Here is a 72089-nt window from a genome sequence, read left to right on the forward strand (position 1 = left end):
TGTAAGAACATGTTAAGAAATTATGTATTTTGTTATTATCAGTTCAATGGTCTTAACATTATTTCCATATTAACTTGATTTATAACATTTAAATATTAAAACTAAACATGCTATTAATTTTAATTCTGAAGATAAAAGTGTTTCATTTCTTAAACCTTCACAACTCTGAAGTTGTCTTATGCTTCATTTTATTTTGAAAACTGGAACTATAGATGGCTATTCCCTAAATTAAAAGTACAAAATTCAGTTGTAATTAAAGGCTGTTTTACTCTTGATCAAATCAGCATTTTAGTAATGAAAGTCAGAAGACCTGTGTTTTACAAAGTCAAAATACTGTTTTATTATACTTTGAAATTACATTTTAACCAGTCTAATGGCTATTACTGAGCCTTAACTGACATGAAACTGTCTGTATCGGTGCAATTATAATGCAGGATATTTGTAGCTTCATATGCTGCTGCAGAGGCTAAATGCAGAGGATTTAGCCTCATTTGACACTCAATCATTGTACATTTATCTTGGAAAAACTTAAGTGACTGATAAGTAATTTTAATTGACATCTAGAAAAGATATAAACCAAGCAAACCAAATGTGTTTTCTTAAAACTGTGTTCTTCTTAACTATTAGCCTCTCTTTAGCTACAGAAAGAAAATCATGTGCATGGCATTTTTTTTTTCACACAGCACTTCCTAAAGAAGCTGTAGGCTGGGGATGCCATTTCCATTTTAGACAATAGCTGCCACTATCTCATTGCTGGGTCAAATGAAGATAGTCTCATCAGAAGATACCAAGAGTCATGTGAAAGCCAGTTAGATGAAAAAAGCCTGTATCTGACCTCAAAGACTTTCTCTTGGCTCAAATGTTTAATTTTTGTTAAGCATGCAGACAATCAATTTAAGAATAACCTGATTTACAAATGTCATTTGACATCAAAATGAGTACCAGGAATTTACTTTCATTATACAATTTTTGGAAGGACTGGAGCGAATTTCATTTATGCATTCATGTCAATGGTATGGATAGGGCTATGTCTCTACTCCTTGAGCACTGGAAATGCGAGGGTGTGTCCACTGGTCCATGTGTTGAGGCATCAATCCATCCCTGTCATCCTGTGCTCAACTTGTTCCTGCCTGCATGGCACTCTCCTTCTTCTGCAGGACTCTACTTCCTCCCCAGTCTCTTCATTTACAGAGTGTCCAGTGCTAGGGGTGGGATGGTGATCAAGAGCTCCAGGAACCCTGCTTTCTTGGAGTATTGTCTCCTTGGCAGAATTAACCTCTCTTGGAATTCTTCAAGTCCCCTTTGTCCATATCTTCTCATACACGTAGCAACACTGCCCAGCAGTAGATTATTTATGTCTGTTTCCTTTACTATGAAGCTGACTTGATTATATTAACATTTTAAATGCCATTACCTACTTGTGGGTCTGGAACATAGCAGTAGTTCAATAAAAGTTAATTGAAAGTTGAATGTGTGGAAAGAAATTGATCTTTAAGGCAGCTATATAGGGATAGAAATCAATCAGTCTCAGTAGATCATGAAATAAAGTAAAAGTAAATCCATGACATATGCATAGTTATAAAATTATTTCAGAGAAGTAATAACTATATATGTAAATATCAATTCTTTAATTTTTTTTATTTTTAAACCATCAATTGCATTTTTATTTGTACAAATAATGTATAGAAAGAGCCTCATTGGCAGCACTTCTAACAATTCAAAGTCAGAATCAACTTCCCCAGCTTTCTCATCCCACTTTCTTGCTCAGAGAGTACCAAATCTCACAGTTTATGAAAATCTCCCATACTTTCTTCTTTGTATTTATGAAAACATGTATTTTATGTATAAGTGAATCATCTTATCTTGGTTCATAATGCTTTATTTTTAATTAAATTGATAGCTAACACTTGTAATATTCCTGAGATTTTTCTAAGCACTCAACATGGTTAGCTCATTTGATAATGCGATAGGAGCTGTTATTACGCCACTCTTACCAATGAGAAAGTTAAGGCCAGGAAAAGTAAATGACCTGCTCAAGGTGGTGAGAGGTGCGCTGAGCACAGAATACCAGGCAGTCTGGATCCAGAGCACACTCTCTTAACCTCTGCACTCTGCTATATTGAAAATAAGGCCATACCAAATGGACTACTTTGCAGCATTCTTTTTTTTTTTTCTTAATGATATGTCTTAGGTAGTTCTCCATGGCTTTCTATATAACAATAACTCATTAATTTTAATTAGTAGCTAATAGTTCACAGCATGGACTATCCTAATTTATTTTGATATTGTCATATGTATGGACATTAGGCTGATTGCAGTCTTTCATTATTACAAATTACAATAAATATTCTCGTATATTCTTTGTGCAAATGTTGCAGTATCTCTAACAGACACACCTAGAAGTAAAATGATGAGGCAAAGCCTATGTACAATATTAAATTTTAATAGATGTTGCTAAATTTTCGTCCAAAAAGACTTTGTCAACTATCACTTCTTCCAACCAAAATTATTTATTGTCTTTGTATGAAATGTCATGAGTATGAAGGATACAACAGAGATAGTTAATAGTTTTAATTTACATTGCCCTAATTGTAGCAGGATTTACTTTGACCATTTTTGTATTATTTGTAGAGATTCTTTATATATTCTGGATAGTAACTCCATACATTTACATATGTTGGTAATATACATTTTACTGTTCTGCTACTTTTCTTTAAACTTTGTTGACTCCTACTGTTCAGTTGTTTAAAAGTTTATGGGAAAAATATTTTCTGTGTTTTTTATATGGCTTAACAAATTCTTTCTTGCCAAACAGTTTTAATTGTATTTTTATTATAACATAATTACATTGAGACTTGTTTTATTTTATTTTGTTTGCTTATTTACAGATAGATGTTATTCCAGAATTTATTAATGTACATAGTGTAGGTAGAAATTTTTTCCTACTCAATTTTCCCGTACCATTTATTGAATAATCTTCTGTCCCTCAGTGATCTGAAATGCCACTTTATCATAAAATTAGTAAGCATTACTATTCTGATAATTGGAGTAAAATTAGCAAATGCAAAAACATAGATAAGATAAAAATTATCAGTAATTGCAGCCATTAAACTACTGTGTAGTGTTTAGATAATTTTTCTCCATTCGTGGTCTTATTTTTTGTGGCTGACATTTCACCCAGTCTTTTCTAATCATGTAATGGCATTTTAATATATTGTTAAGAGTTATAGTAATTAAAAGAAAAATGGAATACTATGTCTGATATGAAAGTGACATAGACTTCTAAATGACAATACACAGAGGGCATGAAGTTGAAGTTTGATTGGAATATACACATTACTGCTTGTCGTAACATTTACTTGTGCAAACACTCTAAAAATTAATAAAATATTTTTAAGAGTATTACAATGCTTATATGCTTTGATCTAGAAGTTTTTTTTTTTCAAGGTATGTATACAAAGGGAATAACCAGAGGTATAATCCAAGATTAATATATAAAATGTTGCAATTATATTTTATAATACCAAAAAGAATGAAAACCAAAAATGTCCAACCATGAGGGTGGTTGAATAAATTAGGGTACCTTGTTGGGATAGAATACTATTTCCTTAGTGCAATAGTTCTTTGTAGACCTGGCGTGGCAGTCGCTGCTGCTCTTTGACAAATGTTTTTGGCTCCCCACCTTCTGGGCATGTGGAAAGCTCATGTTTGCTGGACACCTTGTGATTGGGTGGGGCTGTGGGACTGCCTGACTATGAGTCATGAGCAGAAATGACACATGTCATTTCCAGGCCAGAATGCTCAAATGTTAAAGGGAAACACTCCAGGTTTAGCAAAGGGACCACCAACATTAGAAATGGCATGGCTGAGTGATGAGAAGAAGTAGAGATCTTCTGCTAACCATAAATGGAAATATGGATTAGAGAGAAACAGACATGCACCATTTTAAACCACTAAACAGTAGCCACTACCCATTGGTTAATACAGATAAGAAAACATTCACAAAATAAAAGTGAGTGGGAAAGTAGGGTAAAAAAAGTGTCCTATATGTATGGAATCCATTTTGTGTGTGGGGGGAAAATAATGTAACAAATATACACACAAGGAAACCCCCTCCCCCAAACCCACCAGAATATTGTTTTTACCTCTGGGTGTTGAGACTATAGAGTTTTAATTTCTTTATATATTTTTCTGTTTTTCTAGAATAAATGCATATTATTTTATAATTACAAAGTTTACTTTTTAACACTTTATAAATCATAATTTATAATGGTAAAATTTATATAAAATTTCAATCTGTGAATATATAAATAAATTAGCGTTTCCTTGTTGTTATGCATTTAAGGTAGTTATGGGTTTCCACTGTCTTCTTCAGACAACGATTATCATTGTGTGTAATTCCAACCCAGCAACTCAGTTGTTTCTGTAGAATTGGTAGTAGAATTAATTACTCAACAGTTGGATATTTCAGGACTACATAAATGCTATTCGACACTCTTTTTAATGGTTGTATCAATTACACTTTTATCAGTAGGAGCACTCATTCTTCCACAAAAAATGATAGTACTGATTTTTTTTTCTTTTGTTAAATTTATAATTTGACAAGGAAATCTTCTAAACATATGTTTTAAATGTAATGGGTCTTAAGCTGTCCATGGGAAAGCATTAATGTTATATTTGATTTCAAATACATTGTGGACTGCTCTGGGGACCTACTGCACATGACCAATACCTACATGAGCTACCTGTGCATCAACTGCATGAGTCTGACATCACCTGAGCTCATCTTCATGTTTAACAAGATAAGTTCGCTGATGACACCTTTGGATCCTGAGGCAATGCCAAATTGCTACAAAAGATGTAAATATTTAGACTCAATTTCTGTATTTGTGTGGATTGATAACCAAAGAGTTAATGCATCAATATCAGGCTGTGGATCATACTTCGGTAGCACTGATTTGTATTTTCTTAATTTTAATTAAGTAGCTAGTGTATTCTCAAATGTAGCTTTTATTTCGTTTTTGGCAAGTTGTCTCTTCTTGAACTTGCCTCCTTTATTCTTAGATCCTATCACCTGTATGAGTTTGACATCGTTAAGACTATTTCTCTTTTCAAATGTCTGCATATATTATGTGTTTGTGGATTCTTTTTTATATCTTGTCCTTTTAACTTTTAAAATTTTTATTTCAATAATTTTTGGGGAAAAGGTGGTGTTTGATTGCCTGGAAAAGTTCTTTGATGGTGATTTCTGAGATTTTGGCCCACCCATCACCCAAGTGGTTTACACTGTACCCATTGTATAGTCTTGTAACCCTCACTCCCCTCCCACCCTTCCCCCAGAGTCTCCAAAGTCCATTATATCATTCTTATGCCTTTGCGTCCTCATAGATTAGCTCCCACTTATAAGTGAGAACATACAACGTTTGGTTTTTCCATTCCTGACTTACTTCACTTAGAATAATGGTCTCCAATTCCACCCAGGTTGCTGTGAATGCCATTATTTTGTTTCTTTTTATGGCACAGTAATATATATATATAAAATATATATATTTATAAATATATAATATATATTTTTATAGTGGTAAAATTATAAAATTATATATTTTAAAATGGTAATATATATATATTTTTATATATATAATATATATATTTTTTTCTTTATCCACATTTTCTTTATCCACTCATTGATTGATGGGCATTTAGGCTGGTTTCATATTTTTGCAATTGCAAATTGTACTGCTATAAACATGCATATGTAAGTGTCTTTTTCATATAATGACTTCCTTTCCTCAGGGTAGATACCCAGTAGTAGGATTGCTGGATCAAATGGTAGCTCTACTTTTGGTTATTAAGGAATCTTCGTACAGTTTTCCATAGTGGTTGTATTAATACTATTTTATATCCCCACCAGCATGTGAAAATGTTCCCTTTTCACCACATCCATGCCAATATCTGTTACTTTTTGATTTTAAAATTATGGCCATTCTTGTAGGAGTAAGGTGGTTTTGATTTGCATTTCCTTGATAATTAGTGATGTTGAGCATTTTTTCATGTGTGCTGGTCTTTTGTATATCTTCTTATGAAAATTGTCTATTCATGTCTTTAGTTAACTTTTTGATGGAATTATTTGTTTTGTTTTTTTCTCTTGCTGATTTGTTTGATTTCCTTGTAGATTAAGGGTATTTGTCCTTCATCAAATGCACAGTTTGTGGACATTTTCTCCCATTCTATGGGTTGTCTGTTTTCTCTGCTGGTTAATTCTTTGGCAGTGCGGAATTTTTTTAGTTTAATTAGGTCCCATCTATTTATTTTTGTTTTAGTTGCATTTGCTTTTGGGTTCTTGGTCATGAACTCTTTGCCTAAGCCAATGTCTAGAAGAGTTTTTATGATGTTATCTTCTAGAATTTTTAGGGTTTCAGGTCTTAGATTTAAGTCTTTGATCCATCTTGAGTTTATTTTTGTATAAGGCAAGAGATGAGGATCCAGCTTCATTCTTCTACATGTGGCTTGCCAATTATCCCAGCACCAGTTGTTGTATAGCATGTTCTGACCCTGCCTTATGTTTTTGTTTGCTTTGTCAACAATCAGTTGACTGTAAGTATTTGGCTTTATTTCTGAATTCTTTATTCTGTTCCATTGGTCTACATGCCTATTTTTACACAGGTACTATGCTGTTTTGGTAACTACAGCCTTGTAGTTTGAAGTCAGGTAGTGCGATGCCTCCAGAATTGTTCTTTTTGCTTAGTCTTGCTTTGACTATGCACCATCTTTTATTGTTGTTGTTGTTCTGTATGAATTTTAGGATTATTTTTTCTAGTTCTGTGAAGAATGATGATGGGATTTTGATGGAAATTGCATTGAATATGTAGATTGCTTTTGGCATTGTGGTCAATTTCACAATATTTGCTCTACCCATCCATGAGCATTGGATTTGTTTCCACGTGTTTGCGTTGTCTACGATTTATTTCACAGTGTATTGTAGTTTTCCTTATAGAGATCTGTCACTTTTTGTTAGGTATATTCCTAAGTATTTTACTTTATTGCAGCTGTTGTAAAAGGGATTGAGTTCTTGATTTGATTCTCAGCTGGTTATTGTTGGTATATAGCAGTGCTACTGATTTGTGTACATTGATTTTGTATCCTGAAACTTTACTGAATTCATTTATCAGATCTAGGAGCTTGTTGGATGAGTCTTTAGGGTTTTCTAGGTATATGGCCATATTATCAGTGAACAGTGACAGTTTGTCTTCCTCTTTACCAATTTGGATGCCTTTTATTTCTTTATCTTGTCTGATTACTCTGACTAGGACTTCCAGTATTATGCTGCATGTAAGTGGTGAAAGTGGGCATCCTTGTCTTGTTCCAGTTCTCAGGGGAAATGCTTTCAACTTTTCCCCATTCAGTATAATGTTGGCTGTGGGGTTTGTCATAGATGGCTCTTATTTCTTTGAGGTGTGTCCCTTCTATGTCAATTTTGCTGAGGGTTTTAATCATAAAGCGTTGCTGGATTTTGTCGAATGCTTTTTCTGCATCTATTGAGATGTCCATATGATTTTGGTTTTTAATTCTGTTTATGTGATGTATCACGTGTACTGACTTGTGTATATTAAAACATCCCTGCATTCCTGTTATGAAACCCACTGGATCATGGTGGATTATCTTTTTGATATGCTCTTGGATTCAGTTAGCTAGTGTAATATTTTGTTGAGGATTTTTGCATCAGTTTTCTTTTTTTGTTATGTCTTTGCCTGGTTTTGGTATTAGGGTGATACTGGTTTCATATAATGATTTAGGGAGGATTCCTTCTTTCTCTATCTTGTGGAATACTGTCAATAGGATTGGTACCAATTCTTCTTTGAATGTCTGGTAGAATTCAGCTGTGAAGCCATCTGGTCCTGGACTTTTTTTTTTGTTGGTAATTTATCCATCTTCTCTAGGTTTTCTAGTTTATGTGTGTAAAGGTGTTCATAGTAGCCTTAAATGATCTTTTGTATTTCTGTGGTATCAGTTGTAATATTTCCCATTTCATTTCTGATTGAACTTAATTTTTGGATCTTCTCTTTTCATTTCTTGGTTAATCTTGGTAATGGTCTAATCAATTTTGTTTATCATTTCAAAGCAGCAATTTTTTGTTTCATTTATCTTTTATAGTTTTTTTTATTTGAATTTTATTTAGTCCTGCTCTGATATTTGCTATTTCTTATCTTCTGCTAGGTTTGGGTTTAGTTTGTACTTGTTTCTCTAGTTCCTTGTGACATGTGACTTTACATTTTCTGTATTCTTTCAGACTTTTTGATGTAGGCATTTAATGCTATTAACTTTTCTCTTAGCACCACTTTTGCTGTGTCCCATAGGTTTGGTGATGCTGTGTCACTATTATTGTTCAGTTGAAAGAATTTTTTAATGTTTTTTAATTTCATTGTTGACCTAGTGATTATTCAGGAGCAGGTTATTTAATTCCACTGTAGTCTGAGAGAGTACTTGATATAATTTTGATTTTTTAAAATTTATTGAGGCTTGTTTTTTGACTTGTCATATGGTCTATCTGGGAGAATGCTCCATGTGCTGATGAATAGAATGTATATTATGCAGTTGCTGGCAGAATGTTCTGTAAATATCTGTTAAATCCATTTTTTCTAAGGTATAGTTTAAATCCATTGTTTCTTTGTTGACTTTCTGTCTTGATGATCTGTCTAGTCCTGTCAGTGCAGTATTGAAGTTCCCCACTGTTATTGCGTTGCTGTCTATCTCATTTCTTAGGCATAGTAATGATTGTTTTATAAATTTGGGAACTCCCATGTTATGTACATATATATTTAGGATTGGGATATTTTCCTCTCAGATTTATCCTTTTATTGTTATATAATGTTCCTCTTTGTTTTTTTAAACTGTTGCTGTTCTAAAGACTGTTTTGTCTGGTATAAGAAGAGCCTCTCCTGCTGGATTTTGGTTTCCATTTGCATGGAATATATTTTCCACCCCTTTACCTTAAGTTAATGTGAGTTCTTATGTGTTAGGTGAGTCTCTTGAAGACAGCAGATACTTGGTTGGTGGATTTTTATTTTTTCTGTTATTCTGTATCTGTTAAGTGGAGCATTTAGGTCATTTACATTCAATGTTAGTATTGAGATGTGAAGTACTATTCCATTCATCATGTTAGTTCTTGCCTGAATACCTTTATTTTTTTCGTTGTGTTATTGTATATGCCTTGAGAGATTTATCCTTTAAATAGGTTCTATTTTGGTGTTTTCAAGGTTTTATTTCAAGATTTAGAACACCTTTCAGCATTTCTTGTTGTTCTGGGTTAGTAATAGCAAATTCTCTCAGCATTTGTTTGTCTGAAAAAGACTTTATCTCTCCTTCATTTATGAAGTTTAGTTTTGCTGCATACAAAATTCTTGGCTGGCAATTATTTTAATTGAGGAGGCTAAAGATAGGACCCCAATCCCTTCTGGCTTGTAAGGTTTCTGCTGAAAAATCTGCTGGAAATCTGATAGGTTTTTCTTTGTGGGTTACCTGATGCTTTTGCCTCACAGCTCTTAAGATTCTTTCCTTTGTCTTGACTTTAGATAGCCTGAGGACTATGTGCCTGGGTATGATCTTTTTGCAAAGAATTTCCCAGGTGTTCTTTGAGCTTCTTGTATTTGGCTGTCTAGATCTCTAGCAAGGCTAGAGAAGTTTTCCTTGATTATTCCTTCAAATATGTTTTCCAAACTTTTAGATTTATCTTTGTCCTCATGAACACCAATTATTCTTAGGTTTGGCCATTTAACATAATCCCAAAATTTCTTGGAGACTTTGTTCATTTTTTTTTGTTTCTTTCTTCTTTATCTTTGTTATATCTCATCTTATTGAGGAAAGTATTCAAATGGTCATCTTGCCATCTCAAAAGTAAAACTATGGAAAATACATGTCATGCAAACAGTAACCAGAAGAGACCTGGAGTGGCAATAATATATCAGACAAAATTAATTTTATATTAAAACTTGTCACAAGAAGAGTGATTCAGCAAGATAGAGGAGTAGGAGGCCCTGGCTCCTCCTTTCTCATCATTGCTACTAATTTAGCAACAATTCATGAACAAATTGGCTTTGTGAGAAATCATAAATTAATTGAAAGCCTGTTGCATCCAGGAAATATGAAATCAAAAGCCAGTCAGGAGATTGAAAACATGCCCTCAGCAGAGACCCTGCTCTTAGATTAGCTCCTTAGAATCAGAAAGAGAACCATAGTTTCCATCTTTACCCAGGGAAGGGAGGGGTTGCTGTGCATATCCACAACCCTAACTTTTCTGAGGGAGCTCCTCAAAGGACTGGCTTTTATCCTGCCAGTCTTGAAGCCCTGATTAGTCTGGAACAGTCTAGCAACCTGGGGAAGAATAGAGATGACAGCCTAGGCTAGTAGACACAAGCGATTCTTCACCCTGCTCAACACAAAGCAAGTGGACAAAAACTACAGCTGCCTGCTTTACCTTGGGGAAGAAAAGAATTGGCAGAGGCCCCAGTCTCTCTAGCTGAGCTGATTAGTGGGGGTCTTCTCCTGTAGGAGGCCAGTCCGTGAAGACCAGGAGAGGTGCCTGTTTTGCCTAATGCACAGAAACCAACATAGAGAGTCAAGGAAAATGATGAATCAGGTAAAGATTCCAAACAAAGGAATAAAGTAAAATTTAAGAAATTGAACCTAATGAAATGAAGCTGTATCGTTTTCCTACTAGAATTAAAATAACTCTCATGAAAATGGCCCATTGAGATCAAGAAAACAATGTGTGAATAAAGTGAGAATCTCAACAAAGAGAGAGAATATTTACCCTGAACAGTAATATTGGAGCTAAAGAACACAATAATTAAACTGAAACACCAGAGGGTCTCAACAGCAGACAAGATCAAGCAGAAGAAAGGATCAGTGAACTCGAGAATAGGTCACCGGAAATAAATCAGTGAGAGGAGCAAAAATTGTTTCAAGAAACAAAAAAGAACATTAAATATTATCTAAAATTAAATGCATCAAGAAGATATAATGATTATAAAAATATGTGTATATGTGTAAGTGTGCATGTGTGCATATACATGTATGTGTATATACCTAACAGAGCCCCAAAATAACTGAAGCAAAAACTGAGAGAATCGAAGCGGGCAATAGAAAATTCAACAATTATGGGTGACAATTTTAAATCTTTGCTTTCAATAATAAATAGAACAATGAGACAGACAATCAGCAAGGAACTACAAAACTTAAATAACAATATAAACCAATGAGAACTAACAGACATCTAAAGAACATTCCAACCAACAATAGCATAATGTATATTTTTCTGAAGTGCATATGGAACAATTTCCATCATAATAGACCATATGTTAGGCCATAAAATAATCTCTACATATTTGAAATAATTGAAATCATACAAATTATTTTCTCAAAATGCAATGGGATGATATTAGAAATAAATAATTGCACAAATATGTGAAAATTAATACACTCTTAATTGATGAATCAAAGAAGAAATCACAGTAAATATTGGCCCTAAGATTCTTAACGAATACTAGGAAACCAAATCTAACACCATATAGAAAAGATTATACAGAATGACCAAGTAGAATTGGTCCAAGAAGTATAAAGTTGGTTCAATGTATACAAATCAATCAGTATTATACAATAAATACTACACCTATTATGTATCCACAAAAATTTACAAGCTGAAAAAAGAAAACAGAATTAATACATCATATTAGTAGAAAAAAGCAAAAAACCATAAGATTGTCTCAAGAGATGCAGAAAAGGCACTTGAAAAAAATCTAACACCTTTCCATAGTGAAGATAGTCAAAAACAATGTAAGGAAACTTGCTCAATCTGACAAAGGGCATTTACAAAAACAAAAAACACAGCTAACATCATTCTTAACAATGATAACAGTAGTTGGTCAACTCACCTGGTGTCTCCTGCCAGGTCCAGCAGAGGTGGGGAGATGGAAAGGAAGGGGAGAGGTGAAATCAGTGAGAAGTACAGACAACCAGGGTGTAAGCCTCAGCTCTGCCTCCCACTAAAGAGTGAATTTGGGTAACACTTTAACTTGCTGAGCTTCAGGCTGGTGGCCTTCCTCTGCACCACTGTGTCTTAAAACGTGAATCACTTTGCAAGCATGTTAATAAGGAGGATTCATACACTCTTTCCCAGACTCTCTGAATCAAGACCTTTGGGAGGTGATTGAACTGGACATTTTTCAAAATTTCCTTAGCTAATCTTTAAGTAGAATAAAATTTGACAATCACTACACATATGACTTTTAAAAACAAAAACTTTATATTTTAGAACAGATTTGTGTTTACAGAAAAATTACAAAGATGGTATAATGTGTTTCCATGTACCCTGAACGTGGTTTCCTCTATTACTAACATCTTATGTTAGAATGGTATATTTGTTACAATTCCTGAACCAATACTAATACATTGATGATAACGGTAATGATGTTGTTGATGATTGTTCTGATAATGTTACTGTTACTATTAACATGAGTCCATGCTTTGTTCATATTTCCTTAGTTTGTAGCTAATGATCTTATTCTGTTCCAGAATTGCATCCAGGATACTACATCATATTTAGTCATCATGCCTTCTAAAGCTGTTGTTTGCTGTAACAGTTTCCCTTTCTCGTTTTTATGCCCTAGACAATTTTGAGGCATCAGGCATTTTTCATGGATATTTATTTTACACTTTGGGCTATAATCCAATACTACTTCAATTACTTCGTCACTCAGATTGTTCCAGTTTTGGCTATTGGAAGTTCTTTCCATTGACTCTTGTATTGGTTTGATATATTTTCATCATTGTGGATTTTTTTCCTATTTTTTAATTTTTGAGTACTTTCTTATTTGCAGGTACTTCAAGATAATCCAGGCTCATTTTGCATATTTCTTGTCCCAGCCCTAAAATCAGCCATGTCTCCAAGGACCTCTGATTCCTTTTGTTGGAGAATGGTATTAGAAACCACGATCTGAGCATCAGGTTGCCACCAGGATGTTATTGTTTATAAAGCCTCTCAGTGGACAGAGCCAGAAGATATATGTGTGTTTATTAAGCAATGTATATATGCATATCTATAAATATTTCTATATGGAAGCAGTGTCTATAGGAAGATAAACATGAGTTCATACTGCAATCAACTGTAATCCATTACCACATGAATCATTCTAACCTGCTCCCCTTGGCTATCTCTAAATTCTTACTCCAACAGAAAAAAACAGGCTCTCAACATCTGCCATCTACTTACTTAATTATTCAAATCTAGTGTACATCTATAGCACTACTAGAATTGTTAACCCATACCCACATGGGAAAAAGTTTATCAACTAGAGTACAGTGCTCAGGTACAATGTTTTTTGCAATCTGAGTCTCCACTGATTTCTAAAATTACTTACATCAGCATCTTTTTTCTTCATCCTCTTCAGTGAAGTGTTTCATCCATTTGTAATGCAGTTAGATTGTTTGTAACAGTCTGAATTTCATTTTGAGATCCCTGACCTGCTAAATTACATTTTTAATTGGCATACATTATCGTTCCTACTATTCGCTTTTTTAATGAAGTGAACTTCACAAATATGAAATGAACTATTTGAATGTGAACAACTTAGTGGCGTTTAGGACATTCACAACTTGTTCCAGAACATTTTTATCACCCCTAAAGATCTGATGTCTTTATATGACTTTGATATCAGGGTAATTCTGACATCATAGAAGGAGTTAGAAAGTGTTTCTTTCTTCTCTATTTTTTGTTAATGTTTGAGAAAAATTGATGTTAATTATTTAAATGTATGGTTGAATTCATCAGTAAAGCCATAAGGTCCTGGGATTTTCTTTGTTAGAAGGTGTTTAATTATTGATTTAACATCTTTACTTGTTTTAGGGCTGTTAGGATGTTCTATTTCATCTTGAGCCACCAAGGGTAATTTGTATTTCTAAGATTTGTCTGTTTATTCTGTTATTTAATTTGCTGTAGTAATGTCCCCACTTTCATTTCTAGTTTAAGCTATTTGTGTATCCTCTTTTTTTCTCCTTCTGTCTAGCTAAAGTCTTGTCATTTTGTTGATTTTTTTCTAAGGACCAGCTTTTGGTTTTGCTGAGTCTCTACTGCTTTCTATTTTGTTTACCTCTTTTAATCTTTATCTCCTTTCTTCTGCTAACTTTGGGTTAAGTTTGATATTTATTTTCTAATTCTTTAAGGTGTAGTATTGGGTTGTTAGTTTAGAATCTTTCTTCTTTTATAAATGTTTGTGTCTCTAGCTATAAATTCCTCACTTAGCCTTGCTTTTGCTGCATCCCATTACTGTGGCATGTTAAGTTTTGTTTGCATTTGTGCCAAGGTATTTTCTGATTTCTTGTGTGATTCATTTTTTGACTCATTTATTTTCAGTGTATCATTTAGTCTCCATATATTTGTGAATTTTCTAGTTATTCTTCTATTATTGACTTCTAGCTTCATTTTATCACAGACAGAGAATATTCTTTGTGTAATTTCAGTCTTTTAAAATTTATTGAGACTTGTTTTGTAGCCTAACATATGGGCTATCTTAGCTAATGTTCCAGGTACACTTGAAAAGTATGTATTCTGCTGTTGTTGGGTGGAGTATTCTGTCTGTGTCTGTTAGGTCTAGTGTTGTTCAAGTCTTCTATTTCCTATTGAGCTTCAGTTATTTTGTTGTATGTATTATTAAAAGTTTAGCATTGAAATCTCTATTATTGTATAACTATGTTTTCTCCCTTTAATTCTGTCAATGTGTGCATACTCCACTTCTCTGTTCTTTCTTGTGTATGATGTTTATATCTTCTTGATAAATTGACCCTTTTATCAATATACAAAGTCCTTATTTGTATCTTGTAATTGTTTTTGAGTCAAAGTCTGTTTTGTCCAATACTATTACTGCATAACCACCCCAACTCTCTTCTGGTTACTGTTTGAAAGAAATGTCTTTGTATATCTTTTTAATTTCAATATATTTATGTCCTTAGAACTAAAATGAATTTCTTGTAGACAGCATTCTTTTGGATCATATTTTTCAAATCCATTTTGTCATATCTCTGCCTTTTGATTGGAGCATTTAATTCATTCACACATAACATATTTGTTTGAGGAAGGGTTTACTTCTACCATTTGGGGTATTTGTTTTCTATATGTTTTATACCTTTTTTATTCTTTGTATCCTCCATTTGTCTTGTTTGTGTTTTGTTATTTGGAGTGTATTGTTTGGATTTCCTTCTCATTTCCTTTTGTGTATATTTTTGGGAAAATTTCTTAATGATTACCATAAAGGTTATAATTAAAATCATAAATTTATAACAATATTATTTAAATTTTTACAAATTTTGCTTCAGTACTATACAATAACTACATTACTATATAGTTCCATTCCCTGCCTTTACAGTTGCTTTCACAAATTACATTTTTGGATATTGTGTGACTATTAGCATAAATTTATAGTGATGTGTATTTATTTGTCTTTTAAATCATATAGGAAATATTATAAAAAGAAGAGTTGCAATCCCAAATGTGGTAATATAGACTTTTATATTTATCTATGCAATAACTTATATTTGATTTCTATATTTCTTTTTTTTTTTGACACCTGGTATAACCATGTGGCCTGTTTTTATTTTTTTATTATTCTTACTTTAAATTTTTATTTTTCCATAGGTTATTGGTGTACAGGTGGTGTTTGGTTACATGAATAAGTTCTATAGTGGTGATTTGTGAGATTTTGGCATGCCCATCACCCGAGCTGTATACACTGCACCCTATTTGTAGTCTTTTATCCCTCACCCCGCTCCCACCCTTTCCCCCCAAGTCCCCATAGTCCATTGTATCATTCTTATGACTTTGTCCCCTCATAGCTTAGCTCCCACATACCAGTGAGAACATACGATGTTTGGTTTTCCATTCCTGAGTTACTTCACTTAGAATAATAGTTTCTAATCTCGGCTGGGCACGGTGGCTCACGTCTTTAATCCCAGCACTTTGGGAGGCCGAGGCGGGCGAATCACCTGAGGTCGGTTGCTCGAGACCAGTCTGACCAACATGGAGAAACCTCATCTCTACTAAAAATACAAAATTAGCCAGGTGTGGTGTTGCATGCCTGTAATCCCAGCGACTCGGGAGGCTGAGGCAGGAGAATTGCTTGAACCTGGGAGGCAGAGGTTGCGGTGTGCCAAGATCACACCATCTTGCGGTGTGCCAAGATCACACCAGGCACTCCAGCCTGGGCAACAAGAGCCAAACTCTGTCTAAAAACAACAACAACAACAACAACAACAACAAGTCTTCAAGAACAACAACAACAACAACAACAACAACAAAAACAAGTCTTCAATCTCATCCAGGTCGCTGCAAATACCATTAATCCATTCCTTTTTATGATGGAGTTGGTATTTCATTACGTGTCTTTATCCACTCATAGATTGATGGGCACTTGGGTTGATTCCACAATTTTGCAATTGCAGATTGTGTTGCTATAAACACGCCTGTGCAAGTATCTCTTTGGTATACTGACTTTTATTCCTCTGGGTAGATACCCAGTAGTGGGATTACTGGATCAGTTGGTTCTACTTTTAGTTCTACTTTTAGTTCCTTAAGGAATCTTCACACTGTTTTCCATAGTGGCTGTACTGGTTTACATTCCCAACAGCAGGGTAGTTTTCCCTGATCACTGCATCCACGCCAACATCTACTGTTTTTTTCTTTTTTTTTTTTTTTTCATTTTTAATAATGGCCATTTCAGCTTAGGTAAAATGGTATCACATTGTGCTTTTGATTTGCATTTCCTTGATCATTAGTGATGTTGAGCATTTTTTCATATGCTTCTTGGCCATTTGTATATCTTCTTTTGAGAATTGTCTATTCACATCCTTAGCCTACTTTTTGATGTAACTTTTTTTTTTTTTTTTTTTTTTTTTTTTTTGAGACGGAGTCTCTCTCTGTCACCCAGGTTGGAGTACAGTGGCCCAGTCTCAGCTCACTGCAACCTCTGCCTCCTGGGTTCAAGCAATTCTCCTGTCTCAGCCTCCTGAGTAGCTGGGACTACAGGCACACATCACCATGCCTGGGTAATTTTTGTATTTTTAGTAGAGATGGGGTTTCACCACATTGGCCAGGCTGGTCTCGAACTCTTGACTTCGTGATCTGCCTGCCTCAGCCCCCCAAAGTGCTGGGGTTACAGGCATGAGCCACTGTGCCCAACCGTTTATTTTTTTCTTGTTGATTTGTTTGAGTTCATTGTAGATTCTAGATATTAGTCCTTTATCAGATGTATAGATTTCAAAGATTTTCTCCCACTCTGTTTGTTATATGTTTACTCTGCTGACTGTTCCTTTTGCTGTGCAAAAGCTCTTTAGTTTAATTAAGTCCCAGCTATGTATCTTTGTTTTCCTTGCATTTGCTTTTGGGGTCTTGGTCATGAAATCCTTGTATAAGCCAATGTCTAGAAGGGTTTTTCTGATGTTATCTTCTAGAATTTTCACAGTTTCACGTCTTAGATTTAAGTCATTAATCCATCTTGAGTTGATTTTTATGTAAGGTGAGATGAGAATCCAGTTTTTCTCCCACAAGTGGCTAGCCAATTATCCCAGCACCACTGGTTGAAAAGGGTGTCCTTTCCCCACTTTATGTTTTTGTTTGCTTTGTTGAAGATCCGTTGGCTATAAGTATTTGGGTTTATTTCTGGGTGCTCCATTTTTTTCCATTGGTCTATGTGCCTATTTTTATACCAGTACCATGCCGTTTTGGTGATTATGACCTTATCGTATTGTTTGAAATCAGGTAGTGTGATGCCTCCAGATTTGTTCTTCTTGCTTAGTCTTGCTTTGGCTATGCACCCTTTTTTGGTTCCATATGAATTTTAGAATTGTTTTTTCTAATTCTGTGAAGAATGATTTTGATATTTAGATGGGGATCGCATTGAATCTGTAAATTGCTTTTGGCAATATAGTCATTTTCACAATATTGATTCTACCCATCCGTGAGCATGGGATGTGTTTCCATTTATTTGTGACATGTATGATTTATTTCACAGTGTTTTGTAGTTTTCCTTATAGAGGTCTTTTGACTCCTTAGTTAAGTATATTCTTAAGGTTTTTTTGGTTTGTTTGTTTGTTTTTCTTTTTTTTTTTTTTTGCAGCTATTGTAAAAGGGTTTGAGTTCTTCATTTGATTCTCTGCTTGGTCACTGTTGGTGTATAGAAGAGCTACTGATCTGTGTACACTACTCTTGTATCTGGAAACGTTGCTGAATTCATTTATCAGTTCTAGGAGCTTTCTGGAGGAGTCTTTAGGATTTTCCAGGTAAATGATCACATTGCCAGCAAATGGTGACAGTTTGACTTCCTCTTTACTGATTTGGATGCCCTTTATATCTTTCTCTTAGCTGAGTGCTTTGATTAGGACTTCCAGTACTAGTTGAAGAGAAGTGGTGAGAGTGGCATCCTTTTCTTCTTCCAGTTCTCAGTGGAAATGCTTTCAACTGTTCCCCATTCAGTATTATGTTGGCTGTGGGTTTGTCATAGATGGCTTTTATTAAATTGAAATATGTCCCTTGTAAGCCGATTTTGCTGAGAGTTTTAATCATGAAGGGATGCTGGATTTTGTCGAATCCTTTTTCTGCATCTTTTGAGATGATCATATGATTTTTGTTTTTAATTCTGTTTATGTGGTGTATCACATTTATTGACTTGTGTATGTTAAAGCATTCTTGCATCCCTGGTATGAAACCCACTTGTTTATGGTGGATTATCTTTTTGATATGTTGTTGAATTCTGTTAGCTAGTATTTTGTAAAAGATATTTGCATCTATGTTCATCAGGGATATCGGTCTGTAGCTTTCTTTTTTGGTTATGTACTTTCCTGATTTTGGTATTAGGCTGATGCTGGCTTCATAGAATAAATCCGGCAGGGCTCTGTCTTTCTCTGTCTTGTGGAATAGTGTCAAAAGAATTGGTACCAATTCTTTAAGTGTCTTGTAGGATTCTACTGTGAATCCATTTGGTCCTGGACTTTTTGTTGTTGTTGTTGGCAGTTCTTAAATTATCATTTCAATCTCGCTGCTTGTTATTCGTCTGTTCAGGGTATCTAATTCTTCCTGATTTAAGCTAGGAGGTTAGTATTTTCCCATTAATTTATCTATCTCTTCTAGGTTTTCTAGTTTATGTGCATAAAGATGTTCATAATAGCCTTGAATGATCTTCTGTATTTCATTGGTGTCAGTTGTAACATCTCCCGTTTCATTTCTTATTGAGGTTATTTGGATTTTCTCTCTTCTTTTCTTGGTTAATCTTGCTAATGGTCTATCAATTTTATCTTTTCAAAGAACCAGCCTTTTGTTTCATTTATCTTTTGTATCTTTTTGTTTCAATTTCATTTAGTTCTGCTCTGATCTTGGTTATTTCCTTTCCTCTGCTGGGTTTGGGTTTGGTTTGTTCTTGTTTCTCTAGTTCCTTGAGGTGTGACTTTAAAATGTCAGGTTGTGTTCTTTCAGTATTTTTGATGTAGGGTGAACATCAAAAAAAAAACTTTCCTTTTAGCACCGCCTTTGCCATATCACAGAGGTTTTGATAGGTTATGTCACTATTGTCTTTCAGTTTGAAGAATTTTTAAATTTCTGTCTTGATTTCGTTTTTGACCCAGTGATCATTCTGGAGCAGGTTATTTAACTTACACGTAATTCCATGGTTTTGAAGGTTCCTTTTGGAGTTGATTTCCAGTTTTATTCCACTGTGGTCTGAGAGAGTTCTTGATATAATTTCAATTTTTCAATTTTCTTAAACTTACTTAGGCTTGTTTTTGTGGCCTATCATATGGTTTGTCCTATCACATGGTCTATCTTGGAGAAAGTTCCATGTGCTGTTAAATAGAAGGTATATCCTGTGGTTATTGGATGGAACATTCTGTATATATCTTTTAAGTCAAATTGTTCCAAGGTCTAGTTTAAATTCATTGTTTCTTCGTTGGTTTTCTGTCTTGATGACCTGTCTAGTGCTGTCAGTGGAGTATTGAAGTCCACCATTATCATCGTTTTGCTCTCTATCTCATTTCTTAGGTCTATTAGTAATTGTTTTACAAAATTGGGAGCTCCAGTGATAGGTGCATAGATGTTTAGGACTGTGATATTTTCCTGTTGGACAAGGCCTTTTAGTATTATATAATGTCCCTCTTTGTCTTTTTAAACTGCTATTGCCTTAAAGTTTGCTTTGTCTGATATAAGAATAGATACCCCTGCTCGCTTTTGGTGTCCATTTGCATGAGATGCCTTCTTCCACACCTTTACTTTAAGTTTATGTGAGTCCTTCTGTGTTAAGCGAGTCTCTTGAAGGCACCAGATAGTTGGTTGGTGAATATTTATTTATTCTGTGGTTCTGTATCTTTTAAGTAGTGCACTTAATCCATTTATAGTCAATGTTAGTATTGAAATGTGAGGTACCATTCCATTCACTGTACTGTTTGTTGCCTGTGTACCTTTTTTTTGTTTTTTGTTTTCACTTTTTAAATTGTATTTTTGTTTTATGGGTCCTGTGAGATTTATGCTTTAAAGAGTTTCTGTTTTGATGTGTCTCTAGTATTTTTTTTTTTTTTTTTTTAAGATTTAGAGCTCCTTTTAGCAGTTCTTGTAGTGGTGGCTTGATAGTTGTGAATTCTCTCTGCATTTGTTTATCTGAAAAAAACTGTATCTTTCCTTCATATATGACGCTTAGTTTCACTGGATACAAATTTCTTGACTGACAATTGTTTTGTTTAAGGAGGCTGAAGATAGGGTCCCAATCTCTTCTAGCTTGCAGGGTTTCTGCTGAGAAATCTGATGTTAATCCGATAAGTTTTCCTTCATAGGTTACCAGGTGCTTTTGTCTCAGAGCTCTTAAGATGCTTTCCTTCATGTTAACTTTAGATAACCTGATGACAATGTGCCTAGGCAATGATTTTTTTGCAATAAATTTCCCAGGTGTTCTTTGTACTTCTTGTATTTGGATGTCTAGGTCTCTAGAAAGTCTGGGGAAGTTTTCCACAATTATTCCCCCAAATATGTTTTCCAAACCTTTAGATTTTTGTTCTTCCTCAGAACACCAATTTTTGTTAGGTTTGGTCACTTAACATAATCCCAGACTTCTTAGGGGCTTTGTTCATATTTTCTTATTTTTTTACTATGTCTTTGTTGGATTGGGTTAATTCAAAGACCGTGTCTTCCAGCTCTGAATTTCTTTCTACTGCTTATTCAATTCTATTGCTGAAACTTTCCAGAGCATTTTGCATTTCTGTAAGTGTGTTCAATGTTTCCTGAAGTTTTCATTGGTTTTTCTTTATGATATCTATTTCTTTGAATATTTCTCCTTTCACTTGTATCATTTTTTGGATTTCCTTGCATTGGGCTTCATCTTTCTCTGGTGCCTCCCTGATTAGCTTAATAACTAATTTCCTGAATTCTTTTTCAGGTAAATCAGGAATTTCTTAGTTTGGATCCATTGCTGGTGAGCTAGTGTGATTTTTAGAGGTGTTAAAGAGCCTTGTTTTGAAGGATAATGTTGCTGAGTATGGAATTTTTGTCTGATAGTTTTTGTCTTTTATCCCTTTAAAAATGTTATCCCTTCTATACCCAATAATAATCCAGCTGAGCACCAAATTAAGAACACAATCCCATTTTCAACAGCCACACACAAAAAAATAAAATACCTAAGACTATATCTAAACAAGGGGTGAAATATTTCTACAAGGAGAATTACAAAACTGAAGGTCAAAACACTGCTAAAAGAGATCAAAGATGACACAAACAAATGCATAAACATTCTGTGCTCATGGATAGGAAGAATCAATATCATTAAAATGTCTATACTGCCAACAGTAATCTATAGATTCAGTGCTATTCCTATCAAAGTACCAAGATCATTTTTCAAATAATTAGAAAAAAAACTATTATAAAATTCATATGGAATCAAAAAAGAGTACAAATAGCCAAGGCAATCCTTAGCAAAACAATGAAGCAGGCAGTATCACATTACCTGTCTTCAGATTATACTACAGGACTATGGTAACCAAAACAGCATGGTACTGGTACAAAAACAGCATGGTACTGGTACAAAAACAGAAACATAGACCAGTGAAACAGAATAAACCACCCAGATATAAAGCTGCAAACATACAATCAATTGATCTTCAACAAAGATGACTAAATTAAGTAATGAAGAAAGGATGTCCTATTCAATAAATAATGCTAGGAAACTGGCTAACCATATGCAGAAGAATGTAACTGAACCTTTACCTATCATCCTATATAAAAATTAACTCAAGATGGATTAAATACTTACATGTAAGACCTCAAACTGTTGAAACTCTAGAAGAAAACCAAGGAAATATTCTTTTAGGCATTGACCTAGGCAAAGACCTCATGACTAACTCCTCAAAAACAAATGTGACAAAAACAAAAATGGATATATGAGACTTAATTAAACTGAAAAGCTTCTGCATAGCAAAATAAACTATCAAGGGAGGAAACATACAACCTACAGATTGGGAGAAAATATTTGCAAAGTATGCATCTGACAAAGGTTTAATGTCCAGAATATGTAGAAACTTAAACACATCAATGAGAAAAAAAAAAAAAAAAAACCCAACTCCATTTAAAAGAGGGCAAAGGACAGACACTTATCAAAAGGAGACATGCATGTAACCAACAAATATATTTTTAAAATGCTCAACATTACTAGTCATTAGAGAGATGTAAATCAAAACCATAATGAGATACCATCTCACACCAGTCACAATGATTATTACAAACAAGTCAATAAATAGCAGATGTTGGCAAGGGGGTGGAGAAAGGGAATGCTTATACATTATTAGTGGTAATGCAAATTAGTTCAAGCCTTGTGGAAATCATTTGGAGGTTTCTCAAAGAACTAAACATAGAACTCAAGCATAGAACTCAATAAAAATGGGACTCAGCAATCCCATTATTGGGTATATACCCAAGGAAAAATAAATTGTTCTACCAAGAAGACACACTCATATGTTTAATGAAGCACAATTTACAATAGCAAAGAAATGGAATCAACTCAGGTGGCCATTAATGGTGGATTGAATATAGAAAATGTGGTATATATACTCAATGGAATATTATGCAGTCATACAAATGAACAAAATCATGTCCTTTGCAACACCATGGATGTAAATCAACTCAAAATGCCAGAATGATTCTTTTCCTCCAAACTACTGCAGTACCTCTCCAGTGAGGATTCTGAACCAGGCTGAGATGGTTGAAATGACAGAAACAGAATTCAGAATATGGATAGAAACAAAGATCATTGAGATGCAAGAGTACGTTGAAACCCAATCAAAGGAAGTGAAGAATCATGATAAGACAATACAGGAACTAACAGACAAAATAGTCAGTATAGAAAAGAACGTAAGCAATATGGTAGAACTGCAAACATACTACAAGTATTTTGTAATGTAACCACACATTTTATTAGTAGAATATATCAAGATGCAGAAAGGAACTCAGGGCTTGTAAACTGGCTTTATGAAATAAGAGAATCAGACAAGAATAGAGAAAAAAGAATGAAAAGAATTGAATAAAGCTTCTGAGTAATATGGGATATGTAAAGAGACCAAATCCATGACTCATTGGTGTCCTTGAAAGATATGGGGAGAGTATAAGCAACTTGGAAAATGTGTTTCAAGATATCATCCATGAAAACTTCCCAAGCTAGCTAGAGAGGCCAACATTGAAATTCAGGAAATTCAGAGAACTGCAACAAGATACTTCGCAAGAAGATCATCCCCAATACACAAAATTATCAGATTCTCCAAGGTTGAAATGAAAGAGAAAAATGTTAAAGGCAGCTAGAGAGAAAGGTCAGGTCACCTACAAAGGGAAGCCCATCAGACTAACAGCAGACCTCTCAGCCAGAAGAGAATGGGGGCCCATATTCAACATTCTTAAAGAAAAAATATTTCAACCCAGAATTTCATATCCAGCGAAACTAAACTTTATAGGTGAAGGAGAAATAAGATCCTTTTGAGACAAGTAAATGCTGAGGGAATTTATTACCACCAGACCTGCCTCCTGAAGGAAGCACCAAATATAGAAACAAACTTATGTACACAGACCAGTGAAACTGTAAAGCAACCACATAAACAAGTCTGACTAATAACTAGCTAATATCATGATGACAGGATCAAATTCACACATATCGATATTAACCATGAATGTAAATAGGCTAAATGTCCCAATTAAAAGGCACAGAATGGGTAAAGAACCAAGGCCCATTGGTATACTTACTTCAAAGGACTCATTTCACATGCGATGACACACATAGTCTCATAATAAAGAAATGGAGAAAAATCTGCCAATCAAATGGAAAACAGAAGAAAACAGGAGTTGTAATCCTAGTTTCAGACAAAACAGACTTTAAAACAACAAAGAATGCAAAAGACAAAGAAGGGCATTACATAATGGTGAAGGGTTCAATTCAATAAGAAGATCTAACCTAGATATATATGCACCCAACACAGGAACACCAAGTTCTCAGAGACCTGCAAAGAGACTTAGACTCCCATACAATAATATTAGGAGACTTCAACACTCCACTGACAGTATTAGACAGATTATTGAGGCAGAAAATTAACAAAGATATCTAGGACCTGAACTCAGCACTGCATCAAATGGACCTGACAGACATCTACAGAACTCTTCACCCAAAACAACAGAATATACATTCTTCTCATTGCCACATGGCACATTCTCTAAAATCAACCCCATAATCTGAGACAAAACACTCTTCAGCAAATTCAGAAGGACTGAAATTATAACAACCACTCTCTTGGACCACAGTGCAATAAAATTAGCGATCAAGACTAAGAAAATCACTGAAAACCATACAGTTAGATGGAAATTGAATAACCTACACCTGAATGACTTTTGGGTAATAATGAAATAATGAAATTAAGGCAGAAGTCAAGAAGTTTTTTGAAACTAATGAGAACAAAGATACAACATACCAGAATCTCTGGGACACAGCTAAGGCAGTAAATACCCATGTGAAAAAGCTAGAAAGATCTCAATTTAACAACCTAACATCACAACTAAAAGAACTAGAGAACTAAAAGCAAACCAACCCCAAAGCTAATAGAAGACAAGAAATAACCAAAATTAGACCTGATAAACTAAAGATAAACTAATCTAGGAGTTTGTTTTTTAAGAAAACTAATAAAATAGACTACTAGCTAGACTAATCTAAAAGAAAAGATAGAAAATCCAAATAGGGGGGTCTGTTCCAAGATGGTCAAATAGGAACAGCTCTGGTTTGCAGCTCCCAGTGTGATCGACACAGAAGACGAGTGATTTCTGCATTTCCAACTGAGGTACCTGGTTCATCTCATTGGGACTGGTCGGAAAGTGGGTGCAGCCCATGGAGGGCAAGCTGAAGCAGGGCAGGGCATCACCTCACTCGGGAAGCACAAGTGGTCTGGGGATTTGCCTTTCTTAGCCAAGGGAAGCCGTGACAGACTATACCGGGAAAATCGGGACACTGCCACCTAAACACTGCACTTTTCCAATGGTCTTAGCAAATAGCACGCCAAGAGATTACATGCTGTGCCTGGCTCAGCAGGTCCTTACGCCCACAGAGTCTTGCCCTCTGCTAGTCCAAGATCTAACTGTGAGGCCGCAAGCCTGGCTGGGGGCAAGCAGGTCCACCATTGCTGAGGATTGAGTAGATAAACAAAGCGGCGTGGAAGCTCAAACTGGGTGGAACCCACCACAGCTCAATGAGGCCTGCCTGCCTCTGGAGACTCCACCTTTGGGCGTAGGGCATAGCTGAACAAAAGGCAGCAGAAACTTCTGCAGACTTAAACATACCTGTCTGACAGCTCTGAAGAGAGCAGTGGTTCCCCCAGCATGGTGTTTGATCTCTAAGAACAGATGGAATGCCTCCTCAAGTGGGTCCCTGAACCCCATGTAGCCTAACTTGGAGACACCTCCCAGTGAGGGCCAACTGACACCTCATACAGACAGGTGCCCCTCTGAGATGAAGCTTCCAGAGGAAGGATCAGGCACCAATATTTACTGTTCTGTAATATTTGCTGTTTTGCAGCCTCTGCTGGTGAAACCCAGACAAACAGGGTCTGGAGTGAACCTCCAGCAAACTCCAACAGATCTGCAGCTGAGGGACCTGACTGTTAGAAGGAAAACTAACAAACAGAAAGGAATAGCATCAACATCAACAAAAAGGAGAGCCACACCAAAACTCCACCTGTAGGTCACCATCATCAAAGACAAAAGGTAGATAAAACCACAAAGATGGGGAGAAACCAGACCAGAAAGGCTGAAAATTCTAAAAACCAGAGCATCCCTTCTCTTCTAAAGGATTGCAGCTCCTCATCAGCAGTGGAACAAAGCAGGACAGAGAATGACTTTGATGAGTTGACAGAAGTAGGCTTCAGAAAGTAGGTAATAACAAACTTCTCTGAGCTAAAGGAGGATGTTCGAACCCATTGCAAGGAAGTTAAAAACCTTGAAAAAATATTAGATGAATGGCTAACTAGAATAAACAGTGTAGAGAAGACCTTAAATGACCTGATGGAGCTGTAAACCATGGCACGAGAACTACATGACACACGCACAAGCTTCAGTAGCTGATTTGATCAAGTGGAAGAAAGGGTATCAGTACTTGAAGATAAAATTAATGAAATGAAGTGAGAAGAGAAGTTTAGAGAAAAAACAGTAAAAAGAAACGAACCAAGTCTCCAAGAAATATGAGACTATGTGAAAAGACCAAATCTACGTATAATTGGTGTACCTGAAAGTGACAGGGAGAATGGAACCAACTGGAAAATGCTCTTCAGGATATTATCCAGGAGAATTTTCCCAACCTAGAAAGGCAGGCCAACATTCAAATTCAGGAAATACAGAGAACACCACAAAGATACTCCTCGAGAAGAGCAACCCCAAGACACGTAATTGTCAGATACACCAAGGTTGAAATGAAGGAAAAAATGCTAAGGGCAGCCAGAGAGAAAGGTCCGGTTACCCACAATGGGAAGCCCGTCAGACTAACAGTGGATCTCTCAGCAGAAAACATACAAGCCAGAAGAGAGTGGGAGCCAGTATTCAACATTCTTAAAGAGAATAATTTTCAACCCAGAATTTCATATCCAGCCAAACTAAGCTTCATAAGTGAAGGAGAAATAAAATCCTTCACAGACATGCAAATGCTTAGAGATTTTGTCACCACCAGGCCTGCCTTAAAAGAGCTCCTGAAGGAAGCAGTAAACATAGAAAGGAACAAACGGTACCAGCCACTGCAAAAACATGCCAAATTGTAAAGACCATCAATGCTAAGAAGAAACTGCATCAACAAATGGGCAAAATAACAAGCGAACATTATAATGACAGGATCAAATTCACACATAACAATATTAGCCTTAAATGTAAATGGGCTAAATGCCCCAATTAAGAGACACAGAGTGGCAAATTGGATAACGAGTCAAGACCCATCAGTGTGCTGTACTCAGGAGACCCATCTCACGTGCAGAGACACACATAGGCTCAAAACAAAGGGATGGAGGAAGACCTACCAAGCAAATGGAATGCAAAAAACAAAGCAGGGGTTGCAATCCTAGTCTCTGATAAAACAGACTTTAAACCAACAAAGATCAAAAGAGACAAAGAAAGCCATTACATAATGGTAAATGGATCAATTCAACAAGAAGAGCTAACTATCCTAAATATATATGCACCTAATACAGGAGAACCCAGATTCATAAAGCAAGTCCTGAGAGACCTGCAAAGAGACTTAGACTCCCACACAATAATAATGGGAGACTTTACCACTCCACTGTCAATATTAGACAGATCAATGAGTCAGAAGGTTAACAAGGATACCTAGGACTTAATCTCAGCTCTGCACCAAGCAGACCTAATAGGCATCTACAGAACTCTCCACCCCAAATCAACAGAATATACATTCTTCTCACCACTACATTGCACTTATTCCAAAATTGACCACATAGTTGGAAGTAAAGCACTCCTCAGCAAATGTAAAAGAACAGAAATCACAACAAACTGTCTCTCAGACCACAGTGCAAACAAATTAGAACTCAGGATTAAGAAACTCACTCAAAACTGCACAACTACATGGAAACTGAACCACCTGCTCCTGAATAACTACTGGGTAAACAATGAAATGAAGGCAGAAATAAAGATGCTCTTTGAAACCAATGAGAACAAAGACAACAGAGAAGAATCTCTGGGACACATTTAAAGCAGTGTGTAGAGGGAAATTTATAGCGCTAAATGCCTACAGGAGAAAACAGGAAAGATCTAAAATCAACGCCCTAACATCACAATTAAAAGAACTAGAGAAGCAATAGCAAACAAATTCAAAAGCTAGCAGAAGGCGAGAAATAACTAAGATTGGAGCGGAACTGAAGGAGATAGAGACACAAAAAACCCTTCAAAAAATCAATGAATCCAGGAGCTGGTTTTTTGAAAAGATCAACAGAATTGCTAGACCACTAGCAAGATTAATAAAGAAAAGAGAGAAGAATCAAATAGACGCAATAAAAAAAAATGATAAAGGGGATATCACTACCGATCCCACAGAAATAAAAACTACCATCAGAGAATACTAAAAACACCTCTAAGCAAATAAACTAGAAAATCTAAAAGAAATGGATAAATTCCTGGACACACACATCCTCCAAGACTAAGCCAGGAAGAAATTGAATTGCTGAATAGACCAATAACAGGCTCTGAAATTGAGGCAATAATTAATGGCCTACCAACCAAAAAAGTACAGGACAAGATGGATTCACAGTTGAGTTCTACCAGAGGTACAAAGAGGAGCTGGTACCATTCCTTCTGAAACAATTCCAATCAATAGAAAAAGAGGGAATCTTCCCTAACTCATTTTATGAAGCCATCATCATCCTGATACCAAAGCCTGGCAGAGACAGAACAAAAAAAGAGAATTTTAGACCAATATCCCTGATGAACATTGATGCAAAAATCCTCAATATCATACTGGCAAACTGAATCCAGCAGCACATCAAAAAGCTAATCCACCAAGATCAAGTTGGCTTCATCCCTGGGATGCAAGGCTGGTTCAAGATACACAAATCAATAAATGTTATCCATCGCATTAACAGAACCAAAGACAAAAACCACATGATTATCTCAATAGATACAGAAAAGGCCTTCGACAAAATGCAACAGCCCTTCATACTAAAAACTCTCAATAAACTAGGTATTGATGGAACATATCTCAAAATAACAAGAGCTATTTATGACAAACCCACAGCCAGTATCATACTGAATGGGCAAAAACTGGCAGCATTCCCTTTGAAAACTGGCACAAGACAGGGATGTCCTCTCTCACCACTTCTATTCAACATAGTGTTGGAAGTTCTGAGCAGGGCAATCAGGGAAGAGAAAGAAATAAAGGGTATTCGATTAGGAAAAGAGGAAGTCAAATTGTCCCTCTTTGCAGATGACATGATTGTATATTTAGAAAACCCCATTGTCTCAGCCCCAAATCTCCTTAAGCTGAAAAACAACTTCAGCAAATTCTTAGGATACAAAATCAATGTGCAAAAATCACAAGCATTCTTATACACCAGTGACAGACAAACAGAGAGTCAAATCATGAGTGAACTCCCATTAACAATTGCTTCAAAGAGAATAAAATACTTAGGAATCCAACTTACAAGGGATGTGAAGGACCTCTTCAAGGAGAACTACAAACCACCGCTCAATGAAATAAAAGAGGACACAAACAAATGGAAGAACATTCCATGCTCATGGATAGGAAGAATCAATATTGTGAAAATGGCCATATGGTCCTAGGTAATTTACAGATTCAATGTCATCCCCATCAAGCTACCAATGACTTTCTTCAGAGAATTGGAAAAACTACTTTAACGTTCATATGGAACCAAAAAAGAGCCTGCATAGCCAAGACAATCCTGAGCCAAAAGAACAAAGTTGGAGGCGTCATGCTACCTGACTTCAAACTATACTACAAGGCTACAGTAACCAAAACAGCATGGTACTGGTACCAAAACAGATATATATACCAATGGAACAGAACTGAAGCCTCAGACATAACACCACACATCTACAGCCATCTGATCTTTGACAAAGCTGACAAAAACAAGAAATGGGGAAAGGATTCCGTATTTAATAAATGGTGCTGGGAAAACTGACTAGCCATATGTAATATGTAGAAAGCTGAAACTGGATCCCTTCCTTAAACCTTATAGAAAAATTAATTCAAGATGGATTAAAGACTTAAATGTTAGACCTAAAACCATAAAAACCCAAGAAGAAAACCTAGGTAATACCATTCGGGACACAGGCATGGGCAAGGACTTCATGACGAAAACACCAAAAGCAATGGCAACAAAAGCCAAAATTGACAAATGGGATCTAATTAAACTAAAGAGATTCTGCACAGCAAAAAGAAACTACCATCAGAGTGAACAGGCAACCTACAGAATGGGAGAAAATTTTTGCAATCTACCCATCTGACAAAGGACTAATATCCAGAATCTACAAAGAACTTAAATTTACAAGAAAAAAATCAAACAACCCGATCAAAAAGTGGGGAAAGGATATGAACAGACACTCTTCAAAAGAAGACATTCATACAGCCAACAGACACATGAAAAAATGCTCATCATCACTGGCCATCAGAGAAATGCAAATCAAAACCACAATGAGATACCATCTCACACCAGTTAGAATGGCGATCATTAAAAAGTCAGGAAACAACAGGTGCTGGAGAGGATGTGGAGAAATAGCAATGCTTTTACACTGTTGGTGGGAGTATAAACTAGTTTAACCATTGTGGAAGACAGTGTGGCAATTCCTCAAGGATCTAGAACTAGAAATACCATTTGACCCAGAGATCCCATTACTTAGTATATACCCAAAGGATTATAAATCATGCTACTATAAAGACACATGCACAGATATGTTTATTGCGGCACTATTCACAATAGCAAAGACTTGGAACCAACCCAAATGTCCATCAATGATAGACTGAATTACAAAAATGTGGCACATACGCACCATAGAATACTATGCAGCCATAAAAAGGGTGAGTTCATGTACTTTGTAGGGACATTGATGAAACTGGAAACCATCATTCTGAGCAAACTATCGCAAAGACAGAAAACCAAACACTGCATGTTCTCACACATAGGTGAGAACACTTGGACACAGGGCAGGGAACATCACACAGAGGGGCCTGTGTTGGGGGATGGGGGAGGGATAGCATTAGGAGAAATACCTAATGTAAATGATGAGTTAATGGGTGCAGCACAGCAACATGGCACATGTACACATATGTAACAAACCTGCACATTGTGCACATGTACCCTAGAACTTAAAGTATCATAGTAAAAAATATAAGAAAATCCAAGTAAACACAATTAGAAAAGACAAAGAGGATGTCACCACTGACCCCACAGATACACAAATAGCCATCAGAGAATATTATGAACACCTCTATGCACACAAACTAGAAAATATAGAAGAAGTGGATAAATCTCTGGATATATACACACTCCCAAGACTGAATCAGGAAGAAACTGAATCCCTGAATAGATCAATAACAAGCTCTGAAATTGAATCAGTAATAAATAGCCTATCAGCCAAAAAGAAGCCTGTAACCAAATGGATTCACAGCCAAATTCTACTAGGTTTAAAGAACAGCTGATACAATTCCTAGTGAAACTATTCCAAAAAATTGAGGAGGGACTCCTCCATAAATCATTCTACAAGACCAGCATTATCCTGATACAAAAACTTGGCAGAGGCATAACAAAAAAGCAAACTTCAGGCACATATCCTTGATAAGCATTAATGCAAAAATCCTCAACAAAATACTGGCAAACCGAATCCAGCAGCACATCATAAAGCTTATCCACGATGATCAAGTACGTTTTATCCCTGGGTTGCAAGGGTGGTTCAACACACACAAATCAATAAATGTGATTCATCACATAAACTGAACTAAAGACAAAAACCACACTATTATCTCAATAGATTGAGAAACGACTTTCGATAAAATTCAACACCCTTTTATGTTAAAAACTCCAAATTAACTAGGCATTAAAGAAACATACCTCAAAATAATAAGAGCCATCTATGACAAACCCACAGACAACATCATATTGAGTATGCAAAGCTGGAAGCATTCCCCTCAAAAACTGGAGCAAGACAAGGATGCCCTCTCTCACCACTTCTATTCAACATAGTATTGGAAGTTCCAGCCAGAGTGATTAGGCAAGAGAAAAATAATAAAGGGCATCCAAATAGGAAAAGAGAAAGTCAAATTATTCATGTTTGCAGATCATATGATCTCATATCTAGAAAACCCCATAGCCTAAGCCCAAAAGCTCCTTAAGCTGATAAACAACTACAGCAAAGTCTCAGCATACAAAATCAATGTTCAGAAATCACTAGCAGTCTTATACACCAACAACAGTCAAGCCAAGAGCCAAGCCAGGAACACAATACCATTCACGATGGCCACTGAAAGAATAAAATACCTAGAAACACAGCTAACCAGGAAGATGAAAGGTCTCTACAAGGAGAACTACAAAACACCAGTCAAAGAAATCAGAGATGATGCAAACAAATAGATAAACATTACATGCTCATGAATAGGAATAAATTATATCATTAAAATGGCCAAAGCAATGTGTATATTCAATGCTGTTCCTATCAAACTACTGAGGACATTCTTCACAGAACTAGAAAAAAATACCTTATAAAATTCATGTGGAACCAAAAAGGAGCCCACATAGCCAAGGCAATCCTAAGCCAAAAGAGCAAAGCTGGAGGTATCACACTGTCCAACTTCAAACTATACTATAGGGCTACAGTAGCCAAAACAGCATGACACTGGTGCAAAAACAGACACATAGACCAATGGGACAGAATAGAGAGCTAGAAATAAAGCTGCACACCTACAGCTCCCTAATCTTTGACAAATCTGACAAAAACAAGCAATGGGGAAGGATTCTTTATTCAGTAAATGGTGTTGAGATAACTGGCTAGCCATATGCAGAAGATTGAAACTGGACCCCTTCCTTAAATCACATAAAAAAATTAAGTCAAAATGGATTAAAGACTTAAATGTAAAACCCAAAACTATAAAAAACCCTGGAAGACAACCTAGGCAATACCCTTCTAGACATAGGAACAGGAAAAGATTTCATGATGAAGATGCCAAAAGCAATTGCAACAAATGCAAACATTGACAAATGAGATCTAATTAAACTAAAGAGCTTCTGCACAGAAAAATAAACTATCAACAGAGTAAACAGACAACCTACAGAATAGGAGGCAATTTTTGTAACTATGAAGGTCTAATATCCAGCATCTATAAGGAACTTAAATTTACAAGAAGAAACAACCAACCCTATTAAGAAGTGGGCAAAGAACATGAACAGACATTTTTCTAAAGAAGACATATACGTGACCAACAATCATATGAGAAAAAGCTCAACATCACTGATTTAGAGAAACACAAATAGAAACCATGATGAGATACCATCTCACACCAGTCAGAATGGTTATTATTAAAAAGCCAAAAAATAGAAGGTGCTGGCAAGGTTGTGGAGAAAAGGGAATTCTTATATGCTGTTAGAGGGAGTGTAAATTAGCTCACTTATTGTGGAAGACAGCGTGGCAATTCCTCAAAGACCTAAAAACAGAACTACTATTCAATGCAGCAATCCCATTACTGGGTATATACCCAAAGGAATATACCCATGCATGTGTATGTTCATTGCAGCACTATTCACAATAACAAAAACATGGAATCAAGCTAAATGCCCATCAGTTGTAGACTGGATAAAGAAATGTACTACATATACACCATGGAATACTATGTAGCCATAAAAAGGAACAAGATCATGTCCTTTTCAGGAACATGGATGGAGCTGGAGACCATTGTCCTTAGTAAATTAAAGCAGGGACAGAAAGCCAAACACCACATGTTCTCACTTATAAGTGGGAGCTAAATGATGAGAAAGTATGGACACATAGAGGGGAACAACAGATACTGGGGCCTATCAGAGGAGAGAGGAGGGAGAGGATTAGGAAAAATAACTAATGGCTACTAGGCTTAATACCTGGTTGATGAAATAATCTATACAGCAAACCCCTATGACATAAGTTTACTTATATAACAAACCTGCACAGCTGCCTCTGAACTTAAAAGTAAAAGTTTTTTAAAAATATGGTACATATACACCATGGAATACTGTGAAGTCATAAAAAGAGTAAAATTGTGTCTTTTGCAGCATTATGGATGCAGCTGGAGACTATTATTTAGAGCAAAGTAATGCAGACACCACAAATCAAATTAAATATCATTCTCACTTATAAGTGGGAGCTAAACACTGGGTACACATAGACATAAAGATGGGAATAATAGTCACTGGGGACTACTAGAAAGGGGAAAGAAGGAGGAGAGCAAGTGCTGGAAAACTACCTATTGGGTACTATGCTCACTACGTGGGTGACAGTTTCAATTATATCCCACACCTCAGCATCAGGCAACAGACCCTTGCAACAAACCTGCACATGTACACCTGGATTCTAAAATAAAAGTTGAAAAGGAAAAGAAATGATTCTTTCTCTTTGACTATAATGTGTCTCAGTGTACTTCTCTTTGAATTTATTCTGCTTGGAGTCTATGGAGGTTCTTGGATTAATCAAATTTGAGATGATTTCAGCCACTATTTCTTCTCACATTCTTTCTGGTCCTTTCTCTCTCTCTTCACCTAATGGGTTTCCATAACACATGGATTGGTACTCTTAATGGTGCTCAACGTGTCCTTTAGACTCTCTTCACTGTTTTTTCCTCTTTTTCCTTTCTGATCCTCAAACAATAATAGTTTCAGTTTTTCAATATTCAAGTTTGCATTCTTTCTTCTGCATGCTTAAATCTGCTGTTCAGAGCCTGCAGTAAATTTTTCATTTCTATTATTACACTTTTCAGCTCTAGCATTTCTATTTTGTTTCTTCCCATAATTTCTATCTTTTATTAATATTTTCATTTTATTCATACATTGTTTTCCCAGTCTCTTTTAGTTCTTTGGTCATATTATGGCAGTTGATTTTAAAACTTTGCCTTGCAAAGTGGAAAGAGTCTAAGGGACCCGTTGAGCACCATTAAGAGTACCAACCTATGTGTTATGGGAACCCATTAGGTGAAGAGAGAGAGAAAGGACCAGAAAGAATGTGAGAAGAAATAGTCCAATCATTGGGCTTCCTCAGGGATAGTTTCTGTCAATGAATTTGTCCCGCAAATGGGCCATACTTTTCTATTGTTTGAATGCCTTGTAATATTATTTATAGTAACTCCAAAAATCAGATTTTCCCCTTTGCCTAAATTTTGCTGTTTTTGTTTCTGAGGGGTGCCGTAATTTATTTGTTTAGTTTCTTTTGGAATGTTTTTTTGCTAAGGCTATATTCCTGGTTGTGTGTGGTCTCTGAAGTCTTCATTTCATTGTCTCAGTGGTCAACCAGTGACCTGACAGAGGTTTCCTTAAATGTCTGTAGCCAAAAAGAGAAAAAAAAACTTTTCTCCCAGTCTTTGAAGTTTGGCTCTAAGCTGGGGCATTCATTGAGTGCTATGCCAGCTCGCCTCCATCTCTGCCTTAGCCTTCAGCACCTGATTTTGCGAAGTCTACTGATCCACAGTGTGAGAAGTGCAAATTCTCCAACATTGAATAGCTTTGTTCTTCTTGATTATTATGTTGGCTAATCTCTTTCTTTTTCAGAGGTCAAAAATATAGTTTTTATCTGTATTTGGGACTCTGAATTATAGCAGCCTTTTTCCTACTCCACCCTCTATTTATTTTGTCAGTTGTTTCTCACAGGCTTTGTACAGAGAATTCACCCTAGTAAGTACAGCAGGCTGATACTTCATTTTCCTCCAAATGCTGGTAGATGAAAACAACAGTGTTATTGCCTAGTAAATGGAACTAATGCTCAGACTTAGTGTCAAGGAGCCAGAAAGGGCAGTGATTTCATGTCTATTTAAAAGCACAGTCATTACTCAGCTCCCATTAATTGTGGTCATGTAAAAACACAGGCCCAATGGTACTGGATATTATACTTTCTGCAGATGACCACGGCTACATTTCCCATTCATATGCTTTTCTAGAACCTTGCCTCTCACTATTAAGAAGGGAAGTCTATGGCCCCTCTCCTTGAAATCTGAGAAGGGTTATAGAACTAGACTGCTGTGGAAGTTATGCCATAATGACGTCCAAGGTGAGCTCCTAAAGACAATACAATTTTTGTTTGGCTCTCCCTTACGACACTCATCCTTGGATCCCAGCGACCTGGTATGTAAGTAAGCCCAGGACAGCTGGGGAGGCCCACATGGATAGTGACTGAGGTTCCAGGCCCTCAGCCCTGGAAGAGCTCCCAGCCCACAGCCAGGACGAACTTGACAGCTGTGTGAGAATTATCTTAGGAGGAGTGGATCTTCCAGCCCCAGTGGCACTCCAGCTGATAGCCCATGAGCGAGTAAGTCTTCTACACCAAGCTATGCCCAAATTGCACATCTGCAAGCAAAATATGATTGTGTTTTTGAGTCACTTTGTTTTATAGTGGCTTGTTATACATCAGTAGATAATTCAGTCACTGAGTCTTCCAAATTCTCAGGAAAAGCAAAAAATTTAAATTTTCAAGTGAAATCTCTGATTTTTGAACAGCAGCTAGTTCCAAATTTAAAACTATCTTCTGTAAGGTTTTGAATGGTTTCAAACACATAGAACAGATAAATACTCAAAGTGATGGATACTGCAACTACCCTGACTTTATCATTACACATTCAATGTGTATAACAAAATATCTCATGTACCCATAAATATGAATCATAAATATGTAAAATGTTATGATTTAACACAAAATAAAGAAATAAAATACCTGCTGTGAGTTATGTAAAAACATCTTCACGCTATTTTCAGCCTTCCGGCCACAGTCTACATGGGGTATCTCAGTTAATTGTCACAATAATGCTGCCAGGTAGTTACTATATCTTCATTTTTTCAGATAACCCCCAAATTAGTGAATAAACTAGTTCAGAGTCTCCAGTAAGTAGGGTCAAGATCTGAACTCAGCAAAGTCTGCCTGCTTTTTTCTACATCATACCATGTTTTTAAGCTTAATATATAAGACAGATTATTTCTTGCTTCATTTAATCGTCCTATTTCTGCCTTACTTAGAAATAGTTCTAAGGCGATTTAGTTTCTTACACTTTTCTACCCTGTTGCTGCTGTTTTCTTTTTCTTATACTTCATTTCACTTGAACTCCTCACCTCCAGCTTCATTTATTCTCTTGGGGTCCAAAAAGAAAATGATTATAAACTAAGGAAGGTTGCAATGATCCTTTCCCCCAGGGGATTTTCCCAGGGCTGCAGTCAAGTGCCAGTTTGGTTTAGAAGGGACGTATAACCATCGGAGGCCAAGCTAGATTGGCATGTGTCCCTAGCAAATTCACACAGCATGAAGTTGCTATTCATGCCTTCAGTAATGGCATTTTGTGAGGTGTTTTGATTTTCCTTATTCATTCTTTATAACCAATTATTATTGCCCCTGATCCTCTTTGCTACAAAAGTTCAATAGAGATGGGACCTGTAGAGTCAATATTTGGATGTCTGTGTTTGTGTATCTATTTGGCTGTAGATGCAAGAGATAAGAAGCAGTGTTTTTCTATCACATTTGGAAAAGGAAAGAGGAAAGATATGTTGAGAGCCACCATTATTTCCTAGGTGATTTTAAAACAAGACAAGAAAAGAAAAGAGAAAAGAAAAGAAAAAGAAAAAGAAAAAGAAAAAGAAAAGGAAAAGAAAAGCCTACTGTTATTGTTTGGATAACAATCTTATCATTGCAACAAATCCAACTGAATCAAGAAAGCACATTATGCTTCAAATCTCATATAATAAATAGGTTTTCAGGTGAATGGTCTTAATTTTTAAGGAAACAACTGTTTAGATAACTGTTTTTTTTCTTAGTGAGTTCTATTCCTGGTTAGTATAGGTCTGAAACATTTTAAAAATAAATTCATGTAAAACCTGACTTGTAACTTTTAAACCTAAGTGTAGCTTATATCATTATGCCACAATTATATGCACATGACCATGAGGCATGATTTCCTGAACTGGGTGGGAGATAGGGGCACAGAATTTTTGACTCAGTTCCATTGCTTTAACCTGGAAAAAAATTCCATCATCCATGGAACTCTGATTTTCTGCTTGTAATACATGGAGTGTAACAGCTGAGCCACAGGCTGTTTTGAGAATAGAACAAAAAGCTCTAAATATGTCAATCAATAAAATTCTACCAAGCAAAGAGCCTTTATAAATTCAAAGCACTATTGATGTTTTTAAATTATTTTCTTTAAAAAAAACACAATATCAGAGGTTAACTTTTCTATTATTTATAACATAGTCACCACTTTAGAAACAGGAGACTTAATTTTCTCAATTGTCCAAAATCAACTCAAGTTATGCTCAGAGAACCATAGTATCCTAAGCAGTAAGAGATTTGGGGGAAATAACATTAGAAGAAAAAAAAAGGTTATTGTGCGGCCAGGTAAGTTTGTGAAGTGCCTGAGCATACACTATTGTTATAAAATGTATTAATGCCCAGTAAATATCCATTCTCTTCTAACTCTATTCTGTAAGAGGAGCTATTTCCCCACCTATTGTTATGGGGCTTGGTCACGTGACTTGCTTTGACCGAAGGGATGTGAGTGGACATAATATATACTAGTCCAAACAGAGAATTTAACCCAAGTCAAACGTATGTTTGGCTCGGCCTCCTCACTTCTGCCCGCTGTCCTAAGAGAAGTTTTCTCCAGGTAAACACTACTGCTTCAACCTGGGTCCCAGAAGGACAAACACTTGCTCTAGCTCTGTGTCACCTACCATTGCCAGCTGACCCAACACAGAGGACTTATGAAAATCACATGATAGTTGTAAGCTACTGAGATTTGGAGTTTTTTATTATAGAGCATTTCATAGCCAAAGTTGATTAATTCATACATTAAACATCTACTTAACCACAAGACTTCTGGGGCATTCAGTCTGCTGATGTCCTCTGCAGATCTCAAAATTAATTGGCCCTAGACTTATGTGTTTTACAGAAATGCTGACTTAAAAATAAAATTTTTAGAGTAGCATTTTTTAAGACCACATGTCGTCTTTTTAAAGGCAGAGCGTTAAGTTTACAAGCATCCCATCTTCATACCACTCAATAATAAATATTGCTTTATTGTGTGGTAACATCCATTCATCTAGGCTGGTGATAGCATTCACTTTGGAATCATACAAGCCTTAATTTAAATTGCAGCCTCACCACTTAAGAGATAGGAGACCTTGGGAATTCATGTATATTCTCCAAGTCTTAATTTCCTTACCAGCAAAATTAGGATAATAATATTAATAGTAGCTACATTATAAAATTGTGAGGGTTAACTGAAATATATAATAAGCTTAGCACAATGTCTGACACAGCGTAAGCTCAAGAAATTGTAGCTGATGTTATTACTTTTAGAGGTCCATGTCCATAAAACACTTTATAGAGAAATTGGAAGTAGGAAAATAGTAGAGTTAAGTTAACACAGGACACACTGATTTGAATCCAAGAACAGATTACTTAGGAGAAAATTACTTTCTTTTTTTAATTATTATTATACTTTAAGTTCTGGGGTACGTGTGCTGAACATGCAGGTTGGTTACATAGGTATACACATGCCATGGTGATTTGCTGCACCCATCAACCCGTCATCTACATTAGGTATTTCTCGTAATGCTATCCCTCTCCTAGCTCCCTACCCCACTGACAGGCTAGCCGTGTGTGATGCCCCCTGCCCTGCTGGGTCCATGTGTTCTCACTGTTCAACTGCCGTTTATAAGTGAGAACATGTGTTGTTTGGTTTTCTGTTCCTGTGTTAGTTTGCTGAGAATGATGGTTTCCAGCTTCTTACATGTCCCTGCAAAGGACATGAACTCATCCTTTTTTATGGCTGTCTAGTATTCCATGGTATATATGTGCTACATTTTCTTTATCCAGTCTATCATTGATGAGCATTTGGGTTGGTTCTAAGTCTTTGCTATTGTGGACAGTGCCGCAATAAACATACGTGTGCATGTGTGTTTATAGTAGAATGATTTAATCTTTTGGGTATATACCCAGTAATGGGATTGCTAGGTCAAATGCTGTTTCTAGTTCTAGATCCTTGAGGAATTGCCACACTGTCTTCCACAATGGTTGAACTAATTTACACTCCCACCAACAGTGTAAAAACATTCCTATTTCTCCACATCCTCTGCAGCATCTGTTGTTCCCTGACTTTTTAATGATCGCCATTCTAACTGGTGTGACATGTTATCTCATCGTGGTTTTGATTTGCATTTCTCTAATGACCAATGATGATGAGCTTTTTTCATGTTTTTTGGCTGCATAAATGTCTTCTTTTGAGAAGTGTCTGTTCATATCCTTTGCCCACTTTTTGACTGGGTTGTTTGTTTTTCTCTTGTAAATTTGTTTAAGTTCTTTGTAGATTCTGGATATTAGCCCTGTGTCAGATGAAGAGATTGCAAAAATTTTCTCCCATTCTGTAGGTTGCCTGTTCACTCTGATGATCTTGAAAATGGTCATATTGCCCAAAGTAATTTATAGATTCAGTGCTATCCCCATCAAGCTACCAATGACTTTCTTCACAGAATTGGAAAAAACTACCTTAAAGTTCATATAGAACCAAAAAAGAGCCTGCATAGCCAAGACAATCCTAAGCAAAAAGAACAAAGCTGGAGGCATCACGCTACCTGATTTCAAACTATACTACAAGGCTACAGTAACCAAAACAGCATGGTACTGGTACCGAAACAGATATATAGACCAATGGAATGGAACAGAGGCCTCAGAAATAATGCCATACATCTACAACCATCTGAACTTTGAAAAACCTGACAAAAGCAAGCAATGGGGAAGGGATTCCCTATTTAATAAATGGTGTTGGGAAAACTGGCTAGCCATATGCAGAAAACTGAAACTGGATCCCCTCCTTACACTTTATACAAAAATTAACTCAAGATGGATTAAAGACTTAAATGTTAGACCTAAAACCATAAAAACCCTAGAAGAAAACCTAGGTAATACCATTCAGGACATAGGCATGGGCAAAGAGTTAGTTCATGACTAAAACACCAAAAGCAATGGCAACAAAAGCCAAAATTGACAAATGGGATCTAATTAAACTAAAGAGCTTCTGCAAAGCAAAAGAAAACGTCCTTCTGTATCTTTTTTTTTTTCTGTTTTGCTGAATTCATCCATCTATTTTCCAAATAACATTTTTATATTACTGAATTAAAATTTTCCCAATCTCCACCCTTCTACATGAACCTTCTCCACCCCCTCACTCCAAAGTAGAAATGTAGAAGGACAGAAAGAGTTCATGTTGTGTCTGCATTTCGTTTACATGGGTGGGGGAAGCCACTCTGTCCCTGATGCCTCTGGAGGCTTCCAGGGCTTCACATTTCCACAAAGCACCTGTTCAACTCAAGTTAGCAGTTACTGTTCCTATTAAAAATCCAAAAGTCAGAGTTGGAATTTTGAATCACATAGGAAGTTTTAATGTTTCAAAGCATGAAGTAGAGCTTCCCTAATCCCTGCTATGACTATTCTGCTTTCAGTGTTGGAAAGGAAATGATCTTTTAAAAGGTGGAATACGCAAAAGGGGAAAACAGTCTCCTCTGGCCTTTCCCTGGGTGGGGTGGGGGTGGGAGGGGGAAGGTTGAGGCATTTCCCCAAAAAGCCCTGCTAACTCTGTGACCTTCCAAAATTCGTTACTGTGCCAGAGAAGGAAATGTACCTGCAATTGCTCATTGGGGTAATATTTAAGTCAAGGCTGGATTTCAAGCTCAACTTAAGTGCTACATTTTGATTTTTTTTTTTAAGAAGAAAGATTTGCCTGTAAAAATGCTACTTTTCTTATACAAGATCTATAAACATGCTTTGACAACTTTTGAAATTGATTAAAAGTGGGCTTATATTTCTAAACGGAGACGCCTTGAGTCAGGATGAGCAAGCTAAGAAAAATCTATTCATTTTAGATATATTTTAACTCTCCTTATTGTGCATTGAAATTATTAATAATTTCCAGTTATTCTTTCTTTATTTTTTGGCACCAGTTTATTCCCCTCCCCAAAAAACTCCAAACAGTAAGGCAAAATGTAAGCAAATAGTACTGGAAATTTTACAAATTTTATACATAACAATCAGAAGTTTATAAAGTAGATCATTCTGAAGGCAGATAAGTTAATCAGTCAAACTATTTAAGAGCAGGAGCGCCAATGTGGGGTAAACTCAATGCTTTCGAAGAGCTCATTTGTTAATACATTTCTCGATATCCCCAGTTGCCATCTCCTTAACCTTTTGCTCACTAGGAGGAAAATTCCTAATAGCAAGATCCACGTGAAGACAGCAGAACATTTACAAGAATGTCAGCCAGGCATGTGGCAGTCAAGGTCTGTCAAAGTGTAGAGAATGTTTTGTATGTGGTAAAATACACATAACATAAAATTGACCATTTTAACAATTCTTGAATGTACAGTTAAGTGGCATTAAGCACATTCACATTGTTCTGCAATCATCCTTACTATCCATCTCTAGAACTTTTTCATCTTTTAAAACTGAAGCTCCATACCCATTAGACAGTATCTCCTTATTCTCCCTCCCCTAGCCTCTGGCAACCACCATTCTACTTTCTGTTTTTATAAATCTGAGTACTCCAGGTACCTCATATAAGAGGAATCCTACAGTATTTGTCCAGTTTGTGCCTGGCTTATTTCACTTAGCATAATGCTCTCAAGGTTCTTCCATGTTATTGTATGCATCCAATTTTCCTTCCTTTTTAATTCTGAATAATATTCCATTGTATAGACATACCGCACTTTATTTACTCATCTGTTGATAAACCTTTCAGTGGCTTCCTCCTTTTGGCTATTACGAATAATGCTGCTATGAACATGGGAGTGCAAATGTCTGCTCAAGTTCCCATTTTCAATTCTTTCAGGTATATGCCAAGAAGTGGAAATGCTGGATCATCTGGTAATTTAACATTTAATTTTTGAAGACCCACGGTACTGTTTTCCACAGCAAACGTACCGTATTATATTTCCTACCAGTAATATGAGAAGGTTCCACTTTCTCCACATCCTCACCACTATTTGTTTTTTTATGCCTTTATTTTAATACTAGACATCCTAATGGGTTTGAGGTGGTATCTTGTGATTTTAATTTGCATTTCCCTCATGATTAGCGACACTGAGCATCTTTTCATGTGCTTATTGGCCATGTGTAGATCTGCTTTGGGGATATGTCTGTTTAAGTCTTTCACCCATTTTCAAAATTGATACGCAGCAGATGTACATGTTTTCAGAATTCATATGATAATTTGATATGCTTATATAATCAAGTCAGAGTAACGGGAATATTCGTTATCTTAAATACTTTTCTTTATACTAGGAACATTCACATAATTATCTTCTAGCTATTTTGAAATATACAGTGGATTAATATCTGCAGCCATACCACCTGAACGCATCTCATCTCACCTGCTCATTTTTTAATTGGGCTACTTATATTTGTTGTTGTTGAATTAGGAAAAATTAGATTCATAGCTTAATTATGATGAATGTATTTGTCATCCCCAAAATTATAAAAAATATAAATATTATGAGGTCATATTTTACTTCATTGTTGAAATAATTGTTGAATAAGTAGAATATGTTTTTATTCAGCAAAGGGAGATGTTTTTTCCTGTAGCTCATTCTATATAAATTATATACTTCCGTATTTAGTGGAATTCTCTTCTTTCACAGATATTTCTTTTAGACTCCCACTTTTAGCAAATAAAGTCAAGAAAAGTGTTTTCCTGGTATTTCTCCTCTCATCTTCTTCCTGCCTTGTCTGCTCATTTCTTCTTGCTGTGAAACGTCCGTGTTCCTGGCAGCAGGCTGTTTTCTGTTTGTTTTGGAGATGTACCCGCAGGCCTAGTGTGGGTAACGTGAAAAATCTTACAGGCTCCTCTTAGCCCTGAAATGTCCTCACCATGTCCTGTCCCCAAGCCATACAGCATCCAGCAGCCTCATTCGAAGTTTTAAAACAGCACTTACTTGACACTGACCCTGTGCCAGTCATTAGCCTCAGTATTTTACAGACATTGATGCCTTTAATTCTTGTAATAACCCTATGTATGCTATTGTCCCCATTTTACAAATGTGGACACTGAGGCACAGAAAAAAATAAGTAATTTGCCTGGTGTCATGCAGATAGTAAGTGTGCAAGCCAGGGAGCCCGGCTGCCACTGCTTCTCAGCACAGCACAGGACTGCCTTTGGGGTAATTGTCATATTCCCTTGCCTGGCCTCAAGGGCCTCCATGTCCAGTCTTCCCCACCAACCTCCAACAGCCTCTACATATGTCAACCACCCCCAGTTTAAAGCAAGTTGCCCAGAGGAATTTTTTGTGACTTTTGAGTCTTTTCATCTAAGAATATACTTTTATGCTTAAACATAAAATCTGATAATAAGGTTCTTATTATATCCATATCTCAGCTTCATCCAATTTGCTGCCATCTCTCTTTATTATATACTTGATTGATGGACTGATGCCCCATGGAGGCATTGCTGAATTGAAGAGAAGAGACGTCGGGGTGGAATTAATCGTGTAGCAGATTGCTACATAACTCTTGTTTCCCATGAGATGAGAATCACGGTGATAAACCATGAAGACGGCTGTATGTGGCCTCAAACTAAGACCAGAATGCTCAAATAAGTTCCAATTTATCTTGTTTCCAGAGATAAATTAGTAGAAATGGCTGAAGAGGAGAAATATTTGTGAATGATACAGTAATCACAGCTATTGTTTGGTGTCTAGGATATTAAAATGTGAAAGTATTATGACTAAAAATCCTCTGCTAACTCTTCACAACTTGTATTTGATGGTCCCTAAAATCACTGTGTCCCAAGACAGACCATGTTTTTCTATAATTCCTGTAATGAAGATCTTTGCAAGATGCCGCAATTTTGAATGTCCCAAACCACAAAGAGGTTTCAGTTCTTCCTCTCAATCCCCAACCTTGAACTAAAGCCTCTGCAGAAAGCTCCCAGCTCAGCAGTATGGACAAGCAACTACCTGTTCTTCTATGAGAGAGAAAAAGTGAGCAGTTTCCAAGAGACAGTAAACACTGGCCCTGAGAATAAGGACCAAATGAGAAACCAGCAGTGAAAAAGACAGGAAAGAAATCCAGGTGGCAGAAAAATGTCAATTTAGTAAAAATGAGAAAGAACGAGAGAAGGTGCAGGCAGACACAATGATGAGTTACAGGAAGGATTAATCAGTGACTCAGCAATACGTGCTATTATTATTTGCCTTAAATAGATGAAGAAACTGAGGCACAGGGGAGCGGAAATGCAGGACCACTCAGCATGTGGCAGTGGTAGAACGTGAAGAAACTACTACTCTAATACCCCCAGGATGACTTCCAGCACTACTGTTTTCACTGTTGTTCTGGACATAATAGCTGATTCTGTAAGGAGAGTCACAGTTATTATTATTTGCAGATGATATAACTGAATTTTCAGAAAGTCTGTAAAATCAGTTAAAAATTTAGACCTAATATTAACATAGGGTAATGTTGCTAAATAGCAACCAAATATAGCAAAGTTACATAGCTTTTCAAGTGCAAGCGATAATTTGTTCAATGGTGTAATTCAAAAGCAAATATGAATCACATGACCAAAAAAGTTCCCAAAAAACAAGGAACAATTTTAAGAATCAGTGTGCAAAGGCAAAATATAAAATATGAAATTTACCTGAAGATTATAAAATCTTAGTAATTAGACAGACATATCATGTGGTACCAAGGATAATATAATATGGTACAATGTCAAATTTTCATGAAAAAAATATAACAGTTTAATACTTTTAATCAAAATCTGATAAAATTTCTTTTGAGAGTATTAAAGAGAGTTTTCTGGAAAAATAACAGGCAAAAATAGCCAGGACTTAAAAAGCAAAAACAAAAACAAAAAACGCTGGGTATGCCCCTTCTTGCAGATATGAGATGTAACAGGAATCATAGTAACAGTAGCTACTCTTTGTAATTGACCTGCAACAAATACTGTTCTCTGCCTTTGGTGAGTTTTCCTACTTCCCCTCTTCCAACAACCTTATGCAGAAGAGGCTGTAACTACCCGTTTTTCAAGAGGCCAGAGAGTTTGAGCACCTTTTCACCAGCTCACCAACTCAGTGGTGGACTTGAGCATAGCATTCTCTAAGTTTAGTACCCACCTGCTTACCCACTATACTCTAAACTACAAAAAGCAGAACAGCGTAGTGTTGATGCATAAATGGTGGATCAACCCACCAGAAATGGGAGCCCTGGAATGAATATGTGTTAGAGGAACCATTGCCTGTCAAGGAATATGATATTATTCAAAGATGACTTACCTATTTGGAAAAATAAAACATTCTCATGTTATATGACATATTAAATACATTCCACCTAGTTCAAGGAGTTAAATCAAAAAAGTGAAACTAAAATTTAAAAATAAAAATACCTGAAAGTCTAATTTGTCTCCTTTTGGTGAAGGACTTTCTAACCATAAAAAAAATCACAATGAAAAAGTAATAGGAAGATTTGACTACCTGGAATGTCAAAAAATTCTTAACTAAATTAAAAGATTATAAATTGGTTAAGATTGCAATGAAATGTATATGCTTAATGTAGAAAGGGCTTATATGTGTGAAAGAGCTTGTAATATGTATCAAGCTTTGTAACATATATCAAACCTCTTATCCTCTGATTTCTAATTCTTCTTCAAAGACTTTATATCCAGGAAAACCATCAGCAATGAGGCAAACAATAAAAAGGGTCTGCCCAGAAGGAAGCTTTGTAACAGCAAAAGATGTGAAATAATCCAACTGCAGGAACCAACTCAGTAGGGGGAGGATTTGCCTAATTTTCAAGCATTTCTGATTCATTATGTCACCATTAGCATAGTACTCCCCAAACACACTTCGTGACACACAAAGATCCCAAGATAAAAATTTCACGTATATGTATGTCTGGAAAAGAGAAAAATAATTGTCAGAATAAGCACTAAACCTTCATTGACGGTTATAGGAGGGGGTGGAATTATAGGAGAGACTTAATTTTATACTTTCTCTTCTCCAGTGATTCACTTTTGTACAGAAAATAAACCATATTTATAATTAGGAAAAGAGGAAAATGTAACTAGATTCAAAATTGCGTGTACAATATGAATTTTAGCTTACAAATCTATACATAGAAGTAAACATATCAAAAATGGCCATAGTGATTATCTTAAGGGAAGCATTATAGATAATTTTCTACTTCCTTGTAATGAATTTTTTATACTTTCCAAAGTCTAACATGTATTATTTCATTTTTCTAATAAGAAAAAATAAACCATGTATCAATGTAAATACAAGTCACAAAATAGTTCAGCTTTCTGACTGCCTGCTGGCAGATTTTTGTTTTATTTTACTGCATGTGTGGACAAGCCATTTCATGTACTTTTATCTCTGGTTTAAGTTATACAGAAGTCATTCTGTTTCCCTTTGTAAGTGTCTCATTTAAATGTCCAGGTGTAGGTGGGTGTGGTGGGATTAGGAGAAAGAGCGCTTCTCCCCCATCAATTCTGCAATTGTTGTGGCAGCTTAGCCGTGAGTGGGTCAGGTGGCGAAAGCAGAGGCAGACCCCCGCCAGCCAATACTGCCAGGCTCCCTCTTGCTCTCTGGTTCAGGAGAACATCTCCCGAAGAGCATCAGTTTGGGGCTGGATATTGTAAACCTTGATCCAAGGAACAGTTTCCAGATGGAGAATGCGTATAAGTTCTCCTGCTTCTCTTGCACTAGGAGTAAGTGAGCGTCGCTAGAAGCATCCAGATATGAAGGTAAGGACAGATTTCAATGCAAACGTGATTGAAAGCACTTTGCTGAAGAGCTTAATATCAATGTTTGCATTTAAAAACATAATTTGCTGCCATTAATTGCTGCAGTTTCACATGATGTCAGCTGAAGACTGTCAGAGTTAAAGGAGTGAGGTTTGTGGAATTCTTTAAACAGCGAAGTGCAATAAAAATCAGCGTAGCTGCTTGGTAAAAGACGGGAATTTAAATTGCCCCAGCAATTGTGTCTCAGCATATCAAAAACCCCTTTTCTTGCAGAACATGTTTTCATTTTCATACCTCCTCATGCCCGGGCCCTTTTTACTGACTTTTCTTTTCACACCATGCTAATTCATGTCTTACGTGCCTTTTTTTTATTCTGCTGTGTGGCTGACAAACCTCAAAGTCGGTAGGTGGTCAGGGAATTGTGCCCCAAAATACTGTAAGAAAAGTAGGTGTGGAGTTGACATGTCTTAGGACAGGATCTTTCAGCACCAGATACAGGAGCTTCCAGATTGCAGAACACAGGTCATATCATCTACGCTGAGCCCTTGCTGGCCCCTGGCTCTGATCTGAGCAGGTAGTGGCAGCCAGACAACACCTGTGTTCCATAAGGTGGGCTTCCTCCCATACCCAGGCTTGACTGGGCCATGTCTGCATGCTTGGCAGCCGAAGCAGGGCAGAATGTTTCCAAATATAAACTTTCATTGAACAAATCAGTTAGATTCTGTCTGCACAGTGGTGTAACTGGCAGCTAGTCTCTGCAGACTTCAACTGATATACCATTGTGGCCAGCAGCCAGGCCTGTTTGGGCCAAGTCAAAAGTCTGGCTGAGGCTTCCAGCATCTGTGTGTGTTAATTCTGCATTTCATGAACACCATCAGGAAAAAGCTGCTCATTTTGGGATTGCTGATTAGTTGACAAAACAAATGTTTCATTTTGTTTGCTGGCATGAATTGGGTGCTAATTGCAAGCTAGAGATTTATATTTTAAAATCCACATACATGCACTTTCATCTTCTTTTATAAATGATTTAAAGAGGGGTAAGAAGAGCTATTCAGAACCTGTTTCGGTTTGGGAAGATAAAAGATTGAATAGCAAATTATTTAGGCAGAATTCCACCCCACTCCTTGCGAATGCACAAAGTATTTTAAGCACTTTTACCCTTCATAAATCCTTACAGTATACCTGCCAAAGTGATAGAAAGTACAAGCCGTCTTGTTTTTTATGAAAAAAATGTAGGAAAAATAAGAGATGGAGGAGAATAAACAGTCATCGACTTTGGATCAGCTGCAAACCGGATGGTATTCTCAAACTTTTCTGTGCATAAGTGTTATGGAGAGTTTGAAATATCCCCACACCCTGGACACATCCAAAACCAATAAATAACAATCTCAGTTATTCGAAGCTTTGCTGATAATTTCCATGGGTGGTAACCAAGTTTGAGATTAAAGTAACGAGGCAAAGTTCTGTGAACTTTTCAGGTGATCCTCTCTCTCAAACAGAGAAACCTGCAATCTGCTTTTTCACAGCCGTCCTGTGTTTTAGCAATTGCAAAATATTCCCAGACTATCTCTAGGAGTCCCTAGGACTCTGCTCACATCACCTCCTGCAGCAAGTTGACAGAAGGCCACTATACATGGTGACTTTTCTCTCATGCATTCACTCTCACCTCCTAGAGCTTTCTTTTGGACCCAAGAACTGTGTCTTTTACTTCCAAGTTATTCTATATATCCTGTATTAGGTATGCATTAGTACCCACTTTTTATTCATAAGACAGTGGATAGGTGAATTAATAAATCAATAAAAATATTCACCTGATTTGTTATCAATTTATTTCAATTTAATAAATATTTGTTAAGTGCCTCCTACGGACGTGGCCCCTAGTGTAGGCTATGGGGATATAATTCTAAGCAAGAGCTATCTCCTGCAAATCTATGGTGCCTCAAAGTTTTCCCCAAGGACCACTCCATGCCCCGGCCCCTCATCTCTCCAGTAACAGGCATGTTAATTTCACATTCTTTCTTCTGTTTTTCTAACATTCCCTGGTTTCATCCCTGACTTCCCCCCATTGAAGGCTTTGGATCTGGAGAATAAAAGTGCGTTTAAAATTGAACCGGCTCCGGCGAACACGGTGCTGAAAGGGCTGCTTATTTTTAGCACATATGTTTTACACTAGTGCTACTTTTAGGAGTCTCTCTCCAACTGGGCTGGCTTCTGAGAGGGGAGTACTTATTCAGAGAGGAATAAAACTTAATATAAACATTCCTCCATCCAGAAAAAAAAAAAAAAAGTTAACTGACACTGGGGGCAAAAGCCTGGTCTCCAACTGTCTATAAAACTGGCTGTTCCAATATGTGAACTCACAGAATCCCTCCCCCAACCGGGAGTTAATTTGGAGTTTGAGTTGAAAACATGTTCAAAGTTTTGCCCTAAATCAGTCAGCCAACAGGTATTTCTGTGCCTGTCCTTCGAGCCGTGTGCTGTACACTTAAATTTTATTTCTTGGGAGCCAAAAAAAAAAAAAAAAAAAAAAAGATGAAATCTACAGAACCGATTCATAGGTCACAACAAAATGCACAGGTTGGTGCTCAGTTTCTTCCTGGCTCCTTATCTTTCTTGAGATTCTCTTTCCTTAACAGAACTTTGCCATGATTCTGCAGGTGTTTTCTTTGGCAATAGAGAGATGATTATCTGATACGATACATTAAAGTGGGATTCTAATTTAGTAAAAATGTTTTCAAAAGATCTTGACACAGATTTGCTATGTGAAGCCCAAGTGAAAGTCAAAGATTCACCTAATCACGGCTTTGAAGAAAATGCCTCTGTCTGAAATCCAGGAAGATTGTTTATGAGCTGACCTAAGTGCCTGCGTAGATTTCCAAAGAGCGAAATGCCACCAGTTCTAAAATGCAGGCTTCAGAATCCTGTTAGCAAAGGTTTGTGTTTTATTTTGCCTTATCATCCATAATGATACCGTGGTAGCATGGGTTATCTATGTTGTTATTACACCTCTTCAAGCCTGTCTTAAAACCGCCCCATCGAGGAAGTTCCAGGTTAGGGAAACGTCTTCTTTCTTAAGACATTGTCGAGATCTGTGAACTGTGAGTAACGGCTCATTCTTCTCCATGTGTACCTTGATTTTTTGACACAGGCTGCAATCCTACCTAAACTGCAGCCCGATCTCTGAAAGCAGCTTTGCTCAATTGCAACCTGACTAGGAAAGGCTTTGAGAATTTGTTCATTTAAACTTCTGCAGGATTAAAGGGGTGGAGGGTGGTCTATAATAGGATGAAGTGGTATGTAATAGGTATTTAACTTAGAAGAAAATCTACCAGTTGAAACTGTAACTAGATTATTTCAAAAATAATGATATGACTTGAAGATTAAATGACCAGTGTTGACCTTCAACAATATCTATATAGAAACACAGCGTGTGTACAATGTATAATATGTCATTACGGTTCATAATAGTTTCAATTTCCACAAATTCTGCTTGAAGAACTCCAGAATGTCTGGTGTTAACTTATACACCACAGAGCGCTCTTTGAATGAATATATAAACTGTATAACAAGTGCCGACAAGTGCAGGGATTTCAAAAATAGTAAGGGTATCTTTAATAATTTTGCTTCATAATGACTGTCTTGGAATAATTTTTATTTACCTAAAAATGATGTAAGACTATGTCAAAGTTTAGGCATAGTGTTTCTTAAACACATAGTTTGTATCAATGCTTGTAAGCTGTAACTAGGAATGATATGTGGCATTATATTTTACTCTTGTTAATGTTCACCCTTAACTTCTTGAAATGTAAGCTGTGCCCACATGAAAAAAAAACAAAAGAATCAGTTTTTCTGAGAAGACATGGTAACAGAATCACTATAACACAAAAAGACCTACAGGATGGTATTTGGATAGTTAATTTTAATGTAAATGAAAACTTCTATTTCTGCATTAAGAATGCATATTCTTGATATAAGAAATAGAAAATATTCTAGCACATACCTAACACTGCTAAAATATATATAGTCTTTTCCCCTAAAACACTACATATATTTCATACTACATATATTAGTTTTTAACTATTGAGTCAAACATAGTTTAAAATACTATAATATTCCCAAATTACAAAGAAAATAATTTTAAACATATCTCTGAGAGAAGCAAACAAAGCAATATTTTTCTTACTTTCTTTAAAATATCTCCAGGAACTTATACTTTTGAGAACTCATTGACTCCTGGATTTTTAAAAACTAATATAAACATTTTGGAAGCTACGAAAATATGCTAAGCCTGAATGCATGTTATATTTACATTTCTTTTTTATAGTTTTGAATGATTATTCACTCCATGGGCAATATAAATTTAGGAGTCTCATACATGCTACAGGAAAAGTGATTTTTAAATTTACTCTATTTTTTAAAATTAACTGAATTTTTACAAATTGACAAATAATTGTGTGTATGCATGGAGTATATAGTGATGTTTTGAAACATATAATGCATAGTGAGCAGATCAGAGTAATTAGCATATGCATCATCATTTATCATTTCTTTGTTTTGGGAATATTCAATTTCTTCCTTCCAGCTATTTAAAACTATATAATATGTTACTGTTACCTATAGTCATCCTGCAGTACTAGAGATCACTAAAACTTATTTCTCCTATCTGGCTGTAATTTTATATCCTTAAAAGCAGAAGATATGAAATATCTTCTATATGTATCTAATCTAGAGTTAATGTAATTTATGTAATCGAGCAATTCTGTGGGTTTAGCTCCCAAAGCCAGATTTTAAACTCTGATTTTCCCAAGCCCCCAAATCCTACCTTCGACTCAGCTGCAAATATGCCCCAAGAAAACAAGGCTGTGAGAGTGAGCTAAAAAGTCAAAGGAAAGTTCTTTAGAGCCATTTAGCAATCTTAAAGATGAACAATGGAACATAAGTACCTGTATTTATTGTTCTCCAGTAAAAGAATGTTAGAAAGTAAAAGTGGAGTGGTAATTTTGAATAATGACCAATTTAATTAAAATTTAAATCTTTGGTATTTGAGAATTTTTTTTCTCTTAAATCTAAAAAAGTTTCCTGACACAAAACCTATTTGTGTCAAAGTGACACTTAAGTTATTGTTTTGAAATGGTGCAGAAGGGAGAGAAACTGCTGTAGAAAGGGGTTGATACAAAATACAGCCATCACTTTCCAACCAAAAGAAAGCAATGATTAAACCTGTAATGTCAGCAATTACAGTGTTTCCAAACAATATTTAAAATTGAGACGGGCCTCTCAGGTTTGAAACTGTGTGTGTGACTTTGGGACTAAATAGTCTAGTTTCCCACTCTTCGTGTGTAAATAGACACAAACAGGTACACAAAATCAGAGCCTGGGACAGAGAAGGCAACCCCCCAGTGGAGACTACTGAACAGGCCCCTCATGCATACAGCATGCCACCAGTATTGCCCAGCAACACTGTTTGTAGAAAATCAGAAAGGTAGCCCGGGCCTGGCATTGATGCTGGGGTGTCTGAGATGAGTCGAAGGAACAGCTATTCTTTTTTCCTTTATTATGTTTCTTCCATTTCCAAGTGGATGAAGCTCTAACTCAACCTTTCATTTGTTTCAAGAGGGAGGTATCAGAACCACAACAAATGGAATGAAACCTACCACTACCACCTGCCTGGCATGAAGAAATAATTTACAATTCATAGGGAATTTCCTGTGTTTCATTTTGTCTGAAGAACTGTAACCTGACTTGAATGAACTAAGTGACTAATTGTTGTATTATTTTTCTTGTAGAGATTTTAGTGTTTTATTACTTTCTCCAGTTTACTCCACTAGTGAATTAAGTTCCCTCTACCATCTGAAATGTTACAGTTCGATAAAATAGGTAAATTAATAAAGTCTAAAGTGCTTCCAAGCTGGGCAGAGACCTTTCTGTGCGCTGTGCTTTTATTGCTCTTCCCAGCTGATATTTATAACTGGGCCATATGTGGTTATAAAGATTTATTATGAGCCTGTGGAATAAGTTCTGTTAATGTGTACAGTAAATGTCCAAGTTTTGACTCTGTAAGCCTTGGAGATTTCTAATAAGATGAAGCCATTTTGATCACGAGCCAAGCAGTGTGCACTTGGAGCCAGGCCTCGTATTGACAAAGGGCTTAGCTATGTGCTGTAGACTCTACCATCTCTCTGTGTGGGTTTGCTAAAAATGTTTGCAAAGCTCAGGTAGGTATTTTTCTTCCTCATCACCATCCTCATCTGAGAGGAGTTGAAGTCGGAGAATCTACTGACTAAAAGTTGAAATGGAAAATTTTTAAGACTACAAATAAAGATCAGACTAAAGGCAGGGCAGAGCTGCCCTGGGAGTACAGTGAATGGGGCATCTGTGTCGCACTCGGGCGCCGGCCACCTCGTCCAGCCACTGAACAGTTACTCTGAGTGCATCAGGAGAGAGAAAATTACAGGCACAGCTGGCAAGAATCCACTCCCCATCCATGGCCAGCGCGAAGAAGACAAGACACTGTCTCTTCACTTTTATACACTTACTTCATTTTGTGAAACTTCTCCTGCCCTTACTATATGTGCATATTGTTTAAGTGAATACCTGCCAGTTTTAGAAGAGAAAGGGTTAGTCTCTTCTTGGCTGCTACATCAAAATACCATAACCTCGGGGCTAATAAACAATGAAAATGTATTTATCACAGTTCTGGAGGCTGGGAAGTCCAAGATTCAGAGGCCGGCAGGTCCAGTGTCTGGTGTGGGCCCGATTCCCGCTTCATAGATTGCATCTTTTTGCTATGTTCTCATATGGTAGAAACAACAAATGAGTTCTCCGGGGTCTCTTTCGTGAGGGTACTAATCCCATTCATGAGGCCCCACCGTCATGACCGAATCACCTCCCAAAAGCCCACCTCCTAATACCATCACCTTGGGGCTGAAGATTTTAACGTATGAATTTTGTGGGAGCATAAAAATTTTGTGGGGGCATAAAAATTGTTTTATTTAGAGCCCATAGCAGTCTCTCAATAAAACAATAGAGTAGGACAGTGTCAAAAGCTTTGTAACGTGTTTCTCAACCTTGAGGGCATTACAATCACTTGGGGAACTCTTTAAAAATACTAAATATACACAGTTTATCTCCCCTTCCCCTTCCTTGAGTACTGCCTGGGTATGGTTTTGTTTTTGTTTTGGAAGTTCCTCAAGAGCTTCTAATCTGCAAAACCCCTGGTCTAAGACCCTCTTCTAGCTCTGACCCAAGAGTTAGACAGTGGCCAAAACGTGACTTTTCATGGATGTCACATGAGGGAAAACCCAGGGCCAGACCTTGTCATGAGGTTCCTGCATAGCACATTTCCCCTTTTCTGCATCCCCTTCTCAGGTGCTCATAACTCCCAGAAGTTCTAGAGCCTTCTCCTATGAAGGGCAGGTCGACCTGAATAATAATCTACAGACTGAACTTTTTTCCTCCAGCAGGTCTGTGAGGTACCATATTAGATTGGTCCTAATTAATTAATCCAAAAGTATTTCTATTTTTTAAAAATTAAGGTTTTTTTTGTTTTGTTTTTTGTTTTTTGTTTGTTTGTTTGTTTGTTTGAGACCGGGTACACAGGCTGGAATTCAGTGGTATGATCATGACTCACTAAAATCTCCACCTTCCAGGCTCAGGTGACCCTCCCACCTCAGCCTACTGAGTAACTGGGACTACAGGCATGTGCCACCACATGCCTGGCTAATTTTTGTATTTTTTGTAGAGATAGGATTTCGCTATGTTGCTCAGGCTGGTCTTGAACTCCTGGGCTCAAGCAATCTGCCTGTTTCAACCTCCTGAAGTGCTGGGATTACAGGCATGAGTCACAGTGCTCAGCCCAAAACCATTCCTATATGATAATTTAATATATGAGTCTAATGTCATTAACATGAAATAATTTTCTATCTACCCAAAGTGAGTAATTCATATGGAATTTCAGATATTCAATAATCCTAGACTGATTGACACCAGATAAATTCTAATAATCTTTCTGGCTATAGCTTTTCACCAGTTGTCAAATGATTATCCATCCTTCGAATAGGACGTTCAGGGAGGATCCTAGCCATAGTTGGACAGTCTGATATTTCCTGTAAATTTTCCTTCCAAAATATGTCTGAGATCCATCCATCCTCCCCATCTCCACTGCCATCACCCTTGTCCAGGTCCATGTCCTCTCTAGAACAAATTATCTCAAGGTTCTACTACATGCTCCTCCAGATCCAGGCTCCATGTCAGGTTTGTTGCCAGCTTACATTGGCCGCCACTTACAGCCTTTCAATGACTTTCCATTGCCTTGAAAATAAAATCCAAACTCTTTGCCATGCCACAGGCATTGTCAGATCTTCTCAACCCCATTTGAGACTGCTCCCTGGTCTCATGCATGTGTCCATTCTTCTCTCATCTTCCTGATCAGCCCAAGCGTTCTTTCACTGGAGCCTCTGACCACACTGTTACTTCTGCTGAGCGCACTTTCTACCTGTGTTTTAGCCTTCACATCTCTGATTAATTGCAACCTCTTCAAACAGTCCTCTGTAGCTACTCTGCCTAATGCAGTTCACCCCTTTACCATCTCTATCTCAGCCTGTGATTTGCTTCTTCATAACACTTCCATCATTCTAGGCAATCATTTTATTCATTTTCTCTATTTGGCTGTTCTCTGCTTGTTTCCTCCATTGGGATGGAAGTCCCTTGACTTCAGGTACCAAGGCCTTCACCGTTTTATTCACAGTGTCTAAAACATGACTGGCATGTAGATGGTACTCAAACAAAATTGTTAAATGATGGAAGAAAAAAAAATCTTTTCTCCTGGCCTTTAACTTGGCAGGCTTTATCTGCTCTTCAGAGTCACTGAGATGAGAACCAGGTGCAAACTCTGCTTACCTTCTCCTCCAGGCAACACAGAGGCATTCTTAACTCTTAACGTGTAGACTTTGGAACTAGGTACAGAACTCCAGAGGGGATGATAACACCAGCAAATGTTTAGCTGAGAAAATTTAGCCGTACATGCCACACACTGTGCTACACATTGAGCTCTTTGGTCTTCATCAACACTGAATTAGGAGCTATGATTATCCCCATTCTCTAGATTAGTAAGCTGGGTATCACCAAGCAGAAGTACTTACCCCAAAGTCACATGGCTTGTATGTGTTGGAAGCAAGGTTTGTGACAGATCTTCCATGTCAAAACATTATTTTATACTACTTAAGAGAGAATATAGTTTTATGAATATACTGCTCCAAATTGGCTGAGATGACAATACTAGTTTTTAATTGGTGGCTGTGACATTTTGAGGGCTTATATTAAAAATGCGAGCTACTTCAGAATGTCCGTCCTGCAGTTGTACAATCACGTATTTTTAAACCAAAGTAAATGATTTTACATTTATTTCCTTCTAACTGCACCATGTTTATTTCAGTGTCTCTTTCCTCAAGTCCTTTTGCATATCAGTGGATGTTTAGAGTGAAAGGGGCAGGGCTTTCAGAGCAAGACAGGCCTAGGTTCATGTCCCAGCATCACAAGTTAGGGTTGTGTGATCTGGAACAGGTGACTTAACTCTTCTGAACTTTGGTTTCCTCCTTAGTAAAGGGAGAGTACCAGTGCGTGGCTTTGTGGGAGTCTAAGAGGGTGGAAGTGTGAAGCCCATTGCCATGTACCCGCATGCAGGGCCTGCACCAGCTCAGTTTCACATTCCTTGCCCCATGCGCTAACTAGCTGTCTCTGCTGTGTTATCTGAGATTTGTATACTCTTGATTCTTATTCTGTAGGGTTTTCTTGAGTCATCCATCAAGTACTGCTCCCAGAGGTAAAAGGCTTTTCTGAAAGCTATCTCTTACCTTATAGACTTTCCTTTATCCCAGCAATTGACTCACACATATTTGAGATTGTAATTGTCTGGATTTGTAAGGAATATGAGTAACATTGCCTTCTGCAGCTTGGATTTTTTCTTTTGGTGGTGTTAATAGCATCACACTCTGTCTTAAGCCTCTTGGACATCTGAATAAATGTTGGCATGAAACCTGGTAAAATGAAGCATGAAGATGAATGTGTTTATAGAGGTGAAGAAGACATTCAGAGCTGGGAGAAGTGAAAGTCTATGAATTCTCATTCCATGCCCAAAAGTGACCTCATTCCCAGAACAGTCAGCTGCCCTGCTCGTCATGACTTTAAGAATCATGAAAGTGTCTCATATGGGAAAGCTCCAAAGACTGCCCAGTATTTCTAAACTTTAACGGGACGTAATTATTACCCATGGATAAGGTCATAAATACTTTATAAGTCTATCTCATTTGTACTGAATAATTTATCTGATTATAGTTACTGTCACCTAGCTGAAGTCAGGATAGGTCAGCTTTGATGAAAGGAAAAAGTTATCCCAGGAGTAAGGCAATCAGTGAAAAAAAAAAGCATGGAAAAAAAGTCCAAACATAGAAAACCAGGACAAATCTGATTGTAGGATGGCACAGAGGGGCTTTCAGAGCACCCAGCAATGAAGAACCACGGTAGGAAGAAGTTAGAAAGAGAGGGACAGAAGTATAGGCTGTATGTGTGGGGAGCCTTTAGGCTAAGTACTTGTCTGGAAGGACTCAGGGAAGCATAAATTAATACAATCACTTTGGAAACCTTTCTGATGTCTACTTATGCTGATCATATGCATACTCTTTGACATAACAACTTCACTCCTGAGAATTGTGTATTTCTAGCAGAAATCTATACAAATGGTCACTAAAAGACATATACAAAAATGCTCCTAGCAGCACCACTTGTAATAGTTCTGTGTTAGTTTGTTAGGGCTGCCATAGTAAAGTACCATAGACTGGGAGGCTTAAACAACAGGCTAAAAGTCAAAGATCAAGGTGTCAGCAGCTTTGGGTCTGAAGGACACAGGCGCTAAGAGGGAACATCTCAGGTAAACAAGAAGAGGGGAAGGTACACCACATAAGGATTCTCTGACCAAGAAGATGAGAAGATGGAACAACTTGAAAGGATGGTTATTCTTTTGCCAACAAGAAGCAAGAATAGCAATTAAAAACTCCAGGACAAACAAACACACAAAAACTAAATAAAAGTCATTCTCCAAATAGAAAGCAAATTAAAAAGTGGTATGATTTTAATCATAACTATGAACAAAACATGAAAATTAATTTTCATGTTAGCACAAAATAGAAGGTAAACACTAATGACTTTGATCATGTAGAATTAGAGTTAGAGCTGATAGAAATCCTTGGCAAAGGAGATGTGGAAAGCTGGAGGGAAGGACAGGAAATAGCCTTTTCTTGTGTGGGAGACATCTGTGTCAAGTTACTGATAAGAAATAAGGTATTAATAAAATTAAAGATAAAGGCATAGGAATGTTTTTAAAGGCTTTCATGGTAAACAGAAAGAAAAAAATACTAAAAGTACTATAATTATCGAGCATTGTGAGGAAGAAGCAAGGAGAAAGAAGGCATTGAGATATCTCTCATAGTGAAGAACCAATGGATTTTTGTCTACCTTTGTTAAAATTCAAGAATTTAATGAGTCATTTGTTAAACCACTGGAAGCTTGAGATTGGCCATGGTGGAAATATTTACATCACAGAAAGTGAAAAAATAAACAAATCAGAAAGCAACAATGTTAACTAAAAACAGTATTGAAAAGTGAGGTGGGGCAGGGAGGAGTTAGCAGAAGGAGACTGCCTGTTCTTTTGTTGCTGAGTATGTATTTTTCTATACATACATAGCTGTTTATTATGTACTATTTATTTCTATTATGTATGTCATATTTATTATATTTATTATGCTCACATATATTTAAAACAAATACTTAAAAACATCACAAATGACGTCTAAAATTGTTAATAAATATTTTTGAGAGCCTACACCCTGTGTGCCATCATGGTAGACAAACATGCTAAATACTTTCTCTTTCAGAGCCTACTTGACCAGTGGTGAATAAGACAGGTCATTGACCAATCACACCGTAGTGTTATGGAGGAATGTGAGCAGTAGGAGAGGCATCCATTGCAGGCATTGGAAATGAAGTGGGACTCCAGGGTAAGGCATCAGAGTTCATGACAAATGGGTATTCGGGAGGCAACAGAAGTCTCTGTGAGTTGAGGGTGGGTGGGAGGAAGGGACATTATTCCAGCAAAATGAAGCATGTGCAAAGGTCTGGATAAAAGAATTGGAGTGGCGACCAGATCAGGAAGATAATAGTGTAAAGTGCTAGGGTAAGGTTGAGGCATCAGATCTTCAAGGAAAACAGGAGCTCCAGATGTTTTAGGGCACTTGATGGGACAGATTGTCATAGAGAAAGACTCTGCCAAGTTATTTACACTCCTGCATGCTGTGTCAGTGCTCATTTTTGAAAGTCATTTACTACCTCTGAAATTGGAATGCATTCTACAATTTTGGTCAGCCAGGCAGTAGTAAAGATACAATCATCATTCCTGAACATGCTCTGCAAAGTTGTAGAATAAATGTCTTTGGTTAGAAGAAAAATTGAAGACAAGAATGAAAGATTCTTTGAAGAAATGCTGTCTCCCCAGTGTTCTCAGTGGCACAGGGGATGATACTGTGTGGAAAACAAACCAACCAACCACACGAGAACATTCACGTCTCTGAGTCAAAAAGTGATCCCGAAAAGCCAAACTCAGAAGGCAAACAGGTTTTCAAAAAGCATCAACCTATTTAATTAACTTATATTTACACTTACCCACACATCAAAAAGTGATATATGATAAAATCTATGTCTAAAAAATCTTTAAAAACTCACTAATTATAAAATAAAAATTCTAATAAGAAATAATTGTATCAAATTTAATTGCTAGCATTTTTCCTTTAGTGGCACATAAAATTATAATTCTCCTAATAATTGATGGCATTTTATAAATGCCAATAAAATATGGTATATGTCTATATTTTCCTTTATAAAAATGGAATTATATTTATGTTTCTCATAACCTGAATAAATATATTTGGGCTCGAATCACATTAACAGCAGGTGTTGAAACAACAGCAAAAATGTACCAGCTAACTTCATTCCCAAGAACACTCAGTGGGAACACTTCATTCCCTGATTCTCCATGTTCTGTGTTGAGAGTTACTGCAAACCCTTCTCAGATGGTGGGAGTCAGAGGGAACTTGGCAAAGAGGCTGCCCCGTGCAATCCATTCCCCATTCGTTCCTGACAGTATGTATGGGAGAATGAAGGCTCTGTCCCACTTGAATGCTTTCTATTTGTGAAACAATCCTTGGTCTTTGTGTTCCTTTTACCTGATTCCCAAACTGAACAAACCCAAGCACCAACCATTCCCCTTGGATTTTTAGTCAACTGAAGGTTCAGAGAGCTGCTCCCTTAGGGAAGAGGCTGTGGACGTGACATTTGCACACGGAGCATATCAACTTGGAATAATTTCCCCCTCACGTGGGGGCTACTCCCAAGGAGTTCATTCTAAACCCAAAGTACATTAGTTGCCTGTGGCACCTTAGAAAAATAAATGATCCTGGGGTCCCTGGCCTTGGAATGTCATTTCCTTTATGATATGTGTCCTTGAAAGACAAGGAGTGGCAGTAAGCAGAGTGGATATAAACATGCAGCCTGGGCTTTAATTCCGTCTGCCCTCATCCCTTAAGGGGTATATGATTTAGAGGTCCCAACTTAACTTCTCAGAGCCTTAATTTCTCCATTTCAAACTAGAGTAAAGAATGCCTCTTTTGCAGGCTAACACTGAGGACTAAATGAGTCACGCACATAAGGCACACTCCACAGTTCTCTATGCAGAAAGTGACTCACAAATGTTTCCTGCTATTTAACACTGGAAGCAAGAAAGCAAAGAGTCTGAGCGTAATACCTGATCATGCACTCTTAGTGATGGAAAAGATCTTTAAAAAATTATCTAGTCCAATCTTCATTCTACAAACCAGGAAAGTGCAATGCTGGCCTAGGCAGGGACTTTCATAAGGACAAAAGAGAATTCAGTGGCCAAGCTGGGTTGAGCACAGCCCCCATGTCTTTTGGCTTAAAGCTTTCTGCATTTGCTTTGCAGAACTTCCTATAAGTAATAGAGCAACCACAGATGGAGTTTGACCAGCTGGATTTTTTTTTTTTTTTTTTAATATCACGGCCTGAGGAAGTGTGGCTCAATAATTTAATGTTTCTGATGTGGACCATTTCAGTCAAAGACAGTAAAAACAGAAAGCCTCAACTTTCTTCTTATTTTGAATCAGAATTTTAAATGTAAAGCTTAGGTGAAGGAAGGATGGGAATTTGAATTTAAAAGGCAAAAGAAAGAATACCAAAGAATTAGAAGATAAACATTTTGTCTTTCAAAGGAAAATAATTCTTCATTCTATTTTACAGCCAACCATAACTCGTAAGATGAATGACGCTTTCTGTTAGTGTCATGCTTTTCAAGTCACATAAAAACCTGGTTTTGCATGAGAGGCGCTGCTGTTGGCGGCTGTGTCTCATTCTGCAACACATTGTGTCCCAATTTTCACTGGCTTCCTCTGGAACTGAAGCTGGGTGCACAGGTTTATCAGCCATCTGACTCTGACATACTAAACTCCCGCCATCCCAGGGGGGAGCACCTCTCATCCCCACAACTCCCCAACCCAGACCACCGCCAGCACGGGCTGGATCATTTTGACCTTGGACAAGGTGGAGAGAATGTCACTTCCAAGAGTTCACTCACTTGTCTCCCATCTCCATAAATGTTACCACATCTAAATCATGCTTATACTTTTGTTTATTAGTTTTTACTTTAACTATATTTATTAGGTTCCTAAGTGGTAAGACCAGGACAAAGACAGGTTCATTATGCTAGTTAGATATTTTCCTAAAGTATGATAAAATAAATGAAAAGGAAAACAATACCTGTTTATCTGAGATAGAAGAAGTGTTTAAAAGTTGTTATGCCGCATTCTAGTTGTGCTAGGGGTTGCAGGGATCTATACGTGCGTTTATGCTCATGGAACTGTACACCAAAAAGAAGTCAATTTTACTGTATGTTAATTACAAAAAGAAAGCTATTAAATCTTCCTCAAATCCTAGAAAAATATAAGTAAACATTGTTTCCCCCACAAACTCTTGTGAAGAGTTCATCTGGCTTTATTTCATGCAAGACTTAGAAAGGCTAATAGTACGAAACTGCAGATCAAACCATAGCAAGTCGTGGAATGAAGGGCAACATCTTCAAGTCGGCCAGGGAAGTACAGGGGATGAGTGCAGCTGCTGGGGGGCGGTGGGGGGTGGGGGGTGGGGGGGTAATATGAGTCTGCAGGGTCCTGGGAGGCCACCGCCCAGGCCCCACTGGAGCAGTCCATGGGGAAGCTGCATTTCCTGTCCCTTGTGGCCACTGAGGTCTCCCTCCTGTTCTCTCCCTGTGATCTGCTGGCATTTCTTTTTGAAGGCTTTGGTTATGAAGTCTTGGTTTCAAAAACAGAAACAAAACAAAGCAAAAACAACTTGATAGCATTCAGCACAAAGTAAGGCTACTCCCCACTATGATGTTAAATTGGGAGTTTTTTTGTTTTGTTTTGTTTTGTTTTAGCTATAAAACCAGAGTTATATATCTGATGGACTCAGGAATAAAAAGGAGTCTGGATTAAGAAGAATAAAGAAAGATTACTGATGTGGAAAGACCCAGGCAGTCTCATTCTGTGCACATTATCTGACTGTTCCATTGGCAGGGCCAGATGTCTTCTCCTGGTTACTATTTTTGCATGTGTCTAGGAAACATTTGGGTGGCACTCAACTCACAAGACATCTACTTGAACCTTGTAGAAGATGCTGCTTCCCCTGGGTACTCACTTCTACATGCTGAAGAGGGATGGCTGCTATGGCCTGGTTCTCTGCCTGGAGGCTTATTTCTAGGCCATAAGGCAATGACAAACAGAAAGTTTATAGAGAAATATCACTTGTTTGTTTGTTTGTTTGTTTGTTTGAAATGGAGTTTCCCTCTTGTCGCCCAGGCTAGAGTGCAATGGAGTGATTGCGGCTCACTGCAACCTCCACCTCCCAGGTTCAAACGATTCTCCTGTCTCAGCCTCCCAAGTAGCTGTGATTACAGGCACCCACCATCATGCCCAGCTAATTTTTATATTTTTAAAAGAGACGGGGTTTTACCATGTTGGTCAGGTTGGTCTCCAACTCCTGACCTTAGGTGATCTACCTGCCTCGGCCTCCCGAAGTGTTGGGATTACAGGTGTGAGCCACCGCGCCCAGCCCTAGAAATACCACTCTTTAGTGTAGTCTACATTGTCTCCCAAAGCTCCCCAGAGGAACTCAGCTTCCACTACCCACAGTGCTTGTTGCCAGAACTTTGGTAGCTTTCTGCCCTATCTCACAGGATTCTCTCTCTCTGATCAGAAATGTCTGGCGTTATCTTTCAACTAAACTTCTTGCTCTTGAATCTGGGCCTCAGGTTGTGTGTCTGGAGCAACCCAGGCCTAACATAGCCATGCATATTATGCACTTACCCACAGAAATGCACACACATGCATATGCATGCACACATTCACTCATACATGCATCCTTGCACACATGCAGACACAGACACACAAGCACATATATGCTCTCCTGAACACAATATTCATGCTCTCTAATTCCCTCGGGTCATGCTCCTGGCATTTGCTACAGAAAGGGTGGCACAAGCGCTGTGATCCCTCCCTCAAAATACTTGCATCTGGAATTTGGCCCCTTTTCTCCCTGCTTAAATGGTATAGTGCAGGTGATAACTACATAGAGAAAGCTTTGTAGTTAGAAAGAGTCTAAATGTTGGTGTCTATAAGCACAATATGTAAATGAGTTTGGTTTTTCCTTCCAAAATAACTGACTTTTCACTTTAAATATAACGTTAGCCTGCTTTGAATCCAGAATATTTACATCTTGCAGACTGCATCTTGCAGCCTCTGAATCAACTGACAGGGAGCATCCTTCCCCTGCGTGCAGGGCTGCTGAAAGGTGGGAGCAGAGATAAAACAGGAGATGGGAAGAAACAAAGAGAGTCAAGAGATTTCATAGAATGCTGCAAGAGACATTCCTTTTGATCTATTTGGACCTCTCCAAGGCAGGATCCAGAGAAAGAAGATTGGCAGGTTGGAGACCACACCCCCAGATTCGCTCTCCTTTGAACTGCGATAGCAGAACTGCCATTCCTAATCAGAAACATGACCAGGAACATTGGCTCGTACCTCCCAGCTGTACTTGCCTGCTGCCATGATCAACCACATCAGAATTTTTAAAAGCTGTTGTGCTTTGCTTTGGCTTTTCCCTGTTTTAAACTGCTAAACATTTATTGAAGATTTACTATGTGCCAGGCAGTGGGATAAAGTCCTCTTAAGGGGGCCGATTCAAAGAATTCTCCCAAGGAGCTCTCCAGGAGAGCTGCTAAAATTGTTCAATTTATGGATGAGAAAGAAAGCAGATGCTTAAAAGGGTTAAGTAATTTGCTCAAAGCCAATAGGAAGTGTCTGGTGGAGACAAGATTTGAACCCAGGTCTTTCTGAGTGTAGCGCTTCAAATTTAAATTACAATTCCAGCTGCCCCTTGAAAAGCAGCTCGCTCCTTTTCCTTGCGCACCTTAGCAGCCCTGTGGAATGTACAGTCTTTAAAAAGCATGCCTGTTGAAAATGGCTGCAGTGCAGATAGATGTGCTATATATGGGGTAGAGACAAGACATATTTTCTGGAGCAGCCGCTGTTACTCAATATTGAAATGTCATTTTCATATTAAAGCAAGTGCACTGTGGCTGCTGCTCCTTGGACTCATATCTTATGGTTCTAAGTTTACCCTCTTTCCAGTGCATCATCTCACTAGCAGGTGGTTTAGCCTCCTCTTCCTCCTTGCCCAGACCTTCTTCCCTTCATAATTCTTTCCTTGTCCTCAACTCCAGTTTCACAAATAACCTGTTCATGGTCACATAGCCCACAAGTGTCTTTCTGTTACTTAGAAACATGCCCCAGGACAAGGCCACAAAGCGAGTCTTCAGCCTCTGCTACCCGGGATAGGCTGCATCCTCCTGCGCAATGCCCACCATGTGCTGGGTGCTCCGCGGGCCATAGAAAACTCCAGCACTTAACATGGTGGGTGTGATCCCCGACACAAAAATCACTATTAAACAACAAATGGCATTTGTGAATATTCAATTGCAACGTTGTAAGAAGGAACATGAAAGGCAGGATTTGGAAACAGGTTTGGTCTGGGCGAGCTAGAAGGCTCCTGGAGGAGGTAACTAAACAAGACTCTCACAGTTTGGTTGGTGGAGGAGGCACCAACTGAAAACAGGGATGTGGGTTCTAGTTCCATGGTTCCTAACCCTGGCTGTGCATTTCAATCACTGGGTGGATTTTTAAAAACTGCCCAGGTCACACCTGAGACCGATTATATTGAATCACTGGGGTGGACTTAGATGTTCCTACTTTAAAGCTCCCCGTGGACAGACAATGGACAGACACACCAGCAGGAGGCCATTCCAGTCCTCAGGGAGGACAGGTGCAGAAGCCACAGGAAAGCTGCAGGGAGGCCAAAAACATGGGGCAAATAGGAAGTGATAACAAATCAGATCCCAGGATAGCTTGGATAAGGAGTTGAGGGAGGACGGGTCAGGCACAACTCCTCAGCCTAACAGGCACGATTTGGATTCTGTTTGCTAATTGATTTAGTTACATCCATTATGAAAATGAAGAGCTCTCAGCAAGAAGTTCACCTGGAACTGCAGTAAACAGCGCTGCTTGCACTGGGCCCTCCTGGCTGCTGTAAGCAGGACTTGCCTATAATTACCTCCAATGTGGAAAGAAAAAGAACTTTCACATCCTGACTCTAAAATTCTCTCTTCACCCCGTGTGTCAGTACATAAACTTTAATTCAGACATTGGCAATACTGTCAGCAGCTCATATGTCATCAGCGGAGGGCTCGGAGGCTCCGCGTGCCAGGGAGCAGGCAGCTTCTGTTGCCTTCCTGGAGGTTGGGATCCCCCTGGTTTGCTGAAACCTCAAAGACAAGTCTTTCTCAAAGGTGAGAGCAGAACCTGAAAGACAGGACTTTGCCTCTGGTCTCTGTTCAGTGGCTGAGCAGTCTAGCCCAGGTGTCCCACTCCTAGTGGGATACAGATGTCTCTCTGCACACCTGGGAAAGTGTGTAACCACGACCACGTGAGGCCCAGGGCTGGATCTCTCAGGGACCCTGCTGACGGCCCACGAGCCCAGGGGGTCGACCTGAGAGAAACCACAGAATATTACCCTTGCACCACGTGGATACAGGAGCTAACAACAAATAGAAGTGCAGATAGGAAAACTCCCTTCCCCTCCTCCTCAGGCACTAGCCTCTCCTAGCCTGCCTCTCCCCATAAGCTATCTGCTGGTGTCTCCTGATTTGCTTGGGGTAGCATTTACAGGGATTGGCAAATGTCGCCATGAAGAGCACAAGCCCGTTCTCCATAGGAAGAGCCGGCCTCTTGGGCCTGTTTTCTCCTATCTCTCTCTTTCACTTTTTGAAATGTGATTCTCCCTGGTGGGGAAAGGCAAACAAAACATCCAATGCTAGTAAAAATTAAAGTTCGGCACAAGTTGTTAATGAATTGAACTTGCTTCACACATTTATTTATAAACTCAAAACAGACCTGGTGTGTCCTCACTTAACTTATCAACGGGCGATGGGATGGGAAGCCTGAACTCCAGATGGACATGCATAGGCCATACAGGAGCTGAAGAAAGCATCCAACAAAACCATCTGAAAAGGTTTTTCAACATAAGATGGTATAGCTAGTGGAAAATGATGCTGAATAAAAAACCAGGATTATTTTTAAGGTTTTGAAAAGTCTCATATATGAAACAGCCTTGGTTTGGTGTTATATAGTTTATGAGCCTGAAAATGAAATTACAGGACATAAAATATAAAAAACCTAATCAATATCATATAACCAGGAAGCTTGGAAATTTAAAGGACTTCTCTTGTGCTAACATTTGAGGCCACAAATACCAGAATATGGCATATGGAGAGGAAGTCGGTGTTCATATTACGCCCGTTACCTTGGCCAATGGGAGCACTTCTTCCATCAACTCAATTGTGAGGTCTGGCATCCACGACAAGTATTGATTTCTGCTCCTTTCCCTGCTCCTCCTCCTTCTCCTTCCTGTTTTTAATAGCAGGTAAGCTTACTGTTAAATGATCAATTCTTTCATCATTTGAAACTTGTGAATGCTTCCTGATCTTAAACATGAGCAGTAAATTATTAAGAGACATATGTTCTCTGAAGACACCGAGAGGAGAAAATTCTCCCTTTCCTTCATTACAAGAGATAACTTGAACCTCTACCTATCTGTCCCTCTCCACCCTCCTAGGTCTCAGGATAGCTTTTGTAGGTTGAGACTTTGGTGAAACGGCTTGGCAGCCAATTTCAACTATCACAGTATGACCTTAGACATGTCGCTCCCTAAACCTCAGTTTTCTCAACTAAAGGTGGAGATAGTTCTCTACTCAAATATTAAACCCTTAGAGACACCTAGCCTAGCCACTCCATCAATAATAGCCTATCTTCCCCCTTTAAAAAAAAAATTCTTAATCTCTTTTATGCTATCATTGACATCTTTTCTTTCTTTCTTTCTTTCTTTCTTTCTTTCTTTCTTTCTTTCTTTCTTTCTTTCTTTCTTTCTTTCTTTCTTTCTTTCTTTCTTTCTTTCTCTCTCTCTCTCTTTCTCTCTTTCTCTTCCTTTCCTCCCTCCTTTTTTCTTTCTTTCTCTCTCTCTCTCTCTCTCTTTCTCTCTTTCCCTCTTTTTGAGATGGAGTTTCACTCTTGTTGCCCAGGCTGGAGTGCAATGGCATGATCTCTTGGCTCACCACAACCTCTGCCTCCCAGGTTCAATCAATTCTCCCGCCTCAGCGTCTCAAGTAGCTGGAATTACAGCCATGCGCCACCATGCCCGGCTAATTTTTTACTTTTAGTAGAGACGGGGTTTCACCATATTGGTCAGGCTGGTCTCGAACTCCTGACCTCAGGGGATCCGCCCACCTCAGCCTCCCAAAGTGCTGGGATTACAGGCATGAGCCAACACGCCCAGCCATTATACTGTTTCTGTTTGTTGATTTGTTAACAATAGAAGTTAAACCCTGTGAGTGTTGTGTTCTCACTCTTGGAACAAGGCCTGGCCCCAAGTAGGCCTCAGTAAGAGCCAGCTTAATGGATGAATAGTAATTCAATCAATAACCATGTTTTGATGAAAGGTGGCCAGGATCACTGCAAGGGATAGTGACATATATGGGCAGAGAAGAGGAATCAAAACTTACAATGGAGAAGTGAAAAGGTTGGTCAAAGAGTTAGGAGCTAAGTCAGCTGAAAGCAGTGACATGGAGCCGAGTGTCCATGAAGCCATGGACACTACTAAGGAAGAAGAAGTTGAGAGACCCCTGGCTTAAAAGGCATTATTCTGGCCCCCAGGTGACCATCGGTTAGTGGTTTTGATTTTTTGTTTTGTTTTTTTTTTTGTGTGTGCCTGTTAGGTAAAAAACCAAGTGCTGTGGGGGAATGTAGCAAGAATGAATTTGAGGATTGTAGTCTCTGGGAAAAGTGGGGCAGGCATGGCTGACACCTGTACCCTGCCAGCCCCCTCCCAGTCCACCTGCTCTGCCATCCACATTCCCAGTACATCAACAGCTGACTACTGCAAATGCCTTCCTGTGTTCTCTGCCTGAGGGTTTTCTCTGACTTGCTCCTTCATAGACACAAGTGACTTGGCAGGTCAATGGCGCTAACACCCCTGAGAACAACAGGCGGTGGATGAGAGTCACCAGGTCAAGGCCCCAGGCTCCCTGTCCTCTGCTGGGCAACCCTGAGATGAGTCTATGAGGCTCCTCAGAGTTTCCTGGGTGGAACGCAGCCAGCCCTGGTGCCCACGCTGTAATTTGCTCAGTCACACATGCATCATGGGCCTTTCTCCCTGTTCTCCTTACTCTCCTTCAACCCTCCTTCCCTCCTCTGCACTTCAATCTACTGCATCCCCCATCTCACCTCCCAGAAGAGGTCACCTGCCCATGTTCTTGTCTCAGGCCTGCTTTCAGGAAGACCCATACTAAGAATATACCCCGAAACTGATAGCCTAGGATCCATGGCATTAAGTCGGGAACACAGAATTAATGTTGCCCAAGATAAGGATTTCATGTTTCTGGGGAGGATGAGATTACTCTGGCCCATAATGATTCAATGGAGGAAAGATTTTATGGCAGGACCCTGAAAGATGAGTAGGATTTTCATAGTAGTATATGGTGAAGGAGGATGAGATGAAAAAGGAAAATGTCAAAAAGCAGAGAAGATGAGGAAAAGAGGGCTTAGAGAACAGAAACTTGGTATTGTGAAGAAGTCAGTTGATACATAAAATTGAAGAAAATCCTGGAAATATTTGTTGGGGGTCTGATTGTAAAGGGTCTCCCAGCTTAGCTAAAGTTTAGGAACTTGAACCCTGGGAAATTGGGGGCCATAGAGTTTTTGAACTGTGGTTTCACATGTTAACAGGAGAGATTTAGCATTTGTTGGGGAGGGTGGGAGCCCAGGAGACAAGAGAGTGGAGAACAGATGTTAAGGTTCTGCATAGGGTGGTCTCTCTGCAAATTCACGGAGGGATAAACCTGAGGGTCTGTGGTGGGGACCACAATGCACCACCCATATCCCCCATTAAGGAAAGTCTTGTGGTCCTACCTGCTAAGAGGGCTGGAGGCAGACACCCTTCAGATCTCAGGAGTTTCAGGGTAGGGGAAGGGCTCAGAGAAACACCTCACCCCAAACCATATCCTTTTCCAGCAGCCCACGTGTAATGACTGGTCACTCTGGGAGTATCAAGGACTGGCCATCTCGGCCCAACTTGAGTCAACTAAGAAGGACCATGGTAGCCCATCACTGATGGCTTTATTGGCCAAGACTGATCCTGTGCAAGCCTCCCAGATCCCATTCTCCCTCTGCCCACTGCTGCTTCCTTTCCCTCCTTCCATAGGCAGTTGATGTGTTTTGTTTCATCATGTTGAGTTTAGCTCTAAAAGTTCTAAAGAATCTGGGTGATTCGGTGTTCCCCAGTGTAAAGACAATTGGTTTTACCCTATTTCTTCTTACAACAGTTCTGCCCTCATGGCCACAGATCAGGGGACTGCAGCTGTATCTGAGCCAATCAGAATCCTTCACTGAGATTTCCTAATTTGAGAGGAAGAGTCATTTTCTTCTCTCATCCTGAAGTCGCTGATATAAGCTCCAGACTTCTTGGGGGCCATGTAGGTAGAATTCCAAGGTGCACCCTGTATGACCCTCTCTGCTCCCCAATGTGAGTGAGACCTGTAAATGTGATGGGATGTTACTCCTGTGGTCAGGTTACATTACACAACACTCCACCTTGGCACACTGCAAAAAGAGAGGGACTCTTCTGTTAGCCTTAAAGAGATGGCCACGTCAGAGAGAAAGCCACTGAGGTGGCCTCCAGTGGCCGAGAGTGGCCTCGGGCTGCAGCCAGCAAGAAAATATTGGGTAAGTAACAGCTTCTCCATGTTGCTTGTCTCTGCATGCTTCAACCTTTCTTCTTGATTTTCTCAGCTGTGCACACACTTTAGTAAAGAGTCACATCATTAAATTCTCTTTGTTTAAAACTTTTGGAGTAAAAGTCAATTTCCTACCAAGACCTGAAATGATCCAAAAATGATCACACATCCGTGTGGGGTGAGCATGAATCTTTGTCCAGAAACTTGGGAATGAAAATCAAGTCCTGGAACTTAATTTTCTTTTTTTCAGCTAAATTAAATGTGACTTTGGGATGCCTGAGATTGGTCGGCAAGAAACCCAGTGAAAGCCATTGCTGGGCTCTCTTTGCACTCCTCAGGTCTGTACAAAGATTGCAGAAATATCATCCTCAGCAAAATATTTGTAGGTCCCCTCTGTCTTCAGATTACGGTGGTCACCTTTGTGATTCCTACCACCAGTGCACCTCTTGAAGTCTGGAGGTCCTGCCATGCTGAGAGCTTGGCCAGCTTGAACCCTAGGGCCCAAGTCCAACCTTCTGAGGTGCTCCCACAATCATGCT

This window comes from Macaca thibetana, chromosome 10 (genome assembly GCF_024542745.1).
Source record: "Macaca thibetana thibetana isolate TM-01 chromosome 10, ASM2454274v1, whole genome shotgun sequence".
Taxonomy (NCBI): domain Eukaryota; kingdom Metazoa; phylum Chordata; class Mammalia; order Primates; family Cercopithecidae; genus Macaca; species Macaca thibetana.